The 72,089-nt window shown below is 44.8% G+C and overlaps 1 protein-coding gene across 1 annotated transcript; it reads left to right on the plus strand.

Moving 5' to 3' along the window:
• The first annotated feature begins 24,300 nt into the window (after positions 1-24,300).
• TRIM25 (tripartite motif containing 25) lies at positions 24,301-47,508 on the plus strand. Its single transcript, XM_043483480.1, has 9 exons — positions 24,301-24,994; positions 29,873-29,968; positions 33,227-33,460; positions 36,199-36,370; positions 38,415-38,480; positions 41,079-41,105; positions 41,432-41,509; positions 41,588-41,686; positions 43,357-47,508. Exons 1-9 carry the CDS (start codon positions 24,395-24,397, stop codon positions 43,884-43,886), a joined length of 1,902 nt encoding a protein of 633 aa, XP_043339415.1. The 5' UTR covers positions 24,301-24,394; the 3' UTR covers positions 43,887-47,508.
• The last annotated feature ends 24,581 nt before the right edge of the window (positions 47,509-72,089 follow it).

Here is a 72,089-nt window from a genome sequence, read left to right on the forward strand (position 1 = left end):
TTAGAAGAAGTGGAGTAGCCCACATAGTCAACAAAAGAATCTGAAATGTAGTACTTGGGTGCAATCTCAAAAATGACAGAATGATCTATTTGTTTCCAAGACAAGCCATTTAGTATCACTTAATCCAAGTCTATGCCCCAACCGGTAATGCTGAAGAAGCTCAAGTTGAACAGTTCTATGCAGACTTACAAGACCTTCTAGAACTAACACCCAAAAAAGATGTCATTTTCATTGGAGGGGACTGGAATGCAAAAGTAGGAAGTCAAGAGATACCTGGAATAACAGGCAAATTTGACCTTGGAGTACAAAATGAAGCAGGGCAAAGGCTAACAGAGTTTTGCCAAGAGAACACACTGGTCATAGCAAACACCCTCTTTGAACAACACAAGAGAAGATTCTACACAGGAACATCACCAGATGATCAATACCGAAATCAGATTGATTATATTCTTTGCAGCCAAAGATGGAGAAACTCTACAGTTAGCAAAATCAAGACTGGCAGCTGACTGTGGCTCATATCATGAACTCATTATTGCAAAATTTAGACTTAAATTGAAGAAAGTAGGGAAAACCACTAGACCATTCAGGTATGACCTAAATCAAATCCCTTACAATTATACAGTGGAAGTGACAAATAGATTCAAGAGATTAGATCTGACAGAGTGCCTGAAGAACTATGGACGGAGGTTCATGACATTGTACAGGAGGCAGTGATCAAGACCATCCCCTGGAAAAAAAAATGCAAAAAGGCAAAATGGCTGTCTGAGGAGGTCTTACAAATAGCTGAGAAAAGAAAAGAAGCAAAAGGCAAAGGAGAAAAGGAACGATATACCCATTTGAATGCAGAGTTCCAAAGAATAGCAAGGAGAGATAAGAAAGGTTTCCTCAGTGATCAATGCAAAGAAATAAGGGAAAGCCAACTCAATGGACATGAGTTTGAGGAAGCTTTGGGAGATGTTGATGGACAGGGAAGCCTGGCATGCTGCAGTCCATGGGGTCACAAAGAGTTGGACACGACTGAGTGACTGAACATTCTTCTTGGTTGATTGATTCATTTCACTTTTCAAGTTATATTTATGTATCCTGCTTTAAAATGTTCATTCTAAAGATTCACTGCCTAAATGAGAGTGGAGTTGTAGCTAACACCCAGCTCTTTAAACAGTCTAGGAACCATGCTGGGAATGGATCAGCCAGGAGAATATCATCTCCTCTGTGTCCCAGTGGACTCAAGGGAGAAATAAAGCTCTGGTCTAAACTGTGAGTCTTTCCTGGAATCTAAGCACCCAATCTTTGATCATCGTAGGGTCATAAAATGTTAAAGCCAGAAGCCACCTTTGGAATGACGAAGCCCAAACTCCATTTTACCCTAAAACAGCAGGTTCAGAGGTGGTGAAATAACAGAGATGCTTGCGGTTGGAACAAGGGCACTAGAGTCTGATGAGCCAGGTACAGTTCTGTCTTATTCCCTTCGTTGTCATTTTCCCATAAGACAAGTCATCTAACTTCTCTGAACCTCAATTTCGTCATCACAGTGACCACCAATAAGAGTATGGTGAGGATTGAATGAGATAATAATGCATGTAAAGCATTTAGCACAGGCCCTGGCACATAGTAAATGCTTGATAAGACATTACTTTGCCAACAAATGTCCGTCTAGTCAAGACTATGGTTTTTCCAGTAGTCATGTATGGATGTGAGATTTGGACCATAAAGAAAGCTGAGCGCCGAAGAATTGATGCTTTTGAACTGTGGTGTTGAAGAAGACTCTTGAGAGTCCCTTGGTCTGCAAGGAGATCCAACCAGTCCATCCTAAAGGAAATCAGTCCTGAATATTGGAAGGACTGATGCTGAAGCTGAAACTCCAATCCTTTGGCCACCTGGTGCAAAGAACTAACTCATTGGAAAAGACCCTGATGCTGGGAAAGATTGAAGGTGGGAGGAGAAGGGGATGACAGAGGATAAGATGGTTGGATGGCATCACTGACACAATGGACATGAGTTTGAGTAAACTCCAGGAGTTGGTGATGGACAGGGAGGCCTGGTGTGCTGCAGTACATGGGGTTGCAAAGAGTTGGACACGACTGAGTGACTGAACTGAACTGATATAGTTACCACTTATATTTCCATTTTGTGACTTCCTCAGGTCCTGCTCCAAATTTTTGGTAGAATTTGAATCCCTCTCTTTTTAGTTTATTTTCACTTGTTAGAAACAACTTGTGTCATATCTCATATCACGGTTGTCATTTTTAGATTTTCTTTAATTTCCTCCTTCAGGTAGGAGGAAGTCAGTCACTTAATTCTCATCAGTGATGTTTTTTTGAATAGGTGGCTTGGAGATGTCTATGATGAAATACAGAAATACAGATTTGGTTCAAATTTCACAAAATTTTATGCTAGTGTCCATTATTTGTTTTCATACCTTATCAAGACTCTACATTGTATTTAATTGCATTGAGTAGCTTCAGCTGCATGCAACAAATTCTGGTAAATTCTCTTTTCATTTTTATTCTATTAAAAATATTTTCTAATTTTCCTTGTTATGGCTTCTTAGATATACCCATCATTTAAAAGTGGACATTTAATTTCCAAATACATGGGATTTTGTTTAAAGTATCTTTAATATTAATTCCTCATGTTGATACTAACTTCTCATTTAAATGCTTTCTTCTCTGCAATCACCTTCTGGGTTTTTTTTTTAGTCTAACTTCACTGAGGCTTTCAATGGCTAAGTTCAAGATCTTTCTCAGTAAATGCCATATTGGACTTGAAAATATGTGGGTTATTTTCAAATATCTTTTAATATTGATTTCTAACATAATTCCACAGTGCTAACAGACTCTGTATGATTTCAATACTGTTAGAACATGAAATTTTTGCACTTTTTTTTTGTGTCCCTGGATATGTTCTAGTGTCTCCTAGTTTAAAGTCTATGGAAACTTGAATGGAATTTGTATCTTGCTATTGTGTGAAAAATTTCACTGTTTTACATCCTTCCTCTCTACAAATGTTTTGCCACAAGCATGCCATACCTGTACAATTTTGTAGTACCTTTTTTGGTTTGTTTGTTTTTTATGTATAACCCATTCTTTTTATTGTGGTAAAATGTACATTATATAAAAGTTACCATCTTAACCATTTTAAAGTGTTAATGCAGTTCAGATATTAAATATATGAAATGTATTCGGAAGGTTGTGCAGCCACCGCCACCATCCATTTTCATAATTCTTTTCATCCAGTAAAACTGAAGGCAACTGAATCTGACTCTGTGCTCATTAGATAATAACTCCCCTGTCCCTAGTCCCTGGCAAACACCATTTTACTTTCTGTCTCTATGATTCTGACTACTCTTAAGTACTTTATACAAGGGGAATCATACAGAATTGGTCTTTTTGTGACTGGTTTATTTCACTTAGCATAATATCCTCAAGGTTCATTCCTGTTGTAGCATAATCAGACTTTCTTTCTAAGGTGTTAAGTAATTTTTCTGATCGTGAAAATAATATATAAAACTCAGAGTTCTTGGTCTTATTTGCCATCTGCCTTCCACACACTCCAGAAGAGTAGTAGTTTGTGTCTCCTTTAGGAGGGCACAGAAGCTCCATTTAGGAACTTGGCCTGATGCCTGTCTGTTTGGGTCAAGGTAATTACTAGTGGTGCGATGCTCCCACAGTTTGAAACGTTTGACCTTTGACTTGACTTCAAGTTTGAAGACAGTATCATACACCATGCTCACTGTACGCTCAGTACCTTCGTGAAGCGAGTACAGAGTTCAGTAGGAGATGCCAGACTCCTTCCAAGGCCTAAACAAAAAGGATTTCAGCTATAATGCTTTGCTGTAACTTGCTATTTGTCCAGCTGTAGTATGCTTTAAAGGGATGTGGTATCAGTAGGAATGTTACTTGGGAAAACGTCAGAAAGTAGAGCTACTGGGCAACAGGAAGTAGAGAGGTTGTAGGGTCGGGAGGCGGTGGGGCGGGATGACGATGCAGAAGCAGCTAGTGATACAGGTCCTGATGGTTTCCAACATGAAATAAGAAATATACGGCAAACCTTGGCCATCATAACTTTTTCTCTTTTCCTGAGGCTCCGCAATTACTTCAGGGGACGGGGCAAAGAATAAGGGATCTACAATTGCCCAAAAAGCATAGCCCGCTCCGAGGGTGGAGAGGACCGGGTTCCGGGTGGGGGGTGGGCACCGAGGAAACGCGATCCGGGTCCCGCAGCCGCATCAGTCACGCTGCCTCCACGGACAACCAGCCTTGGTAGCAGCCCGGCACCAGCGAGAGGCTCCAGCATGCTCGCGGGGCTGATGGGCTGTGGCCACACGCGCAGGTTCCCACCTCGCCATCAACCGGTTAGTAACTCAGCAGGAAGAAACACATACCGAATTCCACATTTAGGGGCTGAGCAAAAGGTTTGGAGTTGAATCCCTTTCGCTTAAGAATGTGCTCTTGTAAAATCAATAAGTAAAAAAAGCCAAGCATAATTGAATACAAGAATGTGTTTTGGGCCTATTAACAGATAATTAGAATGAGCTGCTCTGTGTGCAACGTGAATAAGTGTTTTGGTGCTTTTTTTTTTTTTTTTTTTTTACTGTTTTACGATAATGATCAGTGCAATACTTTTCCCCCCTTCAATATAAATTCAAATGTATATTGTGTCATACATGGTCATATTAAACTTTTTAACAACAATACAGAAATAGAAGAAATACAGGTAACATCATCCCCCCTCCCATTTTTTTAAAAAACAAATGCTGTCTTACAAAACCCTTGGATTTCCAAACATTTACTGCATTAAAGCTGCCTGTTACCAACTCTCTTAGAATCTCCTTTGGGCAGCAGTCTTGAGAATGCCACTCAAGTAATTACAGTAATGACAGTAATAAAAATATAGCTAATCTACTATTTTGAATTCCAGATTTAATTTCTGGAAACAGCCAAGTTTGGTGGATAAAGTGGAGATACCATCTCTGTTTCCAAATGAGGTACAACTATAACATAATGTCCCTGATGTTACTGTGTGGGTCTGGAGGACAGCCACAAACAGTTTTATATACCTTGGTAACAGTGGGGATCCAAGGACCTCAGATGAAAAACTCCAACTTTTGAGAATTTCCTTTGGCTCGTTTAACTAAGGGATCCAGCTATCATGTGGCTTTTAGATACAGGAGACTCTGGTTCGATCTCTGGGTTGGGAAGATCCCTTGGGGAAGAAAATGGCAGCCCGCTCCAGTATTCTTGCCTGGAAAATTTGATGGATAGAGGAGCCTGGCAGATTATAGTCCATGGGGTTGCAAAGAGTCAGACATGACTAAGCAACTGATCACAAACACACACACACAAACATGCACACACGCAGGCATGCGTGCACACCCTCAGAGGCCATGGCTCCCTGCAGACAGGAGCTAAGAACAGTAGATCGGCACAGCTGGAGCCCTGCTTTCCAGTCACAGTACTGCAGCTGAGCAATGATCTGGCTCCTGGGATGGAAGAGAATGGACGTGACACTGCACTGCAGCTGACATGTGTCAGTTATTGAGTTCTGATTGTTTTAAGTGCTTTGCATTCATTCATTTGATCCTCACAGAAACCCTAAATCATGTTGCCTCCCTCTTATAGCTGACATGCGGAGGCACCAGAAAGCCAAGTAATTTGCCCAGAAGTCACAGGATAAGCGGCCAAGCTGGGATTTGAAATCGGCTATGCTGAGCTCCAGAGTCACTGTTGGTGTCTTTAACCACTCACTAAGCTGTACGGACAAGAATCTTAAGCCACTTAAGTGTGTATTTCAGAATCTCATAATGTAGGAGTTTTGTTTGTTTTAGCAGATGTCTCATGTAAAAGTCATAGGAACTTGGGACTTCCCTGGTGGTCCAGTGGCTAAGACTCTGCACTTCCAAGGCAGGGGGCCCAGGTTCGATCCCACGCCCGGGAACCAGATCCTACCTGCTGCAACCAAGGGTTGCATGCTGCAACTAAGTCCTGGCACAGCAAATAAAGAAATAAAAGTAATTAGAAAAGCCATAGGAACGTGGACAAGTCACTTAACTGCACCAAGCCTCCCTTTGTCGTCTGAAGAAATAGGGAGAACACAAACTCAAAGCTACAAGGATTCCTAAAAAAAATGGATACAAAGCTTCTGGTATTTAACAGGCAAGCTGGCCATTTCCTATAGAAGAAGGGTCAACTACGGAAAATGCCCACTTACTACTTACTTTTTACAGGGTGGGGGGCACATTATGAGAAGATTATTATGATTCCACTTTGATATAATAAAAGTTTGCTTAATATCATGAACAATCTTCCCTATTTTTAACATTAACTCCTTTTTGTTCATATGATTCAACTCATTTAAAAATTATACCTTTTTCTCCTTAAAAACCATATATGCGTTGTTTGTAATAATATAGAAAACACATAAATCATAAGGAAAGAAATGCTCACAATACATTTACCCACAAATAACTCAGCATTTTGATGTGTAACCTCTTTCTACACACAAATACATTTAAATAAAACTAGCATCAAATTGTATATACTTTTTGCAAGCTGCTTTGTCTTAAAAATGTTATCATGGTGTGAGCTGTTACATATAGGATGGATGAACAACAAGGTCCTACTGTATAGCACAGGGAACTATATTTGATAACTGATAAACCACAGTGGAAAGAATATTAAAAAGGAATGTATATGTATGTGTGTGTGTATATATATATGTGTATAACTGAGTCACTGCTATACAGTAGAAATGAACACATTATAAACGAACTGCACTGCAAAAAAGAAAAACATTAGTATCTAGAAATATAAAATCAATACGTACAAATAGCTATTTAATCAATATTCCCAAATGATGTTACTATATAATGGCTAAGAACTTCTAGAATAATGGATAGAACACAAAAAAGAATATAAGAAAATATAACAGAAACAAAATAATGGTGTGTCTTTGGTGTTCCTCAACAAAAAAAAGAAAAAAAGATGAGGAAACAAGGTTAAAAATATGTTTTCACCAAATGTTTTGTAACTTTTAATAAAACACATTAGTCAACTGTTTTCCTAAAGGAATTAAAGCTATAATAAAAACACAATCATCTCAAAAACAAACAAAAAATGTTATTCTGAAAGTATTAATCTTACTCTCCCATGTCGTTAAATATTCTCCTCCAACATCTTTGTGAAGGTCTGTAAACTATCACATCACATGGATGTATTAATTTACTTAATTAAGCAGTCCTCCATAGATGTTTTGTTTCTAAGTCCACAGTGAATATCTAACTAGATGTTAAGATGGTTTCCGAGGACACAATGAATATCCTTGGGGATAAAATGCATAGAAATACAACTAATTTTTTTTTTCAGGCAAGGCTTTACTGGGACTCCTGCTGCAGCAGGAGAGAGTGAGAACAAGTCACAGGTTCCCTTGCTCACTCCCAAGCAGGGGTGAGCTGGTTCCACGTACAGGGTGAGGGTAGGGATGTGTCCAGACCGAAGGGGTGACTGGTTATGTTGTGTGCAGAGGGCATGAGCAGTACCCTGCTTTTACTCAGGGCACTGTGCTTTTGCTCCCAGCTCTTCAGAAGTGGAGTTGTGTTTTTTTACCTTTTTGTATTTTGTTGTCCATAATTTCCTCCACCTGCACACCCACACCGTTATTTTTAGTTCCTTATGAAAGTGAAAGTGTCAGTCACTCAGTCATGTCCGACTCTTTGTGACTCCGTGGACTGCAGCCCATGGAAATCTCCAAGAAAGAATACCGTAGTGGGTTGCCGTTCCCTTCTCCAGGGGATCTTTCTGACCCAGGGATCGATCCCTGGTCTCCTGCACTGCAGGGAGGTTCTTCACCATCTGAGTCACCAGGGAAACCCCTACATAATTTCCTTGTTTTCTGTTATTCTTACAATTTCTTTGCATTCTGTTGCTCAAGGAGGAGGTGTTTTTCCAGGTGCAAGCACTCAGCAAATGGTCCCAGGTCCCAGCCTGTCTCATCTCTCCCCCGGGGACGACCCACCTGACTTTGAAGAACAAAGTCTGCAGGCAAAAGGCAGTGAGTCTCAAAGCCCCATGTCCTGACTCTGGAGGAAAGTCGTGGTCCTACAGAGGTCAACAGAGCAGATCTTTAGAGTTTGGGGGAAGTTCCATTTTTCTCCCAGGCCCCAGAGGCTCCCAGGCTCTGACTGGGCCCCGGCTGGAATCCAGAACAGATACAGAAATGTCTCAGGGAGACCGGAACAGAGGTAGGGGGAAAGGACCCTGCCTCTGACAGCCCAGCTAGAGAGGAAGCCACCAGTAATCGTCCACCTCTCGGCCTCAGGCCTGACTCCATTGGCCAAGTCACCCCCTTCCCTCTCGGATCCTACACTGAGAAGAGGCCAAACCACTGGGGTGACCAACTCAACCGTTTGCCTGGGACCTCACTAGTGTCAGCAGCAAGAGCCCTGTGACCTGCCTAGCCTGGGTGAACTAGCATGGCTCATCAGCCTCCATAAATCCAAGTCACTGCAAATGCCCATGGCGCCCTGGATGCAAGGGCCCGGGTATTCCTGTGGGCAGGGGTCCTCCAAGACTCACTGGCTAAGTTCCCACAATCTGATGCAGCAGGTTTCATTGCCTGTGAGTGCATTTTTCCTCCACGTTCACCAGGATTTTCCATCGCTCACAGTCAGATCCAGTAAGCGCAGCTAACTAGTAACTGTGGCTGTGGCCAGTGATCGGTAGAAACTGCTTTGGGTTTCTCTACCTGAAACGTCCTCATGCTCTAGGCAGTGGTCCCCGTCTCTGGGGATACACTAGAATCCCCTGGGGGACTGGACGTCTGTGTTGTTCAAAGCTCCAAGGTCATTCTGGTGCACAGCTAGGGTTAAAGACCCACAATACTAGGACATAGAACACCAGCCACTCGATTTCCCCTTTATCTGAAACAGTTTGTTTCTCAGGACAACTCAGCTCTGCTCAGGGTCTTCAGCTCTCCTTTCTGTATCTGTGAACTGGCCTCCACTCAGGCATAAATCCTGGTTAAAGCAATTTTCTTAAACCAAAAAGATCAGCCCTCGATTACATTTTCTTTCTTTTTTATTTATTTTTTTTATTTTTATTTTTTTTGTGTGTAATAAAGTTTTATTAAAGTATAAAGTGAAAGGTCGGGCATGTTGAGGCATGCCCCGGAAAAGTGCCGCAGGCAAGTTCCGGAGGCTGACTAAACTTCCGGGACCGACCCCCTGCAGCCTGGTCCAATCAGGTGCCGACACGGAGCCCTTGGACACCAGCCGCTGTAGCCCGCGCTTTCTTCCTTATATGGGAAGACCTGGCTTGGACGCCGGCCCTGGCTATAAAACCTCTCCCCACCCCTCATACCTCGCAGACTCCCTTTGTCTCCTCGCTCACCCGCCCCCGGGAGTTCTGCCCGAGAGCGACCGCCCAATAAAGGCCTTCATCAACGGTCCTTAGAGGTGGCTTTTTCTTCCCGCGGCGTTTTCTAACATAAAGGAGATAGAGAAAGCTTCTGACGTAGGCATCAGAAGGGGGCAAAAGAGCACCCCTTTGCTAGCGCTAGCAATGGAGTCATATACTCTCCAATGAATCCAAAGAATGTCTGGAGGTTGCAAAGACCTCACCAGACCCACTCCCATAATTTACATTTTAAGATAACAGAGTTGGCTAGGAGGTTTAATCCAAAGATTGTCCTCAGGCAGGATACATCCTTGTAAAGACCAGACCTACTCCCTTAATTTACATTTTAAGATAACAGAATTAGCCAGAGGGTTTAATCCAAAGACTGTCCTCAGGCAGGAGACATTATTGTTATATAATCCTAAGGAATGTAGAGGAAAAAAAGTAAAAGAGTTTGTCCTTTTTACCTCCTTGAATATCCCAGACCTCTCTTTCCTTGGGGACCCCTAGACTTCTTATCAACCTGCCTAGGAAATGACTCTCTCATTCCCCCCTTTTCTTTTAGGAGAATTATGTTGCCTAGGGAAAAGGGGCGTCGTTCTCATTCCATAACTACTTCCAAGCTGACAAGGGGTGTTGTCCCTAAATTGGTGAGGCAACATATTCTCCTAATTCTCATAGTGAGGATGTCTGATCCAGGGGCCCCAAAGAATAGTCGGGAGAAGCTGCAGTGATAGCAGGAGTTTGAGCAACCATTTGTAACTTAAAAGCTTTCATGCGACTAGAAACAAATCCAGTTACACAGTTACAGATGCAGGGAGCAAACAGCAAAAACAAAACAATCAGAATTATTGTAATTAAGATAGATTTCCACCATGGGGAACTAGTTAACATCTCCCAAAGTGAGACAATCGAGGCTTCAGGAGTATCCATGGCCCCAATCATCTTGTTCATGTGTTTAGTGAAGTGAGTAACATTAGTGCTCATATCAGGTATATATGTACAGCACTGGGTATGAATGATGGCACAAGTTCCTCCTTGTGCAGCTGTCCGAATATCTAAAGCCAATCTGTTTTGTAAAACCACCTTTCTAATTTGTGCTTGTTCAGCATTAAGAGCTGAAATGGCTTTTTGAGAATCTTGTAATGCCTGTTGAGTAAAATTAGTCAAAGCATCTACTCGTAGCATAACATCTGTAGTTCCCAAAGAGGGGACAAACACTGCAGCCAAATAATCATACCAGTGAAATACAGACCTTGCCCACCGAGTTTTAAGGTGAGGTAAATTAGCAGGCTTTTCTGGAAGCTCTGAAAATATAAAGCCATGAGTAAAGGCTAGACCCAGGGTGCATCTCCCTATCCAGCCAGGGGGAAGCCAAGCCCATAGGTGAGAGCCACATATCCAGTAAGTCCCGTTTGGAGCAAGCCAGCGTGACTGAGACATCCAGTCCCAATTAGTGCCTGGCCAGACAAAGGGAGATCCTGAACTGGGGTTGGAAAACACGGGAATGATTACGTTACATATTTCCTGAGGCAAAAATCCCAATTGTTTCCAATCATTGTAATTAAGCTGTTGGCTAACTTTGGGGGATGGCTCTGTTTGTTCCCAGCATATAGGGGCAGTAGATATTAGACGTCCTTTTTCAGGAGTTAGCCAAATAACGTCATCCCATATTTGATAAACATCAGGTAAAAAACCATCAGATCTAGACCTATTTGTCTTATGTACAGCAAAATAGTCATTAAACTGAGACAGTGTATAATCAAAATTAAAAGTCACATTATGTCCATAGTTAAGGTACAAAGTATTACACCAGTCCATTCTAGGGTTGTTAGATGTCATTAGAGGAAGAAGAGGCATCACATGTGATTGTTGTCGAAGGTATTCACAGACTTGGAGAAAGTCTTTTCCTTGAAGTGGAGATGTCCACCACGGGAAGCCTTCCACCGATGAAGTGGGGAGTGCTCCGCAGACCCAGCAGTTAGACCGATTGTGGAATGCAGCATAGGAGTGAGCCCAGGACAGGAAGGCATTGTCTTGAGGATCAAACGGCAAATTAATTTATTTTTGGCTGCGTTGCTGTACGCAGGATTTCCCTCGCTGTGGAAAGTGAGGGCTACTCTAGATGCGGTGCATCGGCTTCTCATTACAGTGGCTTCTCTTGTTGCGGCTCGTGAAATACAACTAATTTATAAAAGTAGTCTAAGGCAGACTACTGAGGATAAACCCCTGGCCTCCAAAATGGCCCATCGTGTTTGTTTGTTGTTAAGCAATTATTTGATGTTTTGAATTCTTAGAACCATTACTTCCTCTGAGAATAAAATTAAGAGAATGTGCTAATGTGCTAGGTATATAGGAGCTGTCTAGTTTTAGATAATCAATGCAAACAACACATTCTCCTGAAAGCTCCCCTAAGCCTGTTACAATTCCTTTAGCTGGCTTTCCTCTCAGTTCAGTTCAGTGCAGTCCCTCAGTCATGTCTGACTCTTTGCGACTCCATGGACTGCAGCACGCCAGGCTTCCCTGTCCATCACCAACTCCCAGAGCTTGCTCAAACTCATGTCCATCGAGTCAGTGATGCCATCCAACCATCTCATCCTCTGTCGTCCCCTTCTCCTCCCACCCTCAATCTTTCCCAGAATCAGAGTCTTTTCCAAGGAGTCAATTCTTTGCATCAGGTGGTCAAAGTATTGGAGTTTCAGCTTCAACATCAGTCCTTCCAATGAATAGTCAGGACTGATTTCCTTTAGGATTGACTGATTTTATTTCCTTGTAGTCCAAGGGACTCTCAAGAGTCTTCTCCAACACCACAGTTCAAAAGCATCAATTCTTGGGCACTCAGGTTTCTTTATGGTCCAAATCTCACATCCATACATGACTACTGGAAAAACCATAGCTTTGACTAGAAGGACCTTTGTTGGCAAAGTAATGTCTCTGCTTTTTAATATGCTGTCTAGGTTGGTCATCACTTTTCTTCCAAGAAGCAAGTGTCTTTTTTAATTTCACGGCTGCAGTCACCATCTGCAGTGATTTTGGAGCCCAGGAAAATAAAATCTGTCACTCTTTCCATTGTTTCCCCATCTATTTGCCATGAAGTGATGGGACCAGATGCCATGATCTTCATTTTTTGAATGTTGAGTTCTAAGCAAGCCTTTTCACTTTCCTTTTTCATTTTCATCAAGAGGCTCTTTAGTTCCTCTTTGCTTTCTGCTATAAGGGTGGTGTCATCTGCCTTTCTGAGGTTACTGATATTTCTCCTGGCAATCTTGATTGCACCTTGTGCTTCATCCAACCCGGCATTTTGCATGATGTACTCTGCATAGCATTTGCTTAATCCAGCACCATTTTGACTCCTAATTGATTTATCAAATAGACCATTAATGGTATCACAGAATAGTTTTGAAATAGGAGAGAAGAGGGTAGGACATAACATTTGAAAGAGTGACACAGCCTTAGGACACAACATAAGCTGATTAGAATCGAATGGGTCCAAGATGGCAGACAAGGCCACCTGACTAGTCCTTGATCTTCAGTGTATGCTCACTGGAACACAGCAGCGAGCTACATGACACACCCACAGGAACTGTGACAGGTCCAAGGCCGACCATCAAAGATCAAAAAGTGGATGGGGGCCCAATTCCTGGTCATCTCTGCCCTCTCCCCAAAACAGTTGGAATAATTTTTCCACTCATTAGCCTATGAAATTACCCAGCCCATAAAAACTAACCACACCACATTTCGAGGCCACTCGTCTTCTGACATGGCCCGTGTTGTTTAGAGTGTGTTTCTTGCTAAATAAATCCACTTATTACCTATCACTTTGTCTCTCACTGAATTCCTTCTGTGATGAGACATCCAGAACCTGAGCTTTGGACTACCCGTGTGGTACAGTGGATGGGAATCTGCCTGCCAATGCAGAGGACATGAGTCCAATCCCCAGTCTGGGATGATTCTACATGCCACGGAGCAACTAACGTTCATGAGCCACAACTACTGAAGTCCGGCTCACAGACCGCCACTACTATGAGCTGCCACTACTGAAGCCCGTGTGCCTAGAGCCTGTGCTCCGGCAGAAAGAGAATCCACTGCCAGAGAAGCCTGCACACGGCAATAAAGTGTAGCCCCTGCTGAACGCAACTAGAGAATGCTCGCGTGCAGCAATGGATACCCTGTACAATCAAAACTAAAAAAGAACCTGAGCTTTACTAGGTCTTGAAACCAGGTCTTGAAACCTCAACTGGAAAACTATGGCTTTTGGCCAGGTGCAAGTCCCAGCCACAGGGGTAAGAGTCCCAAACTGGGTTTTGGCTGGGTTTGAGTCCCAGCAGATGGGTTTAAGTCCCAATATGAGGTGAATGGTTTCCATTTCACTGCCTTAAAAATCTTCTGGAAACTACTGATCTTTTTGCTGTCTCCATATATTTTGCCTTATCCAGAATGTTATACCAGGGACACATCCAGAATGTCCCTGGTAGCTTAGCTGGTAAAGAATCTGCCTGCACACTGTTTATAATAGCCAGGACATGGAAGCAACCTAGATGCCCATCAGCAGATGAATGGATAAGGAAGCTCTGGTACATATACACCATGGAATATTACTCAGCCGTTAAAAAGAATTCATTTGAATCAGTTCTAATGAGATGGATGAAACTGGAGCCCATTATACAGAGTGAAGTAAGCCAGAAAGATAAAGAACATTACAGCATACTAACACATACATATGGAATTTAGAAAGATGGTAATGATAACCCTATATGCAAAACAGAAAAAGAGACACAGAAGTACAGAACAGACTTTTGAACTCTGTGGGAGAAGGTGAGGGTGGGATGTTTCGCAAGAACAGCATGTATATTATCTATGGTGAAACAGATCACCAGCCCAGGTTGGATGCATGAGACAAGTGCTCGGGCCTGGTGTACTGGGAAGACCCAGAGGAATCGGGTGGAGAGGGAGGTGGGAGGGGGGATCGGGATGGGAAATGCGTGTAACTCTATGGCTGATTCATATCAATGTATGACAAAACCCACTGAAATGTTGTGAAGTAATTAGCCTCCAACTAATAAAAAATAAAAATTAAAAAAAAAAAAAAGAATCTGCCTGCAATGCAGGAGACCCTGGTTTGATTCCTGGGGCAATAAGATCTGTTGGAGAAGGGATAGGCTACCCATTCCAGTATTCTAGGACTTCCCTGGTGGCTCAGCTGGTAAAGAACCCGCCTGCAATGTGGGAGACCTGGGCTCGGTCCCTGGCTTGGGAAGATCCCATGGAGAAGGGAATAGCTAATGGCTTCAATATTCTGGTCTGGAGAATACCATGGACTATACAGTCCATGGGGTCTCAGAGAGTCAGACAGGACTGAGTGACTTTCACTTTCAGAATGTCATATAGTTGGAATCATACAGTATTTAGCCTTTTCAGATTGACTTCTTTCACTTAATAAGGTACATTTAAGTTTCCTCCATGTCTTGACTTGACAGCTCACTTCTTTTTAGTACTGAATAATATTCCATAGTCTGGATGCACCAAAGTTTATTTACCCATTTACCTACTGAAGGACATCTTGACTGTTTCCAAGTTGTGGCAATTATGAATAAAGTTACCATAAATATCTGCATACAGGTTTTTGTGTGGACACCAATTTTCAGCTCCTTTGGATAAATACCAATGAACATGATTACTGAATTATGTGTTGAGTATGTCACTTCTGTAAAAAATGTCAAACTGATTTCTAAAATAGCTGTTCCCTTTTTGTATTCCCATCAGCAATGACTGAGAGTTCCTGGAGGGTATTGTTAAAGTTTTAGATTTTGGCCTTTCTGATTGATGTAAACTAGTATCTTGTTGCTTTAATTTGCATTTCCTTGATGACATACCATGTGGAGCATCTTTTCATATACTTATTTGCCATCTATATATCTTCTTTGATAAAGTTCTTGTTCAGGTCTTTGGCCCATTTTTTTATTGGGGTTGTTTGTTTTCTTATTGTTGAGTTTTATGAGTTCTTCGCATATTTTGAAAAATCGTCTTTCATCAGGTACATGTTTTACCAGTATTTTCTCATATTCTGTGGCTTGTCTCCTTATTCTCTTGATCCTAATCCATTTTTAGGATTAGAAGATAGAGTGGGAAAAAAATAGGAGAGAGGGTGGTGCTGGATTATCGAAATGGTGGATTAGGACTAAGCTTACCGCCCCAGTAGAAAACAGCATCAAAAACATCAGAAACAAAATGTTCTGAAAGAATCTGATATCAAAAAAGACACGAGAAATGTCGACCTCTGGCTCCCTCCCGCCTCCTCTCAGTCACTCAGTGATGTCTGACTCTCTGCAGCCCAACTGACTGTAGCCCACTAGGCTCCTCTGTCCGTGGAATTTTCCAGGCAATACTGGAGTGGGGTGCCATTTCCTACTGCTGGGGGATTGAACCCACATCCCATGTGTCTCCTGCACTGGCAAGCAAATTCGTTACCACCAGCGCCACCTGGGACAGCAAGTTAAAGACTTCAGAAGAAAGGATTGGTAAACCCTGAAATCAGGTCAATAGAAACAATACTAGCTAAAGATGAGGAAGAAAATGAGACTTAAAAAAGATGAACAAAGCCTCAGTAACCTATGGGACAATATCAAGCAAGCTAACATGTATTTAACTGGAGAGAGGAAATGAGGCCCCAAACTGGAAGAAACAGGAACGGAAAACATTGCCCAAATTTGGAAAAAGAGAATGAGTTACAAATCCAAGAAGCCTAGTGAGAGAGTCAGTTTTTACGTAGATTGATAAGGAGTCCAGGGCCTTGGAGGAGGAGAAAGTGGTCTTGGGCCCTAGAGGAGAAAAGGGATAAACCTTTTTTCTACGTTCCTTGTCTTAGTGACGTAAGACTTTTTCTTAAAGCTCTGAGTTGTTACTTGCAACAATCTATTTCTTCTAAGACTAATTTAAGCCCAGAGCTAATCATTATACAACAAAACAATTCATCTTGTGCAAGGGCATGTTTTTCCTTAAATTCTGTACTAATGATTATAAAACAACAATTTTATCTTGCTCGAGGACATATTTCTCCTTCTTAACAAGAACCTTCTGACTAATCCTATTATCTTAAAGTGTATGTTGTGGGAGTGGGTCTGGTAAGACCTTTCTTTTGTAAGTAACCAACTGAAAAAAGTATATAAGATCTTGATAAGACTAGTGAGTGGGGCACTCTCTGCCCCTTTCTGATGTCTATGGCAGAAGCTTTCTCTCTTTTTCACTGTAATAAAACTTTTTCCGAACAAAGTTCTGAGTGCCTGAAGCTGTGTCTCTGGTCCCGAAGCTAAATTCTCTACTTCAGAGATCACGAATCTGACACCATTCACCAGAAGCTATCATTAGCAAACCCCAAGCAAGATATTTTTTAAAAAAGACACTTAGGCACATCATAGTTAAAATGCTGAAAATCACAGTTAAAGAGAAAATCTCAAAACTCACCTGAGGAAGTAAAAAACATTCAACAAACTGTGGAAAATTCTTAAAGAGGTTGGAATACCAGACCACCTTATCTGCCTCTTGCTAAACCTGTATGCAGGTAAAAAAGCAACAGTTAGAACTGGACATGAAGCAACAGACTGGTTCAAAATTGGGAAAGGAGAACACCAAGGTTGTATACTGTCACCCTGCTTATTTAGCTTATATGCAGAGTACATCATGAGAAATGCTGGGCTGGATGAATCATAAGCTGGAATCAAGATAGCTGGGAGAAATATCAATAACCTCAAATATACAGATGACACCACCCTTATGGCAGAAAGTGAAGAGGAACTAAATAACTTCTTGATGAAGGTGAAAGAGGAGAGTGAAAAAGCTGGCTTAAAATTCAACACTCAAAAAAATAAGATCATGGCCTCCAGTCCCATCACTTCATGGCATATAGATGAGGAAAAAATGAAAACAGTGACAGACTTAATTTTCTTGGGCTCCAAAATCACTGTGGACAGTGACTGCAGCCACGAAATTGAAAGACGCTTGCTCCTTGGAAGAAAAGCTATGACAAATCTAGACAGCATATTAAAAAGCAGAGACTTCACTTTGATGACAAAAGCCTGTCTAGTCAAAGCTATGGTTTTTCCAGTAGTCATGTACAGATGTGAGAGTTGGACTATAAAGAAAACTGAGTGCTGAAGAATTGATGCTTTTGAACTGTGGTGTTGGAGAAGACTCTTGAGAGTCCCTTGGACTGCAAGGAGATCCAACCAGTCCATCCTAAAGGAGATCAATCCTGGGTGTTCATAGGAAGGACTGATGTTGAAGCTGAAACTGCAATACTTTGGCTACCTGATGTGAAGAGTTGACTCATTGGAAAAGACCCTGATGCTGGGAAAGATTGAGGGCAGGAGGAGAAGGGGGGTGACAGAGAATGAGTTGGTTGGATGGCATCACTGACTCAATGGACATGAGCCTAAGCAAACTCTGGGAGATAGTGAAGGACAGGGAAACCTGGTGTGCTGCAGTCTAAGGGGTCACAAAGAGTCATACATAACTTAGCAACTGAACAATAACAACAGGGGAGCCCCAATACAAATGGAAGTTGATGTCTCATCAGAAACAATAGAGGGCAAAGAGAACAGAATGTCACCTTTAAAGTGTTGAAAGGAAAGTCAACCAACAATTATATATGCTGTGAAATTACCCATTAAAAGTGAAGATGAAAAAAGACACTTCCAGATAAGTAAAAGACAAAAGAATTGCTAGCAGTTCTGCACTACAGGATATGCAGAAGTAAACTTGCCGTCAGAAGGATGAAGACTACTGGAAATGGTAAATATGTGGAGAATAGATCTATCTTTTATGTATAACTGTATTTTCCTTTGAGAGGTGACTGCTTAAAGTAAATGTAATAATATAACACTGTTAAAAGATTAACTGGGGAACATTACACTTGTGAAGAGTTCATTGGAGCAAACGATTTAAATCAGGCAGTGCCAAACTGAAAGTGGTTAGAGGGCACTCACTCCGCCAGCAGGAATGAAGGGGAAGGCTCCAAAGGGCAGACACAGGAGCAAAACAAGGGGGTCGTTTAACTGGTTTTAGTTTGGGCAGTTGCATTACTCGGGAAAGTCTAGTTAGCGGGGTTTGTGATTGGTTGTACTCAAGTGTTGATTTCTTAACCTTGAGGTATTTACAGAAATTGACTCTGGCTTAGGTTGTGGCTTGCTTACGTTGGCTGCCAAGCATGACAGTCACCCTAGTCTAATGACTTCCTTGTTTAATGACTTTCACAATGGTGAGGGGTTATTAGGTATGTATATGTAAAATGCATGTGTACTTGGCCACTAAGTCATGTCAGGCTCTTACATGACAATAAGAGCAAAAGAAGTGGTAGATAAAATTTTAATGTAATAAGACTGTCACACTTTATATATTTATTCATTTTAATATATTCATTATAAATAGACTGTGATAAATTAAGGATGCATATTAAAATCCTTAGAATAACCATGAGAAATATAATAAAAAGAAGGGATAGTTAGGGAGTTTGGGACTGACATGTACACACTGTTATATTTAAAATACAACCAACAATTTAAAATAAAATCAACAAGGACCTACTGTATATAGAACAGGGAATGTTCTATGTTATGTCTGCTCAATGTTATGCAACAACCTAAATGGGAAAATAACTTGAAAAACGATAGATACATGTATAAGTGAATCACTGTGCTGTGGACGGAAACTAACACAACACTGTCAACCAATCATACTCGAATATAAAGTAAAAAGTACAAAAAAAAAGTATAAGCAAAAGGCCAAAAGAGAAACGAAAAAGAAATGTACAACATCTTTAATTAGTCCAAAAGAAGACGAGAAAAGAGGAAAAACAGAAAAAACCCAAAGAAACAACCAAACACAAGTAACATTTTGGTACATTTCAAATCAATAAGCACGTTAAATTCAAATGGACTAAATACTCTAGTTGAAAGGCTGAGATTGTCAGAGTCGATGTAAAAGGAAGACCCAACTATGTTCAATCTACAAGACATATTTTAAATATAAAGACACAGAGAAACAGAAATTAACAGGTTAGAAATCTATACCATGTAGGTAGTAAGATAAGAAAACTATTTGACTATACTGATATTGGACAAAGTGGATTTTTTTTGTTTTGTTTTTTTAAATGATGTATCATCTGTTTTATTTATTTGGTTGCACTGGGTCTTAGTTGTGGCGTTCGAGATCTTCATTGCATCATGCAGATTTTCAGCTGTGGCACATGGACACTCCAGCTGTGGTGTATGGACTCAGCAGTTGTGGCGTGTGGACTCAGTAGTTGTGACACATGGGTTTAGTTGCTCCACCATATGTGGGATCTAAATTTCCCAACCAGGAATTGAACCCACATCCCCAGCAGAAAAGTCCCAACAAAGCAGATTTTAAGAGAAAGATTATTATGAGACATAAAGGTGGATTTCAAGGGGTTAAATACCACAAAACATATAAAATCCTTAATGTGTATGTACTTGTACTAATTTCCTAGGGTTACCATTACAAAGTACCACAAACTAGGAGACTTAGAACAAAAATTTATTCACTCACAGTTCTGGACGCTGAACGTCTGAAATCAAGGTATCAGTGGGCATGCTTCCTCTGGAATCTGTAAGAGAGGCTCCTTTCTGGCCTCTTTGCAGCTTATGATGACTTTCCAGTGATCTTTGGTGTCCCTTGGCTTTCAGCTACAGCAGTTCAATCTCTGACTTCAGTGTCATCCTACATCATGCCAAATTAGGGCCACCCTAATGACCCCATCTTAACTGATTACAACTGCAAAACCCTATTTCCAAATAAGGTCACATTTATAGACACCAAGGGTTAGGACTTCAACATATATTGTGTAAAGACATAATTCAATGCATAGTGAAGTGAAAGTGAAGTCGCTCAGTTGTGTCTGACTCTGCAACCACATGGACTGTAGCCCACCAGGCTCCTCCATCCATGGGACTCTCCAGGCAAGAGTACTGGAGTGGGTTGCCATTTCCTTCTCCAGGGGATCTTCCCGACCCACGGATTGAACCCGGGGGTCCCGCATTGCGGGCAGACACTTTAACCTCTGAGCCACCAGGGGAGCCCAATTCAATGCATAACAGTACCTAATAACAAAGTTTCAGAATACATTGGGGATGCGGGGCAAATATAAAGTGAGAAACAGACAGACAAGTTCATCATCACATTGAAGAAATTAACATCCTGTCAGTCTCAACATATTTCAAAAGACAAATATCTTAAGTAATAGAGCTGGCTAAAATGAAATTATATTAGAAATTAATAACAATAAGATATTCAGGAAAGCGCTAGAAATTGGGAAGTGAAGCCATATCATTATAAGTAATTAGAAAGTAATTACAATAACAAAGAAGAAATTACAAAGGAAATTAGAAAATATTTTGAATGCAATGAAAATACACATATCAAAACTTTTGGAATATAACTAAAACAATGCATAGAGGGAGATTTATAAACATTTATATTAGAAAAGAAAGTTTAACAATATTGATCTGATGTTCCAACTTCATAAACTTGAAAAAGAAGAGCAAACTAAACCAAAAGTAAATAGAAGGAAATACTAGCTACGAGAAGAAATCAATGGAAAAAAATAGCAAATAGAGAAAATTAAAGCTGAAAGCTGGTTCTTTGAAAAAATTAATAAATTAATAATCTAGTAGATGGAGTAACCAAGAAAAAAGAAAACACAGATTACTTGTATCAGGAATGAAAGAGGGGTTACTGCCACAGATTCTACTGACATTAAAAGAGTTATATGGCAGAAATAAAGACTTCTGAAAATTCTGCCTCTATAAAAGAAAACTAGCAAAAACTTCCAGAATAAACGTTTTCAGCACTCTATAAATTAGCAAAAAGCTTGCAACAATTCAGAAAAATGCTTACTCAAAGAAAGTGGCTGAATCTTGGTAAGAACAGCAAGTTTTGTGGGGTTTTAACTTGACCTTTTCCCAATATCCCCACCCTAGCTCCATGGCAGCCTCAAAAAGTAATGGTCTGCAAATAACGCCAAGCCCTTAGAAAACACCGGGCCTGGATTTAGGGACTCAAGGAAATTCATATCTAATCACTGGCTGATCACGAAGCTAAACAAGCAGAGTTAAGAGCAACACATGACAAAGAATACAGACTTCACAGAATTAATTCAGAAAAGTCACTAAACAAAGAACAACAAATGGCCACAACAACAAACCCCGGGAATGGGGGAATCTGGTGTCCACAGTGCCACACCGTACTATTTTAAATGTCCATGTCCGGTTTTGAACAAAAATTGATGACACATACAAAGAAGCCATGGCCCATATAAGGAAAAAAAACCAGAAACTGTCCCTGAGTAAGCACGGATGTTGCACTTTCTAGAAAAATTCTTTAAATCAGTTATGCAAAATATGTTCCAAGAACATCAGGAAATCATGTCTAAAGAAATAAAGCATGAAAATGATGTCTCTTTATTGTATCAGTATGGAGACAGAAATTATTATTATTTCTTAAAAAGAACCAGATTGAAATTCTGGTTTTGGAAAGTACAATAATTACAATGAAAAATTCACCAGAGGGACTCAACATCAGACTTGAGCAGGCAGAAGAAAGAATTCATGAATCTGGACATAGATTGAGACAATCCAGTCAGTGAAGCAGAAAAGAAAAAGAATAATGAATACAGGCTCAAAGACCTGTGAGACATCAACAAGCTTATCAACATACACATGATGGAAATTCCTAAAGGAGAGGAAACAGAAGGAGGGAGGAAAGAATATTGGAAGAAATGACAAAAGAATAAAACAGTTTACTTGAAAATATTGAACACAGTAATTGGGAAGTTGTTTAGTTGCTGAGTCATGTCCAACTCTTTCGTGACCCATGGGTTGTAGCTCCCCAGGCTTATCTGTCCATGGAATTTCCCAGGCAGGAATACTCTAGTGGGATGCCATTTCCTTTTCTAGGGGATCTTCGCAACCCAGGGATCCAATCCACATCTCCTGCACTGGCAGGCGGGTTCTTTGTGGCTGAGCCACCAGGGAAACCCAGTAATGGAGATACTGAAGTGCAAAAAGATATATGACATAAAAATAGGTAGTGAATGACAGATAAAAATCCTATCTTCTGAGGAATTTAATGTAAATGGGTCAGATGCTCCAATTAAAAGGCAGAGATTGGCAGGATCACAAAAAAATGTGATCTGACCATATACAGTCCACAAGAACCACACTTTAGATTCACAGACACAAATAGGTTGAAAATAAAAGGATAGAAAAAGAGAAACTATGCAAATACCAACCAATGACAAGACAGACCACATTTGGGTCTCAATAAATTTAAAGGGTTGAAATAATACAAAGTATATTCTCTCTCCATAATGGAAGGTATTTAGATAGGTCTTAGTAAATAGCTACTTCATGGAATTTGATAATAACACATGTCCCTCCTAATGTTATTCACTGACTAATCAGCCTTTCTAAACTTCTCTTCCTGGAAGGAGAATTCTACAAGCATTCTGACATGAGTCAGGTCACCTCACCCACAAGAGCTAGGTCAGAGGGAATTTCATAATGTTTATTTCCTGGAAAATGCTCCCCATGGGGGACAACATTTTATAGCAGGACACACTTGGTTTTTGGAATCATAGTCTGGATACCTATAATCATTACCTTAGATAAGTTAGTTTCTCTAAGCCTCAGTTTTCTCATCTGTACCATAAGGTATTTATACCTCAAGGATTTAGATACTAAATAAATAAATCTTAATTTCCTACCCTCTTCTTTCTTTTTCTCATACAAAGAACATCGCAATATGCAAGAGAAGAAATGGGGTAAATAGTCCTGGAGCAATAGTTAGAGAAAGCTGGAATCAGGATGTTGAATAAAGCAATCTTGAGCTAGTATCCCAGTCCTCTTTTGTATGAAATACGTGACCCTCATCTATAAAATGGACATAATGACGTCCCTCCTGTAGTGCTAACAAGGATTATGGGAGATTATAAGGGTATCTAGCGCCCAGAGGTACTGATAAATGGCAGTGATCAGAATTAGAATCTGCCTTTCCCCCCTTTTTGGTGCCCACCCTGTGCCCAAAGTAAACTCCAGTTCACTCCTTCCAAAGCACTACCTTTCCTTTCGCTCCGCATCTTCTTTCTTGAATACGTCTCCCCTAGTGTACACACACTTGTCCTGCACCGAAGCTAGAGCAGGCAGGAAAACAAAGCTACAATGAAATAGAAGAAAATAACTCTAAACAATTGTGAGAACAATGTCTCAGAATTATAATTGTGTGCGTGCACACGTGCACGTGAAAAGTGGGTATGTATGAGACAGGAGATTTTTGTGAGACTAGGGTATCTCCAAACTCCAGAAAAGTGGAAGGCGGGGCGGGGCGTGGAGGGGAAAGCTTGTTACATCGCCGGGTGGGGAAAGAAATCGCCAAGCTGAAGCCTCAGTGTGTGACCGGAGGTTCCAGCCTGCGGAGATCATGTTGCCCAAACGCCAGGGCCAGAACCAGAGAAAAGAAAGGAAGGATGAAATAAATAAAATTTTAAAAAGGCAGTGAGGCCACCCGGGAAGCCCTTTCTGTAGGTTTTTTCACAGGTCCATCCGAGAAGCCCGCCTGACTCGCGGGGGCAGCTGGCGTCCAGCCGGGCTCCCGGAGGGCCGGGACCCGCGCAGGCGCGTCCCCCTGGGGCCCCCGGCGCGCCCGGGATCCGGGGTTCACTCCCCTCGACGCGCTCGCTTCCTCCTCCGCCGCGCGGCCGCGGGAAACGCCCGGGAAGCCGAGAAGCCGGTCTGAACGCCCGGGGTCCGGCGCCCCGCGCCCGTCACCTCGGGGACCCTCGGGCACCCCCGCCCGGCGCGCCCCGCCCGCCCCACGTGACTTCCTGGAAGCCCGGGGGCCCCGCCCCGCCGCTCGGTTTCGTTTCCTCGGCGGCCTCGCGGCCACTGCGCCGCCGCGTCCCCGCGCGTTCCGTCGGGCTCCCCCGACGCACCATGGCGGAGCTGTGCCCGCTGGCCGAGGAGCTGTCGTGCTCCATCTGCCTGGAGCCCTTCAAGGGCCCGGTCACCACGCCGTGCGGCCACAACTTCTGCGGCGCGTGCCTGGACGAGACGTGGGCCGTCCAGGGCGCGCCGTACCTGTGCCCGCACTGCCGCACCGGCTTCCCCGCGCGGCCGCAGCTGCGCAAGAACACGGTGCTGTGCGCGGTGGTGGAGCAGTTCCTGCAGGCGGAGCAGGCCCGGCCCGCGCTCGCCGACGACGGCTGGACGCCGCCCACGCGCGCCGCCGCCCCCAGCGCGGCCGGCCAGGTGTCCTGCGACCACTGCCTGCAGGCCGCCGCCGTCAAGACGTGCTTGGTGTGCATGGCCTCCTTCTGCCAGGAGCACCTGCGGCCGCACCTGGACAGCCCCGCCTTCCAGGACCACCCGCTGCAGCCGCCCGTCCGCGACCTGATGCGCCGCAAGTGCGCCCGGCACAACCGCCTGCGGGACTACTTCTGCCCCGAGCACAGCGAGTGTATCTGCCATGTCTGCGTGGTGGACCACAAGACCTGCTCGCCTGCGCCCCTCAACGAGGCCAGCACCGACCTGGAGGTAGGGGGCGGCGGGCAGGGGCGCCGAGAGGCAGCCTGGGCCGGCTGGGTGGCGCGCAGGGCCCCGCTGTGGGCAGCGTGGCCGACCAGGCGGATCCCGTGGGTGCGGTGGATGGGCACCCTCAGGCCTTGCTGTGCCTGAGGTGGGGGCGGGGGCACAGCCAGTGTCCAAGTGGAAGGGGCCGTGAGAACATACAGCCCTCGTATTCGTGGCTCACCCCATTCATCCATTTTACAGAGGGAACTACTGAAGACACGTGATACGTTGTTTGCATTAAGCCTAGCAGTTGTCTGGTGCTTCCCTTGTGGCTCAGACGGTAGAAAATCTGCCTGCTATGCGGGAGACTCCGCTTCTATCCCTGGGTCGGGAAGATCCCCTGGAGAAGGGAATGGCAACCCACTCCAGTGTTCTTGCCTGGAGAATTCCATGGACAGAGGAGCCTGGCGGGCTACAGTCCCTGACGTCTCAAAGAGTGGGACAAGACCGAGTGACTACACTTTCACTTTAGCAGTGGTCTGACATGTTTAGTAGAGGGTTTTGAACATCAAATATGAGCGCTGGAAGTTACCTCTGTTCCCTCAAGGTCCCCTAGCACCCAGGTGATGGTATAATTAGTTGTTTACAGCTGAGGAAATAGAAAATGGACATTCAGAGAAGTTCATTTCACTCGAGTTAACCCAAGTGGTCATTAAGCCTTGGCCAGCTGGTCTGACACCATCGTTGCTGTTTCTCCCGGTGGACCAGCCTGAAGGCCAAGTCCTGGAGTTCAGAGCACAGAACATTCCTGAGGTCATGTGAGATAAAGTCTTTGAGAGCCAGAGACTTCTGGTGACCAGGGAGGACCGACCACTGTGAGGGGGAGGGTGGGCAGGGTCCCAGGAGGCCCAGCCGCACGCTTGCTGTGCCCTTTGTTCTGCCTGAGCCACTTTAAAGCCCGGGGCTGGTCCTCATCAGCACCGTGAGGAGGGGCATCAGGTGGATTCCTCAGGGCCCTTCTTGCTCTGAGATGGTTTCAGTGGTTCGTGGATCCTGATTTCCCGTCTGGGATGGAGGCAGAGGCTGAACAGGCGTAGTCCCACTCCCTTGCCTTGCCTCAGTCTAACTCCAGGGTGAGGCCTGGGTTCTCTTCCCTCTCCCAGGCTGTCAGGGAAAACACGGGCTGTCCTTGTGCTGTCTAAGGAGACGTGAAGTCTGGGGAGGTTTGCAGTGGCTCCAGGGCTCGGGTGCAGGTGTTGCTCTGGCCCGGGCAGGCCCCTCCCTGCCTGGCCAGCCTGGCCAGGCTGAGCTGGGTTCCTGCGGCCTGTTTCCCTGAGTCCCTCAGGCCTTGCCTGACGTTGACCTGGGAGGTAAAACCATCTCAGGCCCAGCCCACCTAGTCTCCACCTGTTACAGGAAAGAACCTGTCTGGCCTTCAGAGCCTGGAGGCCTGCTCTGGTTACATTAGCTGTGGTTCAGGGCAAGTCATTGCATTTCTCTTGAGGGTCAGCTTCTTCATCCCTAAAATGGGATTAATAGCATTCTCTCTGCATGTCTAAGGGCGGCCAGGAGGCTTCAGAGGGCTGAGCTGTTTGGGAAGTGCTCCTTAGGCAGGCCCCAGGGCCTGGCTGGTTGACTTGGACTCTGACCAGAGCCGAATGTTGAGACCTGGGTTTGAATTCTGGCTCTGCTTCCTGGCTGGGAACCCATCAAAGGGCCCAATAATGGTGCCTATCTGAGGAGGCTGTTGGGAGAATTAATGAGGTGATCCATAAATGGCAGGGTTTTGTTTATTTGTTTTAAACCCAGCTGTCAATCCGCCTGCAGGGCGGGAGACTCAGGTTAAACCCCGGGGGTGGGAAGATCCTCTGGAGAAGGGAATGGCTACCCACTCCAGTATTCTTGCCTGGAGAATTCCAAGGACAGAGGAGGCTGGCAAGCTACAGTCCATGGGGTTGCAAACAATCAGACACGACTGAGCAACTAACATTTCACTTCTCAGCTTTTAGGTTGTGTATTTTGTTTTTTTTTCAGTTGACAGAGATCAGAGTTGCTTTTTAAAAAAAATAGTTATTTTAATTTTTGGCTATGATGGTCTTAGTTGCGGTGCACAGACTCTCTGGTTGTGGTGCACAGGATTAGTTGCTCCTTGGCATATGGGATCTTAGTTCCCTGAGCAGGGATTGAACCTGTGTCTCTTGCATTGGAAGGTGGATTCTTAGCCACTGGACCACCAGAGAATTCCCCATACATGGCATTTTTATAGTTCACTAGTGCTGCATAGAGCTGCTGCTAACATTGCTGTTACTCAGAAATGCCCCGAGGAGAGTTTGCTGCATGGAGGGTGTTAGACTGCCCAGATTTTCTTCTTCTCGGGATGTGTGGGCCTGAGGACTTGGGCGGCCTGGCTCTGCTCAGAAGGCCTGCTAGTGGTTCTTATCCAGGAGGCAGAAGGCAGGGGCAGAAGGACCCGTCGTAGTCTGGTCTGGAACCACAGCTTCCACTCGGCCTCCAGGGCCTGGAGCTGGAATCTGCACCCAGATTATCTGTATGCCCTACACACTTGGCTTTTTAATCCTTTTAACAAGCCTTGCCTGCCCCCATCTCCTGGCCTGCTAAGTCCTTTAACCCGGCGGCCCCCCACCTTTTTGGCAGGCAGCAGGGACTGGTTTCGTGAAAGACGGGGAGAGGTGGTTCAGGCAGTGTGGGGAGCGGCAGATGAAGCCTCGCTTGCTTGCCTACTGCTCACCTCCTGCGCTGCGGCCCGGTTCATGGCAGGCCTTGGACCAGTACCGGTCTACAGCCCAGGGTTGGGGACTCCTGCTTTAACCCGTCTCCTTTTCCAGTCCTGCTGCTGGTCAGTACTGGCAGCAAAGCCAGCCCAGCTGGGTTTGATCACTGGTGTGGGGTGGACTTAGGACTCTGGTGCCTACTTGGAGGACCGAAGTCCCCAGTCTGTGAAGGGATGCTCAGAACTTTGAAAAGTTCCCTGTCCTTGATTAGCTGCTCTCAAAGGCCTTGGGTGGGTTTCTTTTGGTCTGTAGCCCTGTGGGCCCCTGTGTATCATCAGGGACTGTTGTATGCCTTTGATCAATATGTGTAAAATCTTTCAAGATATGGTGAGGGACAGGGAGGCCTGCTGTGTTGCAGTCCATGGGGTTGTAAAGAGTCGGACACGACTGGGAGACTGAACAACTATAAGAACAACCCCTGAGACTGGGTCTTGGAAGCAGTTGTGAGCCCTCAGGAGTCCTGAGGTCTCTTCCAGCTCTGAGACCTGTGAGGCTGGCTGTGCGCAGGGCTGGCCTTCCACCTCTGGCCACGGTTTATCTTGGCCACTGCTAGAGGCCGGGTCAGAGGTTATTGTCACAGAAGTCACATCTGAAACACCATCAGTGACTTGGGCTTTCAGGGTTGAGTTAGTGTGGCCTTGGTTTGTGCTTCCAGGCTTTCCATGTGACTGTCACTGGGTTATTCCAATCCAGAGTGAAGGTCAGTGACCTGGGAGAGTCAGAGGAGAGGAAGGGAAGGCCAGAGAATTGTTGAGCCAGCTAGTTAAGGGACGTGCATGTTTTTCCCCTAGAAATTTCCTGTGTGCTCAGTTTGGACATAAGTCTGTCATTGTAATACCAGGATCTTGTAACACCAGTTAATAGCGATGTGGCCTAGGTAAGCCCCTTGATTATTCTGCTTCAGTGACGTCATCTGTAAAGGGCGGATAACTCTCTACCTCCTACTGTTGTTTTTAGCTTTACAAAGTTAATAACGTGGAAAGCACTAGAACAGTGTCTGACTTGGAGTAAGTTCATGACCAACACTGGCTGCCGTCATTATGGTGGAGGTGGTGATGATTTTCGTACCTATTTCTACGCCCCAGCATTTTGCCTGAGTTGGGTGCAAGTTGGCTGGTGATTATGAAAATTTACGAAAATACTCAGAGGCCTCGGGTGGCATTAGCTGCCTTGGTGCCTAATTTACTTTGCATCTGAACATGACCTGGGGCCTAGTGATTCTGAATCACCCTAGTTCAGTTTCAGGGACTGAGCTGGTTTTCCGCCAGTTCATCCTTATTCCAGGGTGTAGCCCTTGGAGGGCTCAGTCTATGGGGCTTATCAGGTGAGCCTTGGACTTTGGTTTTTATTCTCCCCCTGCCTCTCTGAGGCGCATAGAGGCTCTCCCAGCTGTGTTCCGGAACTGGCAGATGGCCCTGGGAGAACCCCAGATGCCAGACTTATCTCTTTGGGTTTCCTTCTTCTGGATCTTAACTGTGTGATCCTCCCCTTCTTTGTTAGCCCCCCATTGGTTTTCAGTAGGTGCCCCCTCCCCCAGTGTTATGTCTGCTTGCTGGTTGTTTGTAGTGGGAGGCTTGATGTGAACAACTCCATTTGCCGCTTACTGCTCAACTGTCTCAGCTCATTCTGTCTGGGTGAGCCTGGCCCCCTTGCTTTCCTCTCTGCCTCAGTTTCAACATCTGTAAAATGGGTGCTAGTGAAGAAGCTTGTAATAATCCAAGCTGACATTTACTAAGGACGTTTGTCCTTGCTAAGATCCAGGCACTAGGCTGAGGACTCACACTGCTTCAGTTAATCGTCCTCCTAGCCCTGCAGGGTATGAACAGCTGTATCTATTTCTTGACCAGAGAAGCTGGTGAGGGGCAGTTCGACAACTGAGAATTGAGTCGGTCTGTCTAGCTTCAAGTCCTATACTTATAACTTCTAAACTATCCTGTCCCCCTGAAAGGATGGAAGCTGTAAATACGAGAATGCATCAGAGAGCTGCAAGCAGGAGAGACTTGGGGTGGTGGAAACAGCTGTGGGGGCGACTTGAGGGTAGTTTGTGGTGTTGGGTGCTTCTGGGGGGCTGGGACAAGGTGTGTTCTTACCCGGTTCATTTTCTCTGCAGAACAAGTTGAGGCAAAAACTGACTGTCATGTATGGCCAGATCAATGGGGCGTCAAGAGCGCTGGAGGACGTGAGAGCTAGGCAGCAGGAGGTGCAGGTGAGTGACGGGGCTCCCAGCCCCGCCCAGCCCCGCCCCCGTGGAGGTGGACACGGCTCTGGCATCCACACGGCTCCTGTTGGGTTCACTCACAGTGTCAAAATTCAACAAAACATGCAAAAATCTACATGCCCAGAGAGATCCTTCATAGACTACGAGTCCAACCTGGGTGGGAGGAATCACTAAAAATTAATGTTAAAACATAGTAACGTAAAAAGTAGTTACCGTTTAAGTGGGAGAGAAACAGGAATACAAAGCTGCATCTATTTATTTAGTTAGTTTTTGGCTGTGCTGCATGCAGCATGGAGGAACTTTTGTTCCCCAGCCAGGGATTGAACCCATGTCCCCTGCATTTGAAGCACAGAGTCTTAACCACCAGACCACCAGGGAAGTTCCTGCATCTGTTTGTTAATAGTGTATTTGTCTTTTAGGACTAATGTAACAAATTACCACAAACTTGGGTTATGTCAACAGAAAAGTAGTTTTCGCAGTTCAGTTCTCTGGTTGTTTGCAGGGGGAGGCTTGGTTTGAACGACCCCATCTGCCACTTACTGAAGCCACTATCTTAGCTCATTCCATCTTTGTGAACTTGACCCCCATGCTGTCGCCTCTGCGTCAGTTTCATCATCTGTAAAATGGGCGCCAGGAGGCCAGCAGTCCAAATCCAAAGTGTTGACAGGGCCACACTCCTTCCGAAGGTTCCGAGGAAGAGTCTGTCCCCGCCTCTCGAGCTTCTGGTGGCATCAGGCATTCCTTGACCTGTGGCTGCATCACTCCAGTCTCTGCCCCCATCTTCACATTGCCTCCTCCCTCTGTGTCTGCTCTTTGTCGCCAATAAGGACACTTGCTAGTGGCTTTAGAACCACCTGGGTAAACTAGGATGATCTTGGCTCAAGATTTCTACCTTAGTTACATCTGCAGAGACTCCTTTTCTCAGTAAGGTCACACTTCCAGGTTCTGGAACGTGGATGTAACTTTTTGGGAGCCACCATTAAACCCATTACCAGAAGTGTAGGAAAAAAGACTGGAAGGAAATATAGTCAAAGAATCGTAGTACGAGTGTTGGAATGGTAGAATTATAGAGGTTTTTTTTCCTCCAGGTTCGTAATTTTTATAAGGTTACAGTGCTTTTATATTGAGAGAAGTTCTGATTTTTAAGCATCCTTTCTGGAGTGGCAGCGTCTGGTTTCATTGCCACAGCTGTGGTTAGATTAGATGAGATCTGGGTTAGAATACTAGCCTGTGATACTGTGGTCATGTTGGCAGATCTCTGAGCCTCAGTTTTTCCATCTCCTTCCATAACCTCTTTCTGAAGGTGAGTTTGAGGCTTAAGTGAAAGAATGCACATGAGAATACCTGTATTGATTGGCGGGCAGGCTCAGTTCTTGCAGCAAAGCTACCCCTCAGAATCAGAGGCTTAAATAGGATAGCTGTGTATGTTCCTCACTGTGACCGCTCAGGGCTGGACCTGCGTAACCAAGGCAGGCTATTATGGAGTGGTCTGCGGCCTGTGACCCATCAGGGTTCAGGACCTTGCCTTCTTACTGCCCTTCCTCATCCCTGGCTGCCACTGGGTCACCATTAGATTTTGCTGTAGCCTCTGAGAAGGGGGGACAAGGGGGGAGAGTGTTGTGCTTGTCACTTCTGTTCCCATTGTGTAGGCAGCAGCCTAGTCACGTGACCAGCTGCAGGGGACGCCGGGAGATGTAGTCTGTGGCTGGGTAGCCATGTGCCCATCTGAACCCAGGGGTGTGTTCTTACTGATGGGGGCGAAGGAGGATGAATACTCGGGGACATTGCTAGTCACATTGGAAGTGGCAGGGTCGGGTACTGGTTTAAGAAGTAATTGAATTCTCAGGAATTCCTGGTGGTCCAGTGATTAAGACTCTGAGCTTCTACTGTAGGAGGCTTGGGTTCAAATCCCTGGTAGGAAAACTAAGATCCTGAATGTCGCATGGTGTGGCCAAAAAAAAATTGAATTCCAATCTCCCTGGCCCTCTTGTGTGTTTCTCTTTGTCACGTTTGATTCTGAGCTGTTGAGGTTACCCAACCTGTAAAGGGAAACTGCAGCTTCTAGAGCAGTGAAGCAGCTTCATCCAGTAGAAATATAAAGTGAACCTTATATATAACTTTAATTTGAATAATACATGAGACTAGTTTTATTAATATTTTTTATTTAACTCAGTACATCCAAAGTGTTATTTTAATCAATATAAGGTATTAATGAGATATTTCATGCTTTTTTTATTTTACCCTGTCTCACATCTTAACTGGGACTGGCCATAGTTCAAGTGTGCTGTAGCTACATGTAGCAAGTGACTGTAGTATTGGGTAGTGCAGTTCTAGAGGCAGTTGTCTAGGGCAGCTTCATACCCTTTAAGAAAACTACTCATGAACTGCGTTCTAGCTTAAGAAATAAAATATCGCCAAGGAGAATATAGCCCTGGCTTTGCTTCTCCCGTCTGCATCCCTCTTCCTCTCTTCCAGAAGTCGCAGAGAGTCCATGGGGTCGCAGAGAGTTGGACACGACTGAAGTGACTAAGCACGCACACGTGTGCCATGCTATTTGTTTCTAAGTCTTATGTGAAGCGCATCTTACCGTGTGTCTTCTATAAGTCATTTTTCCCTTATCATAGTTTAATATTCCATCCCAGTGAATAATTTTCAGTCTTCTACTGACAGACATTCAGCTTGTTTCCTTGATTTTTCTATTCAGTGCTGCTTAGAGCGTTCTTGTGTGTCTCAGGAGCAGAGCCTTTTTCTAGAGTACATTCTTTGGACTCAGTTGCTGGGTCCTAAGGTGGCGGTGGTGGTGGTGTTGTTGTGTCCGACTCTTTATGACCCATGGACTGCAGCACGCCAGGTCGCCCTGTCCTTTACTATCTCCCAGAGTCTGCTCACACTCATGTCCACTGAGTTGATGGTTCCATCCAAGCATGTGTCGTCCCCTTCTCCTCCTGCCCTCACTCTTCCCCAGCATCAGGGTCTTCTCAAATGAGTCAGCTCTTGGCATCAGGAGGCCAAAGTATTTGAGCTTCAGCAACAGTCCTTCCAATGAATATTTAGGGTTGATTTCCTCTAGGATTTAGGTCATAAGGTATGAACACCTTGAAATTCACTGATCTTGCCAGATCACTCTCCAAATTGGTTGCACCCGTCTGAATTCCCATAAGTATAGGTGAGAGCTTGTGGTGCTCCACGTGTCAGGCCTAGCCTTTCTGCCAGTCTGATGGGTGCCCTCTTGTTCTGGCCTCTCAGGAGGCTGCACACAGGAAGGTGGACCAGCTGAGACAAGAATACCTGGAAATAAAGGCTCTCATTGATGCCTCAGAGGCCAGCTCCACAAGGAAGATAAAGGAAGAGGAGAAGAGGGTCACCAGCAAGTTCGACAACATTTACCAGATCATCCTCAAGAAGAAGAGTGAGATCCAGACCCTGAAGGAGGAGGTTGAACTGGCCCTGACTAAGGGGGACGAGTTTGAGTTTCTGGAGGTAGGTCATGATGAGGACGCTGTTCAATCCTCTTTCTGCCTCGCCTTACGGTGTTGAGTGGAACTCTAAAGGAGTTGGGGCGGTGAGGGGTTTTGGGAAGCATCCCTGAGACACACAGGCTGTATTAGTTTTCTACGTTTTGTGACCACTTAGCGCAAACTGCGTGGCTTAGAAGAAAAGCTGTCCGTTACCTCGAACTCTGTGTGGCTTAGGCTGTGGTCTCACCAGGCTGTATGTTCCTTTTGGAGCTCAGGGTTGTCTTCCAAGCTGACATGCTTTTTTTTTTTTCCATTGTGTAATTTTTTTTATTAAAAGAGATTTGTTTCTCTGATATGATAACTCTACTATTTGAATTCATAGTTGGGATGAGATTCAATCAAAGCACTCAGCAGTTTGTGTCTGTTCAGCCTCTTTCCACTTTTATTCTTCTGATTGCCCCAGAGTTCTTCTTCCTGTTATTCACATCTGTCAGAATCTTAGTGACAACGTTACTAATTCCTTTTCAGCTTAAACTCTCTTCAGCCAGTGTCTGGTCAAATCACTTGGAATAAGCAGGGTCATCACTGATATCCGATCCTAATTGAACTCCATCTTTGTGTACAGCTTAAAGTCTTCATTCAAAGGGCCTCATACTCTGAGAAATCCACGCACTTCAGGGAGGTTTTAGCTCGACCTATTTTTCAGTGTTTTCTGCTGTTTGCTGTATCTCCTTTGCCTGTTTGACAAACACAGACATAATACCTGTCTGGGAAGTTTTAGCTCAAGACCTATTTTTCAGTGTTTTCTGCTGTTTGCTGTATCTCCTTTGCCTGTTTGACAAACACAGACATAATACCTGTGTCCCTTGGACATTTCCCCCAAGACATGGATTTCTTTCTCCCTGAGAAGAAAGTCTAATTCTCCTTTGTTGGGTTCCAGTGTGTTTGGTACATGTGGGTTCTAATAACTCACAAATAGGAAGTCTGACTCTCCTGTTTGAGAAAGGAGGATATTCTGTGATTGTTTAGTCACTAAGTTGTGTCTGACTCTCTGGCGACCCCACGGACAGTAGCCTGCCAGGCTCTTCCCTCGGTGGGATTTCCCAGAGAAGAATGCTGGAGGGGGTGCCGCTTCCTTCTCCAGGGACGCTCACATGCTTGTTGGCAGAGTTCAGTCCCTCGTGGTGCAGGCTTGAGGTCCCTGTGTCCTTGATGACTGTCAGCTGGGGCCGGTTGAGGTTCCTAGAGGCTGCCACGATTCCTCAGCATGTGGTCCTCTTTCGACTGGGCAGCAGCTTTCCTCAAAACCAGCAGAGAATTTCTCCTTTTGGGAAGGCCCAGTTTCTGTTTTAAGGACTTTTACCTGATTTGGTGAGGCCCCCCCAGAAGAATCATCTTTCTGATGAACACAAAATCAACAGATATGGGATCTTACACCTGCAGTACTCCTTCATTGTTTCCATGTAATGTAAACTAGTCCTGGGAGTGATAACCCTTTCATACTCACTGACCTGCCCTTAACCTGGGGGAGAGGATGTGTAATGTGTGTGCCCCGGGCAGTCAGGAGGCTCGGGGGCCATCTTGGGATGCTGCCTGCGTTAGGCCTCCACCTTCTTTCCCCCTATCCCGCCTCTGCATGGTCCCCGGAAGTATCTTTCTACAGTGTGGACAACCCTCGCCACCCTTTCTGACTTCGTGTTCCTCGGTGTGGCCCTTAGGGCCCTCGGTGACCTGCCTGCCTTTGCCAGCAGCCTTATCTCTTGCGAGCCACCCCCAGCCCGTGCCTGGGGCTCTGACCACAGCAGGGCACTCCTCAGAGGCCCTGAGAGTGGGTAGGGATCTCCGAGCCTCCCTCTGCCTCGTAAACCCTGTCGTTTGTCCAGGGCAGCCCCAGGTCCCCCATCTTCCTGGGATCTGTTGTTCTCCCACTGCTGGCGATCCCTGCTCTCTCCCTTGATGACCTCAGTCTAGACGTGCTTGTTTTCTTGTCTGTTTCGAAGGCTGCCCGCACCTCTCAAGAGGGGCCCTTCACCCTCCTGGCATGTCCGAGCACAGCAGAGTGCCGGGCACACGACGGGTGTCTCCGGGAGCCCTGCTGACTGGGTGGCGTGCAGGCCTAGATCCCACATTCAGGTCCTGGGTGGCACAGGAGTGCCCAGGAACCTTCTCTCCTATGTGCAGGGTCTTCTAGCCACGCCTGGGCGGGATGGCATTTTCTTCTCACGTGCCCACTCCTGTTTGTTGACCCAGCTGCCTCGAGCTCTCCCAGAAGGATTCTGAGTCCACATCTGGACCTCTTGATGCCATATGATCTGATCTGGTCTCTAAGCTTGGCAAGCCTTCTGTAAGATTCTTCTCTTGCATTGGATGTGTGGCTGAATCCTGAGCCCTTCAGGCCTTCCTGTTCTGTTTTCAGAACATGCATTCAGAGCTGGTCTTTGAGGGGCGATGGTGATGGAAAGAGCATTATCCATGGGTTAGGAGGCCTGGGTCCCAGCTTTGTCCTTGCTACTAATTGCAGAGGTCCTGGCAGGACACCTGTCATTTCTTGACTGCAGTTTTTCCCTTTGGAAGGCAAGGGCTCTTCCACCTCCAGATGGCTGTGTCTTAAAGTGGCACTTCAACCCCCAGCCACTTTTGAGAGACTGATTAGACTTTTTGCCCACGGGCACGGGGAAGCTCCTTCCAGGGTTCATGAGGCCTGAGCCTGGGCCCTAGCTTCGCTAGAGCTGCCTGAACTAACCCCCTGCCTCATTGCAGAAAGCGACAAAACTGCAGGGAATCACCACGAAGCCAGTCTTCGTCCCCAAGGTGGAGCTGAACCACGAGCTGATTAAGGAGGTCTGTCAGGGCACCTCCGACCTGAAGAATGAGCTGAAGCGGTGCCTCAGACAGCCCCAGGACAAGAAGCCCGAGGAGCTCACTGTCCCAGGTAACCGTCGGCAGCCTCCCAGGCTTTCCACTGGGGTCCTGGAAACGGGATGGGTCCCCTCTGTGGTTCAGGAAGGGGAATCCTGCTCTGGAGCACTGGGGCTTGAGCTTCAGATGTTACAAGACCACTGCCCTCATCTAGGAGGTGGTGGGCAGTCTTCACCTCATCCTGAGACTGTAGCCTTCCTTCCTCAGATGTCTTTTGTGGCCAGGTGTTATGATGGGCCTTTCTGGATAGGCTTTTATTTGGTCTGAGTCTGAGGCTGGCTCAGATGGGCTGAATGGATTCTGGGTTGTCAGTGTTGTTTGGTAAGGAAGTGGCTAGTTTGGAGGTCAGAGAAACATGAAATTCTTTCTTGATACCCATACGCTGGGGCCTCCTGGGTGGCTCAGTGGTAAAGAATCCACCTGCCCAGCAGGAGACGTGGGTTTGATCCCTGGTTTGGGAAGATCCCCCGGAGAAGGAAATGGCAATGCTTCAGTACTCTTGCCTGGAGAATCCGATGGACAGAGGAACCCAGCAGGCTACAGTCCATGGGGTTGCAAAAGAGTTGGACACGACTTAGCGACTAAACAACCACCACCCCTTGCCCTTCTGCTTATATCCAAGCCATTGTCTGATTTTGCTTCTTAAATATCTCTGGACTCAGCTTGTTTCACCGCAGCCACCAAGTGGCTGCTCTCCGTTGAATCACCTACAGCAGCTTCCTAATGAGCTCCTCTGCAGCCGCTCCCATCACAGCTGGAGAGAGCGTCTCAGGATGACGGTCTGCTCTCCTGGCACCCTCTCCCCTGCCTCTTCGGAGAATTTCCTTTGTTTAGATTGCAGACCACACTCTTGACTCTGGCTGTTAAGCCCCTACCTGATCAGGCCCCATCCACCTCTCCAGCCCTGAAGTGGCCCCCTCCCCCCAATCCATCCCTTTATGCTCAAGTCTTCAAATATGTTAACCTCCCCCCACAGGGTCTTTATACACACACACCCCCTCCTCCCCACCTAGAGGGCTCAGACTCCACCGGATGACTCCTGTCTCCCTTTGGAGATCAGTTGAAACGTTACATTTCTCAGCAAAACATTCCTGTTGCCAGTCTGGCTCCTCAGACAAGGTCCCAGGGTCCTTATCCTTCCCTTGGGGCCCTTTTTGCTCCTGTCATTTTTTTAAAAAGAATATTTATTTATGTAGCTGCATCGGGTCTTAGTTGCATCATACGGGCTCTTGTATTGAGATGCACGGACCCTCTAGTTGTGGCTTGCAGGCCCTGGAGTGCCCAGGCTCACAGGCTTAGTTGCCCTAAGGCCTGTGGGGTCTTAGTTCCCCAACCAGGGCTTGAACCCGCGTCCCCTGCTTTGCAGGGTGGATTCTTAACCACTGGAGCACCTGGGAAGTTCGTTCGCGCCCGTCATTTTACTCTTACTTGCCATCACCCTCTGTCTCCCCTGCCAGACTGTGATCCGTGAGAGCAGGGGCTGGGTCTGTTTTTCATCTAGTACTGTCCCCAGCGCTGGGTCTTTGGTCTGTAATCCAGGGAGCAGGCCTGAGTCCCAGCCTGGTCGGCCGAGTGGCCCTGCCAAAGAGCCTCTGCAACCGGGGTGTTGCGGCCGTGGCCTAGGGAAAGCTAATTTGGTGCATTAGCCCTGTGTGTTTGTTTTCCTGCTACGTCCGTGCTCATGAGTGGTGAGAGACTCCCGGGGGAAGGGAACCTCCTGGACACAGCAGGCACCTTGGTCTTGCCCCCTGGGTGAAGAGTCCTCCCTGTGGTGCGGGCGAGCAAGTACAGCTCGCAGACGGGTCAGCGGCCATGGAGCGGGGTGCTGGCAGGGAAGAGACTGCACCCCAGCTACCTTTTAAGGCAGAGAAGAGAGGGAACACACCAAACTTGTGCTTCTGTTGCCTTGTTTCTAGTCCTTGTGAGTGATCAGCGGGGAATGCTGCTGGGAATCACCTCTGTAAGCTCCCTGCAGCTCGCTGCCCTTCCACCGTGCGGCTGGCTCCTCGCTTGGTGTGGAAGAGCCGCCTAAACTAACCTCTCCTTCTTTGGCCCAGGGGACGCTGGAGGACACTGCGGACCACATACCCCGAAGACCCACCGGCCTGTGAAGAAGCCCCTGAGTAAGTAGTTCTGCCTCTGTGCCCGTAGGTGGCGGCAGCCGTGGGCATCAGCGCTCAGGCTCAGGCACCGGAGGGCGTCCCGGCTCCTCCCCGGGGGGCCCGGCCCAGCCCGGGTTCGGGGGGGGGCCCGGAAGCGTCTCAGGGCAGGTACTGACCGACCCTGATGCGGGGAGGTTTTAGGGCTCCTGGGAGGACCAGCCATCAGCGCTGGATATTTCCACTGCCAAGGACAGCAAGGTGACCAAAGCTGGTTCGTCTTGAGAAATACTTATGTGACGCCAAATTCTGGCCCGGGGGCATCACCCCGAGAAGAGGCTGTCTCTCTTCAGTCCCGGGTGTGACGTGAGTCAGCCCTCACAGAGCCTCTCAGCCTTTCCTCCGTTATTACCCTCCTTTGCTTTTTACCTCTGAAGCCCTTTTAGGCAAAATTTTCCAAATCACCCCATACATGAAGTTTAATACCCCACATATGGTGTGTCTATTTACATATGGTGCTTTGATCCATAAAAAGAACAAGATTTTTCCTTCCTTACCTCTTCCTGAGCCTCTAAGAATTAATTTTTGTCCCCTACTTTGGGGGTAATGGGCTGATGACTCAGATGGTACCTAATCTGCCTGCCATGCAGGGGACCTGGGTTCGCCTCCTGGGTTGGGAAGATCCCCTGGAGAAGGGCATGGTAACCCATTCCAGTACTCTTGCTTGGAGAATTCCATGGACAGAGGAGCCTGGGGGGCTACAGTCCATGGGGTCTCAAAGAGTCGGATGTGACTGAGTGACCGTCATTTTCACTTTCACTTGGGGATGTTGGAACCCTTGTTGAGATGGGGGCTGGGTGGAGAATGGTCCTCAGTTTCCTCATCTGTCAAATGTAGACCATAATGGCGTTGACATCATGGGATTGCTGTGTGAGGTTTATGTGGGACACTGATGGTGAAAGCTCTTTAAAGGCCAGGCATATGTCCCTGATGCTGAAGCTGAGACTCCAGTACTCTGGCTGAATGAAGTGAAGAGCTGACTCACTGGAAAAGACCTTGATGCTGGGAAAGCTTGAGGGCAGGAGAAGGGGTTAGCAGAGGATGAGATGGTTAGAAAGCATCACAGACTCAATGGACGTGAATCTGAGCAAACTCCGAGAGACAGTGAAGGACAGAGGAGCCTGGTGTGCTGCAGGCCATGGGGTCGCAAAGAGTGGGACAGAACTGAGCGACTGGACAGCAGTAAATGTCATCAAACTGTTGACCGAAACAGTCAGTGAGGATGGAGGAGGGCTGCCCGCCGCCATGGGGTGGTGAGGGGCTGAGAGGATGCTGCCCTAGTTTTTGTTGTTGTTTGCTCGTTGTTAGTATTTAGTGTTTGTCTTTGGCAGACAAGTGTGTGGTTTCTGAGTGGAGTGTAGTCAGGGGCTGGGATGCCTGGGGCAGGGGAGGAGGGCGGCGTCGGGGAGCCTGAACACGTGCATGGGCACCCGATGTGAAGAGGAGGTGACCCGCACTGTAAACTGTGTCCTTCTCAAGGCACGGGCCCAGAAAGCCTCCTTCCCACTGCCCCCCTCCGCAAGCCTGCTCTGCATGCGTGAGCCGAGGATGCTGGCGTCAGGCTGGCTCGTGGATGGACTCATCACAGTGTGGGTGAGCCTCCTGTGGTCACTGGGAGGGGGCCCTGTGCCCACAGCTGAGGTCACAGCCTGGAGTCCTCCCAAGATGCTGGTCCAGTGGGAGTGGGGGCGGGGAGAAACAGCTGGGGAGATGGGGAGAGTGAAAATGACCCCTGAGAGACGGGGCTCTGGAGGGAGAGGAAGGGGCGGCCGGGGGCCAGGTGGGCCATGGGCGGGTCTGGTGGGGCTGGTCTGGAATGTGCAGGGTCCTCAGGCCGGCAGGGATGAGATCCAGGACTCCCCTTTTCATTTCAGTTGTGGTGGTGAAGAGCGGACCCGAAATCTTCTGGCCCTCCAAACTTGAGCACATGTCAGAGTCCAGTGGCTTGTAACGCAGACTGTTAGTTTCAGCAGGTCTGAGGGGCCTGGGAATTTGCATTCCTTACAGCTGCCCGGGTGACGCTGATGCTGCTGACTTGGGGCGTGTGCTTTGAGGACAGTTGTTTTAACTAAACTCAGTTCCCATAGATATAACAATCCAGATACTTTATAAAGACTATTGTGATATCTGGCAAGCATGTTTTTTTTTTTTTGACTGGCTTTCTATGTGGGTTTTTTTTGTGTGTGTGTTTTTGCATTTTTTTAGTGGAGATATGATTTACCTATAGTAAAATGTCCAGATCTTAAAAGTACAGTTAGGTTAACAAACGCATACATCTGTGTTGCTGCTGCTGCTGCTAAGTTGTACCATTACACAAATCGGGATAAAGATTTCCATTTCACCAGGAAATCCATTCATGCTCCTTGTTAGCCCCTCCCCGCCAAAACCATGATGTACGACCATAGATTAATTTGCCTGTTGACCCCCTTACATTTTTCAAATTAAAACATACTAGCTTTATTTGTATGGGCCACATTCAGGTAGCGGTTATTATTATGGTGTTTGAAAGTGTGGTTGTGTTGTGCTTTGAAACATCTTAATTCTGAAAATTTTGTTTTTCAGAAGAAGAGAAGAAGCCCAGGAAACCTGGTAAGTTATGCATGTCTGTGTCTTTTAGTTCCTTGAGTGCCTGAGTGCGGAACTAAAAGCCAGCAGGGAAAGCTGGGCTGTGGGCTGGTGTGTGGGGGGGTCTGAGATGGGCCTGGGCTTCACGACTCTGACCTGTGCTGGCCGCCAGGTCTGGGCTTGGGGGTGAGGATACGTGGACAGGCATGAGACCAGTACGATGTGTGTTGCCCTGGCTGTCCAGCTGTGTGTCTGTGGAGGCAGCTCTTGAGCAATGGTGTGGGAGGGATTCCAGGCCATCAGGTCACTCGGTCGTTTCCCCAACTCATACCTCTTTTCTCTTATCCCAGCCTCTGCCGCCCTCAACAAGCCTGTCACCTTTGGATCCTCGGAACACTTAGTGAATCTCAAACCAACTGTCCAGGAGGGTAAGTTCCAGTGGGCCTTGGACAGTGGGATGCCTACTCTGAATTTGTTTAGAAAATGATTTTCTGTTCCTCCTCCAGGTGCAGCCAAAGCCCCTCCCGTGCCGCCGACCTCAGCATCTCTCACCGCCAAGGTGCTGGAGAACTTCCTAACCAAGTCCAGGCCGGAGCTCCTGGAGTGTGAGTAGCTGCTGCCTTGCTTGTCCTTGCCTCAGTCTGGTGTGGTTAGCCTGTCCCCTGGAGAGTCCACTGTGTTCTGCTCTGTCGTGCCCTTACTGCTCTCCTGTGGCTTCCAGCCTGGAAGTGGTGGGAGTTTCTTCCTCCAGGCCAGGCCTCTGGGCCACCCATAGCTTCACCCACAGAGCACCCTCCCCTGGTTCTCACTTCCTTGCAGCTGCCGAAACCTCTGTCTGCACGCTCTGACCCTCCTTTGCCCACAGCCGCAGTGGGCGTGGTTCTGGCGCAGTTTGCGTGGTTCACCCATTGCTGGAGCTGTGGGCGTGGTTCCGGCGCAGTGGGCGTGGCTCACCTATTGCTGAAGCTGTGGGCGTGGTTCTGGCGCAGTGGGCGCGGTTCACCTATTGCTGGAGCTGTGGGCGTGGTTCTGGCGCAGTGGGCGTGGTTCACCCATTGTTGGCGCTGTGGTACCTGGTTCTCAGGCCCGGCCTCCCTGGAGCTTCCTGGCTGGGAAAGGCCTCCCCTGCTCCCAGCCCCCGTGACTGCTGCCAGGCTGCTGGGGGCGGTGCTGAGCCACATGTCTGTGGAGCCCCCTGCGCTCTGCCGTACAGCTGTCGAAGCAGGAGAAACGAGTTCTAGGGGCTTCGGGTGTTCAGAGGACATTTTCCCAGGCCATTCATTTTGCCCTGGGGGAAGCCCAGGGCCAGGTGCACAGTGTCTTTCCCTGGGCCACTGAGCCAGGGGGTGGCAGAGACCCCTCGTCTCTAGCTTCCCAGTTCCCAAGCGCAAGCGCGGGATTTTCCCTGTCTGCCCTGGTTCAGGGTCCTCGGCGAGTGGAAGGGCAGGGAGGGCTGTGTCCTGGGGAGGAGGTGGAGGCCAGGCTTGTGTCCTAGTCAAGGATTCTATACAGGCCATTGCTGTGCTTGGCAGACCTCAGTTGGCTGCCTGTTGCCATCAGTTTAAGTTGAGACCCTTTGACTCACCACTCATGGCTCCAGGGGTCCCTCTTCTCTTGCTGCGGCCTCTGTGTTCCCAGCTCCCCGGCCTTCCCTGGTCGCGGCACATGTCTGCCATCCTCATGATTCCATGCTTGCCTGCACTGTTTCCTCTGTCCAGCGTAGCCTTTCTCCCTCCTCTGCTCTCCTGTTTAATTCTTCTTATCTCCCTTTCGCTTGGCTCAGATTCCAGTCCGCCCATGAAGTAAGTGTTCCTCTGTGCTCTCCCCTCCCTTGGCCCATTGCCCCCATGGCTGTGTCCTTCTAGCGGAGTGCCTGCCCTTTAGTGGAGTGTGGAGTCTTCACTGTTGTCGTTACTGATGGGCTTGCCTGCCTTCTGTGAGTGTGAACTCCACGAGGCCAGGCACCACGTCTGGTTCATAACTGTGTGTCCTGTATAGAACCTGGCATAAGCCAGGGGCTCAGTACATGGTTTTGGGTGGAGGAATAGACAGACAGATGGGTGACTAATAGACACACAGATGGCTTGGTTGGTGGTTAGAGAGATGGACAAACGTCTGACGAACTAGACAGAATGAATGGACTGGATGCATGTGTGGATGGAAGGGTGGTTGAATGGATGGGTAGAACAAATGAATAAATATTACCAGCTAGGGAGGGGATTAAAGGTGAGAGCGCTTGGAGCTCCTCATGATTGACCCCTTGATGCTTCCTTAGATGTTGTTAAAGTTGTCCTGGACTACAACACCGCTCACAACAAGGTGGCCCTGTCCGAGAACTACACCGTCGCATCCGTGGCTGACACGTCCCTGAACTACCGGCCGCATCCCCAGAGGTTCACATACTGCTCGCAGGTGTTGGGGCTGCACTGCTACAAGAAAGGGATTCACTACTGGGAGGTGGAGCTGCAGAAGAACAACTTCTGCGGGGTGGGTATCTGCTACGGCAGCATGGAGCGGCAGGGTCCCGAGAGCCGTCTTGGCCGCAACAGCGCGTCCTGGTGTGTGGAGTGGTTCAACACCAAGATCTCCGCCTGGCACAACAATGTGGAGAAAACCCTGCCCTCCACCAAGGCCACGCGGGTGGGGGTGCTTCTCAACTGCGATCACGGCTTTGTCCTCTTCTTTGCCGCGGCTGACAAGGTCCACTTGTTGTATAAGTACAAGGTGGACTTCGCCGAGGCCGTGTACCCAGCCTTCTGGCTCTTCTCCACGGGTGCCACGCTCTCCATCTGCTCCTCCAAGTAGGCCGGCCACAGATGCTCGGCCGGACCGCCTGCGCGCTTCCCCAGGTCCCCCAGGGCCAAAGGGATGGGAGGGCAGCTGCTGAGGGCGGGAGGCTGGGCAGATGAGATGAGAGGTCGGGGTTGGCCAGGGACAGGGGTGGGGTGTTTGCCTTGTGGGTGAGGAAGCCTCCCACTTCCTGGTGCCTCTCCGGCCGGATGCTGCCCCCCCCCCCCACCCCCGATCGGTTCTGGTAGATCTCCAGGCTGCTGGGTGGGTCTCTGGGGGGTTAAAGTCACTAGCGCCCCTTTCCTGCTGGACATAATCTGTAGCCACTGTGGGTTCTTCCTCAGGCCTCTGGTGCCTGCTTCTTTGCTCTCTGAAGTAGCCTTCAAATCTTGGAGTTCTGATGACTCTTTGTAGAGCTATTCAGCTCTGTAGATTTAAAAAAAAAAAAAAGCCAAAGTCAGTGAATTTCATTCCCCTCCACTGCCTCCACGCAGGAGCTGGGATGAATGCTCAGACTTCTGGTGATTTTCTGTGCTCGAGGGAAGCAACAGGTCTCCACCCAGACCAGAGTTTCCCAAAGAAGTATGTCCTTTATCCCCTCCAGGTCCCTTCCTGTCCTGCACCTCATCACCCCATCCACGGTTTTAAAATGTTGAGTCCCAACAGGAACCCTTTCGGTCTGAGATTTCAAACCATAATCTGAATCAGCCTGTGTTGACTTTGTGATTCAGGGTCAGCATGACCTGGTCCTCATGTGGCCACAAGCCCCTCCCACTCCCGTGTATTATGAAAGGCATTTCCACAGATGCCTTTGGCTTCGACTGCAGCCCCAGACCCTTCCGGTTGCGCAGGCCATGGGGCAGCGGTCCCCCATAGATAAGAGGGTGTTAGCAGTTGGCAGTTTTGCGCTTATCAGAGCATCTTGCCTTCTGACTGATTGCTCTCATCAGTGGTAGCCATCCTCCAGAATCGTGAGATCCTGCCCTGGCTGGTGGAGACCCCACCGTGGCCAGCAGAGCTCAACGGTTAGCTAAGCCTGCTGTCACTCAGACAGGCCGGGTGCGGCTGCCTCCGAGGCCACCCTCGTCACCTGCTGGGGTGCCTACCTGTGGCCAGAAGGGTCTGCTAGCAGATCCACGGGAAGCAGCAACATTCCTGTTCAACCCAGCGCTGGTCCTCTTGTGAGTCAGAGAGGCCCAAACCCTTTCTCCTCTCTGCCTCACGTGAGCCAAATGCAGATGTAGGAACTGACCAGGAGAAGGGTCAGACAGGCTGAAACCAGGGAGGAAACCAGCTGCCAGGCTCAAGTACAAGGGGCTCTTTTTTCCTGCAGCATTTCTGTGCAGTGGAAATAGCCTCAGCCCACTGAGGGCTAGAGGGAGTGGGTGGCTGGAATTTCCCGAGCTCCTGATATCCTGACATTGTCAGAATGTAAGTTTTCATCCCCATGGTGGGAGCAATGGAACGGCTTGTGATGAAATAAGTCCTGCTCTGGGCTTGCCCAATAGAGGAGCTGAAGTCAGCTTCCTTATGCCTTAGGGTCTGAACAGGACGATACTATTGGAGGCACACACCCCAGCCTTTCCGTAAAGATGTTCGGTGTTACGTCAGTTCATCTCTGGTCTTGTGCTGGGTCCCTAGGCATTCTAGTCAGGCCTGGAGTACTTGATGTTCCTGACAGAAGTGTTGATCTGTGTCATCTTCCAACACGAACTTTTACTTCCTTGGGAGAGAACTCATCTTTGTAGGGAAGATCCCCTGCAATAGCTGAACTGTGGGTGTTTGAAGATTTTCTTCCTTTGCTACTAGGAAGAAAAATTCTTTGGTGATTCTTCTCTGCTTTTGGAGATGGTTCAAAGCACCTTCCTTGATCTCCTGAAACAAAAGCCTTGTTCATAGCCAGTTCGTGCTTGGGAAACATCTGGGTTAGGAGGAGAATGCCCAAGATTAAACCACAGGTCCTGCTTGGGCTCTGCTCTAGAAATGAGGGCAGCCGGGGGGGTGCTTCCCTGACAGTGCATCGTCCAGCTCAGGATGGAGGAGCCTGAGCCCCTCTTGTGATGAAAGGTGAGCAGGTAACCCAAGCTGAGGCCTCTGCGGGTGCCTTGGAGACATGAATTGAGGAGCACACCCTCGCTGTCTCGAACCATACTGTGTCCAATGGTGAGACTTCGTGTCCCCTCTTGCCTTGCAGGGCTGGTACTCAGTGCTCAAGTCCTAGACTTGGGGGAGCTTTGCATTCATTTGACTTCCTGTTTTGCAGAGTTAAGTCAGATGGGCAGGTATTGGATGAATCTACTCACTGCTCCTGCCATCCCATCTTGGAGGAGGTACCTTGTAGATGCCTCCTGGTACCTTGGGGGAGGGTCAGAACTTCCCAGATAAACATACAAATATTCTCCCAACCTAGGTAGCAGGGACTGTCTCTGCCACTCTGGCATGATAAATCAAAGATTGGGGTCAAGTTTTTGTTGTTCAAAGACTGGTTGAATGGTTTGCCTGTTTTAATTATTCTGAGATGGGTCTGTGATCTATAAATAATACTGATACATTATTTCTTACCTTATTGTGTCTGACCCTGAATTGATTTTATTTAGGAGTATTTAAGCCTGTGTTCTTGAGCTTGTTTTTTTATGCATTGATTCTTTAGGACATAATCAGTGTTGTAGACACTATTCCTTTGAAAGGCATGAGAAATATCAGGACCAAGGCTGGCTTACGTGCCTTAGAAGCTTTGAATGCAATAAAGTGGCGTTTGGTGTTCTTGCACACATTGCAGTGTGTGTAGAAAGTGTTCCTTAACTGTCATGCTGGAGTCAGCAAATGAGGTGCCCAAGGGCCTCTGAGTGCCCCCCACTCAGCTGCCTGCTAGATTTCAGCAGAGCTGGAGCCTACTTGAGGCTGCTTGGGTGGGGCAGCCCCTCAGGAAGCTTGCCATGAATTCTCAGCCAAATGTCCTTCTGGGCTTTGCTTCAAGATGATCTGAGGATGAGGGTAGGGAGGCAGGGGAGGGATATGAGTGAAAAGGTAAATAAACCACAGTTGAGTAATCAAGGAAACAGTGGTGGAAATATGAGTGTTTACTATATTATTCCTTCTACTGTTGTCTCTGTTTGAAAATTCCTATAATAAAAACTTAAAAACAATGAAACAAAACTAGCTAGCAATGGGCCCAGATTTTATCCATGTTTGAACAGGGGAAGGGAGTTGTGGGAGATGTGGATTTGAGGTTGCTGTATAATAACTTGACTGGCTGTTGTCTCTTGTTCCTGGTGGGGAGATTCTAAATCCTTGGAATTGCCCTCAGTAATGGGAGTGTCCTTATTGTTCACCAGCCCCTTGGATCACATCTGAGCTTATGCTAAGTGATGAGATGACCCAGGATCGGGGCTGGTCATCAGAGAGACCAGGAATGAGATTATAAATAAAATAACATGTACACAGCAAAGGAAACCATAAAGAAAACAAAACAGAAAGACACCCACGGAATGGGAGAAAATATTTGCAAATGATGCAACAGACAAGGGCTTAATTTCCAGAACAGACCAGCACCTCATACAAGAGCAACAACAAAAAACAACCCAATCTAAAAAGAGCAGAAGACCTAAATAGATAATTCTCCAAAGAAGACATACAAATGGTCAATGTACACGTGAAAAGATGCTCAGTGTCACTAATTATTAGAGAAATGCAAATCAGAACTACAGTGAGGTACCATCTCACACCAGTCAGAATGACCATCTTTTAAAAGTCTGTAAATAACAAATGCTGGAGAGGTTGTGGAGAAAAGGGAACCTTCCTACACTGCTGGTGGGAATGTAAGTTGGTGCAGTCACAATAGAAAACAGTGTGGTGGTTCCTAGGAAAACTAAAAATATTATAAAATTAACCATATGATCCAGCAGTCCCACTCCTAGGCATATATCTGGACAAAACTATAATTTAAAAAGATACATGTACCCCTGTGTTCATAGCAGCATTAGTCACGATAGCCAAGACATGGAGACAACCTAAAAGTTCATCGACAGAGGAATGGGTAAGAAGAGGTGGCATGATGGGATACTACTCAGCCGTTAAAAATGAAAATGTGATTTGCAGCAACATGCATTCAACTAGAGATGATCACACTAAGTGAAGTCAAAAAGAGGAAGACAAATACCATATGACGTAACTCACATCTGTTATCTAAAATATGGCACAAATGAACCCATCTGCAAAGTAGAAACAGACTCACAGACATAGAGAACAGGCTTGTGGTTGCCAAGGGGTGTGGGGAAGGGTTGGACTGGGAGTTTGGGGTTAGTAGATGCAAACTATTATAGATAGAATGGATGGACAACAAGGTCCTACTATATAGCACAGAGAACTATACTCAACATCCTGGGATAAACCTTAATAGAGAAGAATACAAAAGGAATGTTCATATGTTGTATAACTGAGTCACTCTGCTTGCAGCAGAGATTGGCATAACATTGTAGATCAACTATACTTCAATAAATTAAAAAAAGAAAATAATGTGTATGCTGCTCTTGTTGGGTGGAGGGTTCTGTGTCAGTTGGTCAAGTTGGTTGATAAATGTTTAGGTCTTTTATACTCTTTAAAACAATTTATTTGGCTGTGCTGGGTCTTAGTTGTGGTATGTGGGATCTTTCAGTTGCAGCGTGAAAACTTTTACCTTAGTTGCAGCATGTGGGATCTAGTACCCTGACCAGGGATTGAACTCGGGGCCCCTGCATTGCGAGCATGAAATCTTAGCCACTGGATCACCAGGGAAATCCCAGGTCTTTTATATGCTTATTGATTTGTGTCTACTTGTATTAATCACTGGGAGAAGGGTGTTAGAAATCTCTAAAACTTTGAATGTATCTACCTTTCCTTGAGGTTCTGTCAGTCTTCATTCTATGTAATTTGAAGTTGCCTTGTGCTTAGTTGCTCAGTTGTGTCTGCCTCTTGCACCCGTAGGAGCTTGCCAGGTTCCTCTGTTCATGGGATTTCCCAGGCAAGAATACTGGAGTGGGTTGCCATTTCCTTCTCCAGGGGATCTTTCCAACCCAGGAATTGAACCTGGATAAGCCTGAAGCTGCCCTACTAAGTGTATAAATACTTAGGATTTTTATGTTCTTTTGGTGATTTGACCTCTTTATGAACTAACCCTTTTTACACTGCTACTATTTTTTGCTCTGAAAAACCACTTCTTGTGATATTACTATAGACAGTCTAATTTTCTTTTGATTAATGTTAGTGTGACATATCTTTTTTTCATTCTTTTACTTTTAACCTGTTTCGTCATATTTAAAGTGTATTTCTTATAGAGAGCATGTATTTGGGTCTTGCAGATCTGACAGTCTGTTTTTAATTGGTATGCTTAGACCATTTACATTTAATGTAATTGAGCATGTAGATTGGGAAATAATGGTGTGGTTATCTCTGGGGAAAAAATCTTTCATAATCCTCTGAGTCACTTCTTCTTGAAAACAAATGAAACCATGTGACTCATATTGGAACTTGAACCTGGCCAAAACCCAGGTTGGGATTTGAACCCACAGTCTTTTAACTGAGATCACACCTGGTCTCAGGGCTTAATGAATCTGAGGTTCTTGATGTCTCATCACAGAAAGAATTCAGTGAGAGACAAAGTGATTGGTAAGAAGTGGATTTATTTAGAGAGAAAAACACACCACAGACAGTGTGTGGGCTGTGTTAGAAGGTGAGAGAGAGCCTCGAAATTGGCAGGTTAGTTTTTATCGGCTGGGTAATTTCATAGGCTAATGAGTGAGAGGATTATTCCAGCTATTTTGAAGAATGGTGGAGATTTGCAGGCAGTGGCCACCACCCTCTTTTTGGTCTTTGATGGCTGGCCTTGAAACTGACAAGCTGCTGATGAGTGTATCACTTGACACATGCTAATATATTATGATGAACACATGAAGAGACTCAAGGTCCACTGAAGGTGATGTATTCTGCCAACCAGAACCTAGTTGGTTCTAACCAGTTTTCAGCACATACCCAATGGCTATGTCATTCTTTTAAAGGTTAGGCCGTGCCCCCTTCCTTCCTGTTTCACTTACATACCGGTTTCAGCTTGCCAACACCTGTAATAATTTAGTATTGTTCTTTGAAAATGTTGTTTTGAGTATGAGGGAATGTTTTTATATGTGTGTGTGTATATATATATATAATTACTCAGTTTGCAACTTTGCATTCATCTTTGTGTAAAAGATTCAGATACACATACAAATGGCATTTGACTTTCAATACCAATGTCCATGAATAATATTAGAATGTTAATCACCCTCTGTTGCCACTGGGACTATCAGATACAATAACCCTTAAAGTTACAAAAAGAATAGTGTCACCTATTTAGAGCACAAAAACTAAATTCTTAAAATGCCATGCAAATCAATGTTTCTTTTAACAGAAACTACTTTTTTTTTTTTAAAAAAAAAAGCTCAAAAGTTTATTCCCACTTTATAAAACAGTCATTGCTTATCTGTAAGAAATGACATCTCTTTATACAACACTTAAAGAAAAGGCTGAATGCAATCTGTGCTGTGTTCCCTTTTTGGAAAGTTATTTTTTGAAAACTATAAGTCTAAATTTTCTAATGGTGTAGGAAGTGCCAACTATCTTTAGTCAGAAATAGATGCCAGTAATGTCATCTCAAAACAATTCTATGAAGTGTAAACAAAAAAGCTACATTTATTTTCATGTTGTGGGTTGCTGCACAATTTTGTGCTATTCTGTGAGCAGCCCTTTGCTCTGTTAGTAGGAGCCCCACCTGTTAGGTGGAGTGGTTTCTGTTTTGTATTTCTAATACTTAATTTCTAACATTAATTCATAATGATTCATGATTCTTTATGTCTAGCTGTTTAAGTTGCCTCAAGTCAGATTTGCTTAGCAAATTCTAACAATGGCACACAGTGACCTTCCTTTTGTCACCTTTCTGGAAGGTAGCCAATTATTAGAAACTACAGTGGTACTGGGTACTCTTGACTTTTAGGAAATAGTAGTTGCTACCATGAGGAAAAGGAAAGAGTAATAGAAGTGATAATTCCTAATTTTATGGCAAGATAGACACTAAGAGAAGCTGAAAAGTAGAGGTAGGAATTCTGTTCCACAGTCATCTTTTCTCTTGTGTATTTTTAATCTTTCCCTTTCCCCTACGCTGCATGGCAGCCCACTCCAGTATTCTTGCCTGGAGAATCCCATGGACAGAGGAGCCTTGCAGGCTATGTCCATAGGGTTGCAAAGAGCTGGACACAACTGAAGCGACTTAGCATGCATGCATGCTGCCAATTATGCCATTACATTTCTTTCTTTAAAAAAAATTATTTTATTTTTGACTGTGTTGTGTCTTCATTGCTTTGCATAGGCTTTCTCTAGTTGCTGTGAGTGGTGGCTGCTCTTCGTTGCAGTGCATGAGCTTCACATTGCAGTGGCTTCTCTTGTTATGGAGCTTAATAGTTGCGGCTTGTAGACTCTAGAGCACGAGCTCAATAGCTGTGGCACATGGGCTTAGTTGCTCCTTGGTATTCAGAATCTTCTTGGTTGAGAGATCTAACTTGTGCCCCTACATTGGCAGGCAGGTTCTTATCCACTGCATCACCAGGGAAATCCTCTGCCACTATACTTTTTTAACAGAGCACCAATATTTAATGAAAAATCACACTAACTTGCTAAATCTGTTGCAGTCCAAGTGTTGCAGGAAGGGGGACCCCTTCCAGGGCCTGAAAGTGGGCTTTTATCTAACACTCAGAAATGAATCGTCCAAGGAGACACACATGCTGATAAAGCAAGAGACTTTATTGGGAAGGGGTGCCTGGGTGGAGAGCGGTAGGGTGAGGGAACCCAGGAAGACTGCTCTGCCACATGGCTGGCAGTCTCAGGGTTTATGGCGATGGGATTAGTTTCCGGGTTGTCTCTGACTAGTCATTCTGACTCAGAGTCCTTCCTGGTGGCGCACATGTCACTCAGCCAAGATGGATGCCAGCGAGGAGGGTTCTGGGAGGTGGTCGGACATGTGGTGTCTCCTTTTGATCTTTCCTGAATTCTTCTGGTTGGCAGTGGCTTATTAGTTCCATGTTCCTTACCAGGACCTCCTATCGTAAAACAACTCACACAAATGGTTACTCTGGTGCCTGGCCAGGGTGGCTGGTTTGAGTAAGTGTGCTTCCCCTGACGTGAGGGTCTGCCTCCCAGGTCCTGGTTCATCTTCAGCTGCTCTATGCAGGACAGCTGCTCCTCTGTTACTGAATACAAGTTCACGTGCCTGATGCACAGTGAAGTCCCCGGATCCAAGCTTGCTCTGCTCACTGCACAACAGGCCAGTAAACCATGAGGTAAAGTGTTGAGGCAAGAAACACAACTATATTTGGAAAGCTGGCAGACCAAGAAGATGGAGGACTAGTGTTCCCCTAGAAACCATTTTATTGGGGTCTGGATGCCAGTTTCTCTTATAGAACAGAAAGGAAGAGGAGATGAGCAAGTAAAATAAAATGGCAATTAGTATTGCAAAATATTGCCTGGCTTGACCAGCATCAGGGAGGGGATGTATTAATTTTTTCTTTTCTGTAGCTGTGAATACACAGGTGGGCGGGGTCAGATTGTCGCTCTGTGAGAAAAACAAAGTCACTTTAGTTTAATACTCAGACAGAGGGGCACATTTCCTGGGGCAGGCCACCATGTGTGAATGTAATAACAAAAGCAATGAGAAAAAACTCAGAGAAACAGATGCAACACAGAGTCAGATTTTGCTAAACTTCTTGTTACAGTGAAGCCAAATAAACTGAAATGTCAGAGGCTGGAGCAGAGAAAGGTTTATGGCAGTGTCAAGAAAGGAGAATGGGTGGCTTGTGTTTAAAAGCCTTGACGTCCCTGATGGTTTGGGAGAAGGATTTCTTATAGGCAACTTTTGGGGTAAGGGCTGCAGGGTGTGTGACTTTCTTCTGATTGGTTGATGGTGAGGTAACAGGCTGGTGCTCCAAGGATCTAATGATCATGGAGAAGTTACCGTCCTCCACCTTGGTAGAGACCTTTGTTTCTGCAGAAGAACTCAAAGATACTGTTACGTGTCCTATTGCTTCAGGAGCAATCAGGACCCTGCCCCGAGGCTATACTATTATTTCTTGACTGCTCCTCCTGTGTTTCTATATTCCTTCCCTTCCCTGATGAGCAACTGTTTGAATCTGCCCTTTGGAACTCAGGGAAGGTCAAGGAGGCTGAATGAAACCTACTGCCTACCAATAAGAAAAGTGGACACAGAAAGGACTTGCACCCAGCACGGCCCCACAGGGTCCTGCTGCGTCACCTCCATGTGACTTGTCCTGTCCCCACCCTCCCCCAGGTACGGCTCCGGTTCACTAGTGCTTCCTCACCTAGAACCCTGGCTCACCACCCCCTTGAAACAATGCTCCTGTTGCTACAGTGGCCTCGTGGACAGGTGCCTTATTCTGTGAGCATTTTTTGAGTTCCAGTTATGTGCCAGGCATTGTTCTCATGCTGGGGACACAATGGGAAAAAAAACACCACCACCAAACCCTGCTTTCATGGATCCTACACTCTAGCAGAGGGTACAGACAATACACAAAGTATTAGTTAAGGAAAAACTGCTATAAAGAAAGTAAGGTAAGGGGATAGCAAAGCTCTATACAGTCAGCAAAATCAGTACCTGGAGGTGACTGAGGCTCAGATCATGAACTCCTTATTGCCAAATTCAGACTTAAGTTGAGGAAAGTAGAGAAAACCGCTAGGCCATTCAGTCAGTCAGTTCAGTTGCTCAGTCGTGTTCAACTCTTTGCAGCCCCATGGACTGCAGCACGCCAGGCTTCCCTGTCCACCACCAACTCCTGGAGTTTACTCAAACTCATGTCCATTGAGTTGGTGATGCCATCCAACCATCTCATCCTCTGTTGTCCCCTTCTCCTCCCATCTTCAGTCTTTCCCAGCATCAGGGTCTTCTCTGATGAGTCAGTTCTTTGCATCAGGTGGCCAAAGTATTGGAGCTTCAGCATCAGTCCTTCCAATGAATATTCAGGACTGATTTCCTTTAGGATGGACTGGTTGGATCTCCTTGCACTCCAGGGACTCTCAAGAGTCTTCTCCAACACCACAGTTCAAAAGCATCAATTCTTCGGCACTCAGCTTTCTTTATAGTCCAACTCTCACATCCATACATGACTACTGGAAAGACCATAGCTTTGACTAGACAGACCTTTGTTGGCAAAGTAATGTCTCTGCTTTTTAATATGCTGTCTAGGTTGGTCATAACTTTCCTTCCAAGGAGTAAGCGTCTTTTCATTTCATTTCATTTCATTTTCACCATCTACTGTGATTTTCAAGGCCAAAAAAATAAAGTCTGTCAGTGTTTCCCCATCTATTTGCCATGAAGTGATGGGACCAGAAATACATGATCTTAGTTTTCTGAATGTTGAGCTTTAAGCCAACTTTTTCAATCTCCTTTTTCAGTGTCATCAAGAGGCTTTTTAGTTCTTCTTTACTTTCTGCCATAAGGGTGATGTCATCTGCATATCTGAGGTTATTGATATTTCTCCTGGCAATCTTGATTCCAGCTTGTGCTTCATCCAGTCTGACATTTCTCATGATGTACTCTGCGTATAATTTAAATAAGCAGGGTGACAATATACAGCCTTGATGTACTCCTTTCCCTATTTGGAACCAGTGTGTTGTTTCATGTCCAGTTATAACCATTGCTTCCTGACCTGCATACAAGTTTCTCAAGAGGCAGGTCAGGTTGTCTAGTACTTCCATCTCTTTAAGAATTTTCCAGTTTGTTGTGATCCACATAGCCAAAGGCTTTGGCATAGTCAATAAAGCAGAAGTAGATATTTTTTTGGAACTCTCTTTTTCGATGATCTGGCAGATGTTGGCAATTTGATCTCTGGTTCCTCTGCCTTTTCTGAATTCAGCTTGAACATCTGGAAGGTCACGGTTCACATACTTTTGAAAGGCCATTCAGGTATCAGCTAATTCAATCCCTTATGATTATACAGTGGGATAGATTGAAGGGATTAGGTCTGATAGACTAAGTGCCTGAAGAACCATGGACAGAGGACTATAATGAGGTGGAAATTTCTAGGCCATCAGTATAGGACTCTGAGATCTCAGTCTTGTTTTCAATAAACATCTCGCACCATTAACCTAAAGCTATACCCCTTGTTCTGAATTCCTGGAATGTGTTCTTGGTCTGATAAATTATCAGCACTCAGATCCAGGGAAGGGCTGTAATTAGCTTCTGTTCCACATGCTTGAGGGGAAAACAAGTGGTGATCATTAATCTTTAGCCCATACATCTGTTCCATTGTAAAATGACCAGGGGGCATTTCTTCAATCCGAGGATCAACAGAAGCCATAAAGATGTTAACTTGACCTTTAAACTGATTGGTTAAAAATGATCTATTTTAAGGAAAGGAGCCAACCAAAAATGTACAGGTTAATATGGGTAAAGATATAAACTGTTGTAAGTCCCACCTTTGGGGGACTCTCTACCCCATCTCAGTGTCTATGCTGAGAGTTTTGTACTTTCCTTCTCTTTAATAAATGCTATTTGCTTGCTACCTTGAGTGTGTGTGTTCTTAAAGTTCATCCTTTGATGAACAAAAACTTGGATTCCCACTTCATCAACATTGTACAAGAGGCAGTGATCAAAACCATCCCCCAAGAAAGAGAATTGCAAAAAGGCAAAATGGTTGACTGAGGAGGCCTTACAAATAGCTGAGAAAAGAAGAGAAGCTAAAGGCAAATGAGAAAAGGAAAGGTATACCCATCTGAATGCAAAGTACCAAAGAGTAGCAAGGAGAGATTAAAAAAAGCCTCCTTAAGTGAATAAGGCAAAGAAATAGAGGAAAATAATAGAATGGGAAAGCCTGGACATGTCTTCAAGAAAATTAGAGATACCAAGGGAACATGTCATGCAAAGATGGGCACAATAAAGGACAGAAACAATATGGACCTAACAGAAGCAGATGCTATTAAGAAGTAAGAATACACAGAACTATACAAAAAAGGTCTTAATGAACGGGACCCCCATGATGATGTGGTTACTCACCTAGAGCCAGACACTCTAGACTGTGAAGTCAAGTGGGCCTTAGGAAGCATTACCACAAACAAAGGTAGTAGAAGTGATGGGATTCCAGCTGAGCTGTTGTAAATCCTAAAAGATGATGCTGTTAAAGTGCTGCAGTCAATATTGCAGCAAATTTGGAACACTCAATAGTGGCCATGGACTGGAAAAGGTCAGTTTCATTCCAGTTCCAAAGAAGGGCAATGCCAAAGAACATTCAAACTACCTCACAATTGCACTCATTTCACATGCCTGCAAGGTAATGCTCAAAATCCTTCAAGCTAGGCTTCAGCAGTATGTGAGCTGGGAAACATCCAGATGTACAAGCTGGGTTTAGAAAAGGCAGAGGAACCAGAGATCAAATTGCCAACATCCATCATAGAAAAAGCAAGTGAATGCCAGAAAAACATCTACTTCTGCTTCATTGACTATGCTAAAGCCTTTGTGTGGATCACAACAAATTGTGGAAAATTCTTGAAGAGATGGGACTGCAGAACTACCTTACCTGCCTCCTGAGAAACCTGTGTGCAGGTTAAGAAATAACTGACATGGAGCAACAAACTGGCTCAAAATTGGGAAAGGAGTATATCAAGGCTGTATTGTCACCCTGCTTATTTAACTTCAATGCAGAGTACATCATGAGAAATGCCGGGCTGGATGAAGCACAAGCTGGAATCAAGATTGCAGGGAGAAATACCATTAATCTCAGATATGCAGATGACATCATCCTAATGGCAGAAAGCAAAGAGGAACTAAAGAGTGTCTTGATGAAGGTGAAAGAGGAGAGTGAAAAAGCTGGTTTAAAACTCATCATTCAGAAAATGAAGATCATGGCATCTGGTCCCATGACTTCTTGGCAAACGAATGGGGAAGAAATGGAAACAGTGTCAGATTTTATTTTCTTGGGCTCCAAAATCACCTTGGATGGTGACTGCAGTGATGAAATTAAAAGATGCTTACTCCTTGGAAGAAAAGCTATGATGAAAACGTAGACAGCATATTAAAAAGCAGAGACATCCCTTTGCTAACAAAGGTTTGTACAGTCAAAACTATGGTTTTTCTAGTAGTCATGTATCGATGTGAGAGTTGGACCATATAGAAGGCTGAGTGCTGAAGAATTGATGCTTTTGAACTGTAGTGTTGGAGAAGACTTTTGAGAGTCCCTTGGACTGCAAGGAGATCAAATCAGTAAATCCTGAAGGAAATCAACCCTGAATATTCACTGGAAGGACTGATGCTGATGCTGAATCTCCGGTACTTTGACCAACAGCAACAACAGATTCCTGGACTCCATCTGTGAGTTTCTGACTTGAGAGTTTGTACTTTTAGCAAGTTCATTGGTGTTGCTGATGCTGCTGATCTGGGAACTGTACTTCGAGAATCACTGATATAAAAGTACACCTCAGGGGGTGTTCATCCACCTGGGCTTTTGCATGTCATATTTGTCCCCTTTGAGGTCTCCACTGATAAGACTGCAAGAGGATCTGCTCTGCAAGATTTATATGGTGGAATCACCCCTTGGTATTGATAGAGGTTTACCCTGTATCTGAAAGTAGTTGTTTGTTGTTGTTCAGTCACTAAGTTGTGTCTGACTCTTTGTGACCCCATGGACTGCAGCATGCCAGGCTACACTGTCCTTCACTGTCTCCCAGAGTTGCTCAAATTCATGTCCACTGAATCAGTGATGCCATCCAACCATCTCATCCTCTGTCGTCCCCTTCTCCTGCCCTCAATCTTTCCCAGCATCAAGGTCTTTTCCAATGAGTCAGTTCTTCACATCAGGTGGCCAAAGTATTGGAGCTTCAGCTTCAGCATCAGTCCTTCCAATAAATATTCAGGACTGATTTCCTTTAGGATGGACTTGTTTGATCTCCTCGCTATCCAAGGGACTCTTAAGAGTCTTCTCCAGCAGCACAGTTCAAGAGCATCCATTCTTCAGTTCTCAGCCTTCTTTATGGTCCAACATTTATATCTGTGAAAGTAGAGCACACCTATTATGGCATAAAGTAAAGAGTATCCCCAGCTTTCAGTTAGTTCCAGTTAAGATACAGACTCACAGGCTTAAATTTGGCAACCGTTATGGTTGCCACTGGGGAAGGATGGGCGGAAGGGATAGTACAGAGTCTGGGATGGACATGTATACACTGCTATACTTAAAATGGATAACCAACGAGGACTTACGGTATAGCACAAGGAACTCTGCTCAACGTTATGTGAAAGCCTGGTTGAGTGGTTGGTGGGGAGAAGTTTAGGGGAGAATGGATACATGTATATGTATTGCTGAGTCCCTTTGCTGTCCACCTGAAACTATTAAATATTGTTAATTGGTTATACTCATATAAAATAAAAAGTTAAAATAACAGTTCCAGTTAGATCACTTTGCTTTCACAAAAGTGCTACATTAGTACATTAATATGGCAATGACTTTTTCTCATAAGAACAAAAATTCTTATCAGATGTCTCCAAGTTGTTGAAAACAGGGACTAAGGTAGGTGTTTTATAAAAGCAAAATAGTGTAATGTGAACTTCCAGAAATTGAGAGATACCTGTAATCTCATTTCCTTGCTTTCACGATACTTCACTTCTTTCCTTTCCTGGTATTTGTTACTTTGTCTGTTGTTGATTCTCCTTAGCCACTCTCCCCTAAAGTAGAGTGTTCTCCTCAAAGTCCACCGTTTTTGCTATTCTCACCTGAGTACTCTCATTTCCAAGAATTCACCCTCTTTCTTCATCATCATCATCATCATCATCATTGCAGACATTTATTTCTACTTACTGTGTTCTTATGTTCCTTGTAATGCACCACAGTTGATAAACATATCAGGATGTTGCCTTTGGAGGCAATGAGCAGAAAATCCAACTTTTAAAAAATAAGGAAGATGGGGGAGGAGCCAAGATGGCGGAGGAGTAGGACGGGGAGACCACTTTCTCTCCTACAATTTCATCAAAAGAATAACTGAACGCAGAGCAAACTTCACAAAACAACTTCTGATCGCTAGCTGAGGTCATCAGGCACCCAGAAAAGCAGCCCATTGTCTTCGAAAGGAGGTAGGACAAAATATAAAAGATAAAAAGTGAGACAAAAGAGCTAAGGACGGAGATCCGTCCCGGGAACGGAGTCTTAGGCGGCATTGCTTGGGGTAGGGTCCGGGCCTGAGTGCCCTGAGGACAATCAGAGGGAGCTTCTGTGAGTTGCCAACTCAAATTGTGGGAGACCAAAAGAGAGAGAGAAAATTAACCGGCCGGAACACACTGCCGGCCGTTCGCAGAACAAAGAGACCGAGAAAGTCCAGAGAAGAGCTCGCAGGCTGCAGACCGGCCCAGCCCTGCTGGAGGCAGGAGGCAGGTGGGAGGGAAAGGTCACGGCGAGACACAGGGCGCAGGCACCTGACCGGCGCGGGCAGGGACTGGGGCTGGGGACGCGGAGGGCGGAAGGCGCGCGCACCCGACTGGCGCCAGAGGAAACTGAGACTGGGTCCGCGGGAGGGAGTGGGCGCGCCACACCTGGGGAGAGTGCGCCCACCAAGCCCCTGGCTGCCTGGACCGCTCTGACGGGGAAGGCACAGAGAGCAGGCGCAGCTTTTCGTTCCGCGCTTTTGTGGAACACCCGAGGGCTGGAACCGCGCACAGCGCGGGGCGCGCTCCATATAGTACAGCCGGGAGCCTGAGCAGCGCAGACGGAGAAAGCAGCGTCAGCCCCTCCCAGCAGCACCAGCCTGTCCCCACAGCGGCCAGCCCCTCCCTGCAGCGCCAGCCCCTCCCTGCAGAGCGACAGAACTAGCTACCTGAATAAGAGTCCACCTCCGCCCGCCTGTGTCAGGGCGGAAATGAGGCTCTGAAGAGACCGGCAAACAGAAGCCAAATAAACAAAGGGAACCGCTTCAGAAGGGACTGGTGCAACAGATTAAAATCCCTGTAGAAAACACCGACTACACCGGAAGGGGCCTGTAGATATCGACAAGTGTAAGCTGGAACGAGGAGCTATCTGAAACTGAGCTGAACCCACACTGACCGCAACAGCTCCAGAGAAATTCCTAGATATATTTTTACTTTTTTTTTTCTTTTTTTCTTTTTTATTTTTTCTCTTTTTTTCCTTTAAAATTCCCTATTACTCCCCCATTACTCCTTAACTTTCATTTTCATAGATTTTTACTATTTTTTTAATTAGGGAAAAAAATTTTTTTTTCTTTCTTTCTTTTTTTTCTTTTTTCTTCTTTCTTTTTCTTTCCTTTTTCTCTTCTATTTTCTATTTTTCTTTTTCTCTTATTTCTTTTAAAGTCCTCTAGTACTCCTCTACTACTCCTTAATTTTCATTTTCAATACACTATAACCTTACAAAAAAAAAGAAGAGAAGCCCTATTTTTAAACCGAAGATTATTCTCTCCCAATCTTGACTCTCTGTTTTCTACCTCAGAACACCTCTATTTCCTCCTTTCCCCTTCTCTTCCCAATCCAATTCTGTGAATCTTTGTAGGTGACTGGGCCACGGAGAACACTCTGGGAACAGACAGCTGCGTAGATCTGTCTCTCTCCTCTTGAGTCCCCCTTTTTCTCCTCCTGCTCATCTCTATCTCCCTCCTCCCTCTCCTCTTCTTCATGTAACTCTGTGAACCTCTCTGGGTGTCCCTAACAGGGGAGAGTCTTTTCGCCATTAACCTAGAAGTTTTATTATCAGTGCTGTATAGTTGGAGAAGTCCTGAGACTACAGGAAGAATAAAACTGAAATCCAGAGGCAGGAGACTTAAGCCCAAAACCTGAGAACACCAGAAAACTCCTGACTACATGGAACTTTAAGTAATAAGTGACCGTCCAAAAGCCTCCATACCTACACTGAAACCAACCACCACCCAAGAGCCAATAAGTTTTAGAGCAAGACATACCACGCAAATTCTCCAGCAATGCAGGAACATAGCCCTGAACGTCAACATACAGGCTGCCCAAGGTCACACCTAACACATAGACCCATCTCAAAACTCATTACTGGGCACTCCATTGCTCTCCAAAGAGAAGAAATCAAATTCCATGCACCAGAACACTGACGCAAGCTTCCCTAACCAGGAAACCTTGACAAGCCAATCGTCTAACCCCACCCACTGGGTAAATCCTCCACAATAAAAAGGAACCACAGACCTCCAGAATACAGAAAGCCCACTCCAGACACAGCAATCTAAACAAGATGAAAAGGCAAAGAAATACCCAACAGGTAAAGGAACATGAAAAATGCCCACCAAGTCAAACAAAAGAGGAGGAGATAGGGAATCTACCTGAAAAAGAATTTAGAATAATGATAATAAAAATGATCCAAAATCTTGAAAACAAAATGGAGTTACAGATAAATAGCCTGGAGACAAAGATTGAAAAGATACAAGAAATGTTTAATAAAGACCTAGAAGAAATAAAAAAGAGTCAATTAAAAATGAACAATGCAATGAATGAGATCAAAAACACTTTGGAGGGAACCAAGAGTAGAATAACGGAGGCAGAAGATAGGATAAGTGAGGTAGAAGATAAAATGGAGGAAATAAATGAAGCAGAGAGGAAAAAAGAAAAAAGAATCAAAAGAAATGAGGACAACCTCAGGGACCTCTGGGACAATATGAAACGCCCCAACATTCGAATCATAGGAGTCCCAGAAGAAGAAGACAAAAAGAAAGGCCATGAGAAAATACTCGAGGAGATAATAGCTGAAAACTTCCCTAAAATGGGGAAGGAAATAGCCACCCAAGTCCAAGAAACCCAGAGAGTCCCAAACAGGATAAACCCAAGGCGAAATGCCCCAAGACACATATTAATCAAATTAACAAAGATCAAACACAAAGAACAAATATTAAAAGCAGCAAGGGAGAAACAACAAATAACACACAAAGGGATTCCCATAAGGATAACAGCTGATCTATCAATAGAAACCCTCCAGGCCAGAAGCGAAAGGCAGGACGTACTGAAAGTAATGAAAGAGAATAACCTACAACCTAGATTACTGTATCCAGCAAGGATCTCATTCAGATATGAAGGAGAATTCAAAAGCTTTACAGATAAGCAAAAGCTGAGAGAATTCAGCACCACCAAACCAGCTCTTCAACAAATGCTAAAGGATCTTCTCTAGACAGGAAATGCAGAAAGGTTGTATAAACGTGAACCCAAAACAACAAAGTAAATGGCAACGGGACCACACCTATCAATAATTACCTTAAATGTAAATGGGTTGAATGCCCCAACCAAAAGACAAAGATTGGCTGAATGGATACAAAAACAAGACCCCTATATATGCTGTCTACAAGAGACCCACCTCAAAACAAGAGACACATACAGACTAAAAGTGAAGGGCTGGAAAAAAATATTTCATGCAAACGGAGACCAAAAGAAAGCAGGAGTCGCAATACTCATATCAGATAAAATAGACTTTCAAATAAAGGATGTGAAAAGAGACAAAGAAGGACACTACATAATGATCAAAGGATCAATCCAAGAAGAAGATATAACAATTATAAATATATATACACCCAACATAGGAGCACCGCAATATGTAAGGCAAACAGTAACGAGTATGAAAGAGGAAATTAATAGTAACACAATAATAGTGGGAGACTTTAATACCCCACTCACAACTATGGATAGATCAACTAAACAGAAAATTAACAAGGAAACACAAACCTTAAATGACACAATGGACCAGCTAGACCTAATTGATATCTATAGGACATTTCACCCCAAAACAATCAACTTCACCTTTTTCTCAAGTGCACACGGAACATTCTCCAGAATAGATCACATCCTGGGCCATAAATCTGGTCTTGGAAAATTCAAAAAAATTGAAATCATTCCAGTCATCTTTTCTGACCACAGTGCAGTAAGATTAGATCTCAATTACAGGAAAAAAATTGTTAAAAATTCAAACATATGGAGGCTAAATAACATGCTTCTGAATAACCAACAAATCATAGAAGAAATCAAAAAAGAAATCAAAATATGCATAGAAATGAATGAAAATGAAAACACAACAACCCAAAACCTATGGGACACTGTAAAAGCAGTGCTAAGGGGAAGGTTCATAGCATTACAGGCTTACATCAAGAAACAAGAAAAAAGCCAAATAAATAACCTAACTCTACACCTAAAGCAATTAGAGAAGGAAGAAATGAAGAACCCCAGGGTTAGCAGAAGGAAAGAAATCTTAAAAATCAGGGCAGAAATAAATGCAAAAGAAACTAAAGAGACCATAGCAAAAATCAACAAAGCTAAAAGCTGGTTTTTTGAAAAAATAAACAAAATTGACAAACCATTAGCAAGACTCATTAAGAAACAAAGAGAGAAGAACAAAATTAACAAAATTAGAAATGAAAATGGAGAGATCACAACAGACAACACTGAAATACAAAGGATCATAAGAGACTACTACCAGCAGCTCTATGCCAATAAAATGGACAACTTGGATGAAATGGACAAATTCTTAGAAAAGTATAACTTTCCAAAACTGAACCAGGAAGAAATAGAAGATCTTAACAGACCCATCACAAGCAAGGAAATCGAAACTGTAATCAAAAATCTTCCAGCAAACAAAAGCCCAGGACCAGATGGCTTCACAGCTGAATTCTACCAAAAATTTAGAGAAGAGCTAACACCTATCTTACTCAAATTCTTCCAGAAAATTGCAGAGAAGGTAAACTTCCAAACTCATTCTATGAGGCCACCATCACCCTAATTCCAAAACCAGACAAAGATGCCACAAAAAAAGAAAACTACAGGCCAATATCACTGATGAACATAGATGCAAAAATCCTTAACAAAATTCTAGCAAACAGAATCCAACAACATATTAAAAAAATCATACATCATGACCAAGTGGGCTTTATCCCAGGAATGCAAGGATTCTTTAATATCCACAAATCAATCAATGTAATACACCACATTAACAAATTGAAAGATAAAAACCATATGATTATCTCAATAGATGCAGAGAAAGCCTTTCACAAAATTCAACACTCATTTATGATTAAAACTCTCCAAAAAGCAGGAATAGAAGGAACATACCTCAACATAATAAAAGCTATATATGACAAACCCACAGCAAGCATCACCCTCAATGGTGAAAAATTGAAAGCATTTCCCCTGAAATCAGGAACAAGACAAGGGTGCCCACTCTCACCACTACTATTCAACATAGTGTTGGAAGTTTTGGCCACAGCAATCAGAGCAGAAAAAGAAGTAAAAGGAATCCAGATAGGAAAAGAAGAAGTGAAGCACTCACTGTTTGCAGATGACATGATCCTCTACACAGAAAACCCTGAAGACTCTACCAGAAAATTACTAGAGCTAATCAATGAATATAGTAAAGTTGCAGGATATAAAATTAACACACAGAAATCCCTTGCATTCCTATATACTAACAATGAAAAAACAGAAAGAGAAATTAAGGAAACAATACCATTCACCATTGCAACAAAAAGAATAAAATACTTAGGAGTATATCTACCTAAAGAAACAAAAGACCTATACATAGAAAACTATAAAACACTGATGAAAGAAATCAAAGAGGACACAAACAGATGGAGAAACATACCGTGTTCATGAATTGGGAGAATCAATATTGTCAAAATGGCTATTCTACCCAAAGCAATCTATAGATTCAGTGCAATCCCTATCAAGCTACCAACTGTATTTTTCACAGAACTAGACCAAAGAATTTCACAATTTGTATGGAAATACAAAAAACCTCGAATAGCCAAAGTAATCTTGAGAAAGAAGAATGGAACTGGAGGAATCAACCTGCCTGACTTCAGACTCTACTACAAAGCCACATTCATCAAGACAGTATGGTACTGGCACAAAGACAGAAATATAGATCAATGGAACAGAATAGAAAGCCCAGAGATAAATCCACGAACCTATGGACACCTTATCTTTGACAAAGGAGGCAAGGATATACAATGGAAAAAAGACAACCTCTTTAACAAGTGGTGCTGGGAAAACTGGTCAACCACTTGTAAAAGAATGAAACTAGAACACTTTCTAACACCATACACAAAAATAAACTCAAAATGGATTAAAGATCTAAATGTAAGACCAGAAACTATAAAACTCCTAGAGGAGAACATAGGCAAAACACTCTCCGACATAAATCACAGCAAGATCCTCTATGACCCACCTCCCAGAATATTGGAAATAAAAGCAAAACTAAACAAATGGGACCTAATGAAACTTAAAAGCTTTTGCACTACAAAGGAAACTATAAGTAAGGTGAAAAGACAGCCCTCAGATTGGGAGAAAATAACAGCAAATGAAGAAACAGACAAAGGATTAATCTCAAAAATATACAAGCAACTCCTGCAGCTCAATTCCAGAAAAATAAATGACCCAATCAAAAAATGGGCCAAAGAACTAAACAGACATTTCTCCAAAGAAGACATACAGATGGCTAACAAACACATGAAAAGATGCTCAACATCACTCATTATCAGAGAAATGCAAATCAAAACCACAATGAGGTACCATTACACGCCAGTCAGGATGGCTGCTATCCAAAAGTCTACAAGCAATAAATGCTGGAGAGGGTGTGGAGAAAAGGGAACCCTCTTACACTGTTGGTGGGAATGCAAACTAGTACAGCCGCTATGGAGAACAGTGTGGAGATTTCTTAAAAAACTGGAAATAGAACTGCCATATGACCCAGCAATCCCACTTCTGGGCATACACACTGAGGAAACCAGATCTGAAAGAGACACGTGCACCCCAATGTTCATCGCAGCACTGTTTATAATAGCCAGGACATGGAAGCAACCTAGATGCCCATCAGCAGACGAATGGATAAGGAAGCTGTGGTACATATACACCATGGAATATTACTCAGCCATTAAAAAGAATTCATTTGAATCAGTCCTAATGAGATGGATGAAACTGGAGCCCCTTATACAGAGTGAAGTAAGCCAGAAAGATAAAGAACATTACAGCATACTAACACATATATATGGAATTTAGAAAGATGGTAACGATAACCCTATATGCAAAACAGAAAAAGAGACACAGAAATACAGAACAGACTTTTGAACTCTGTGGGAGAAGGTGAGGGTGGGATGTTTCAAAAGAACAGCATGTATACTATCTATGGTGAAACAGATCACCAGCCCAGGTTGGATGCATGAGACAAGTGCTCGGGGCTGGTGCACTGGGAAGACCCAGAGGAATCGGGTGGAGAGGGAGGTGGGAGGGGGCATCGGGATGGGGAATACGTGTAAATCTATGGCTGATTCATGTCAATGTATGACAAAACCCACTGAAATGTTGTGAAGTAATTAGCCTCCAACTAATAAAAATAAATAAATTAATTAAAAAAAAATAAGGAAGATGGCAGAGGAGTAGGTGGACATGGAGTACATCTCTCTCCATGGATGCATCAGGAATACACCTTCAGACACAGAAGTGCATGCAGAACACCAGCTGAAAGCAGACAGGAGTACCTGACCATGGAAAAGAATATATAGAACCATGCAAAACTCAATAGGACGAAGGAACTAGGGGGAAAAACAGGAGTGTTAGTAGGACTGGACTTGTTCTCTGAGGGTAGGGGAATGGAAGCAGGTGTCCCATCCCCACATCAGGGCAATTGTCTTGAGTCAGAGGAGAAACATTTAAGGTTGAGAGTGAAACAGCTGATCTGTGGCAACCTAAATGGAATGAGATACAGAGAGTCCTTGCCACAGCCATACGTACCTTGGACAGGGACATAGGTCCCATGGAAGGCACATTGGCTGGGAGCTGGAGTTTGGGGATTGTGGCACAATCCCAGGATGAGTGCTGCTGTTGACTGCGGATTGAGGGGATGTGAGGGCGGAGATGTGGTGGGAAATGCCTGTGGAGGAAAGCCAGGAACCGTGGAAGCAAAGTGATACTGCTGAGTCATGAGTAGGGGGTGGTGCCATCACCATAGCCTCTCTCTCCCCAAATGGCCAGAATGGGCATTTGGACAATAGAGAGGCTAGCCCATCAAATGCCTGACGCACTGAACTACAGAGTAGGACCCCACCCAGGGTGCCTCTTTAGTGCGTGATGCACTGCTCTACAGAGTAGGACCCCAGCCAAGGGGGCCCCTCTGTGTGCCTGATGCACCGAACAGAGAAGGACCCCAGGCAAGGGAGCCCTCTAGGTGCCTGAATGGGCAGAGCAAGGAGAAAGACTGGCCAAAGATGCCTTCTGATCGCCAGTACAAGAGGCTCGAAAAAGACTCTGATTGGGCCACAACTCCTGGGGTGGAGGCAGTCCATTTCCCTGCACACTTGGCGCCACCTGGGTCCCCACAAGCCAAGCAGCTGCGCCACCTTCACACTCAACCCTCACTAGGGCAGAGCTGCCACCGGCAAAAAATGTCTTGCGTCTACATGCACAGGGATGCTTCAGGCGTGTCCAACTCTTTGCGACCCTGTAGACTGTGGCCTGCCAGGCTTCTATCAGGGGGGTTGTCCAGGCTAGAATACAGGAGCGTATTGGCCAATACTGGTTGCCATACCCTTCTAGAGCACTATATTCCCTTCTTCCTTAGCCGCCAACTGCCCTGAGTACCCTGTGCTGCCAGAACCCCTGCAGCCCAAGCAGCTGCACCACCTCCACACCTGACACTCACAGGGGCAAACCCAAGTTCTCCAGGGCAGCCTCAGGAGCACACCCCAGTGGACGACCCACATGCAGAGGCAGAAATAAAACCACAATTGAAACCCAGGGGTAGTGTGGCTAAGGATGAAGACCCAAAACCTTCCCACTAGCTGTACAAGCTGTAGATTAAATCCACATGATTAACTAGGCAGACTCTGTCTATAGAATATATAAAAGTCCATTGGGAGCTGCCATGAAAGAAAATGCACTAGTTCTCATAGCTGTGGACATTGGAGGTAAGAACACACAGGAGTAGGACCAGATTAGTAACTGAGCTGCCCCCACAGCAGGTGCAGAGATCAGCACAGTGTTGGAGGGCATCCTAGGGAGGTGAGGTGGACTCTGACTCCCAGCGAGGGAAAGGACTCTTGAACCATTTATTATTCTTATGTTTTGACTTGTTCTGTAGATTCTTTTGGATTTTTTTCTCTCTCAACCCCCCTCCTTTTCTCCCTCTGTTTTAGTTGTCGATTTTATTGGCACTATGAAATCTAATTAAGCTTCTGAGGTTTTTTTTTTCGTCAGTCACACTTTTTATTGTTGTCATAAACCTCTGCCTCTATGCTGGGCTTTTGCAGTTCTGAGGAGTTTTTCTCTTTTTTTCTTTCTTTTCTCTTTTTTTAATTTAAAATTTTAATTTTTTAAATTTATTATTACTTTTTCTACATTTCTTTCTTTCTTTTTTTTTCTATTCCTGAACTCATATAAGTCAGCTTTATTGAATTTTTAAACAGGAACGCAACTTTGCTTTCTTTGTTTTTGTTTTTTTAATCTCAAGCAGCATTTTATTTCTGCGTTGTAAAGTTTTGATATCATTAGGGCATGAGTTTCCCATAAATTAATTTTCCAATAACAGCACTTATTCTTCTTTGATAGAAAGCTTAGTAATGTTACCTCTGTATTCCTCAGCATTCTTTTTTTTTAATTAAAAAATTAATTTACTTTACTTTACAATATTGTATTGGTTTTGCCATACATTGACTTGAATCCACCATGAGTGTACATGTATTCCCCATCCTGAACACCCCTCCCATCTCCCTCCCCATCCCATCCCTCTGGGTCATCTCAGTGCACCAGCCCTGAGCACCCTGTATCATGCATCAAACCTGGACTGGCGATTCATTTCACATATGATAATTTACATGTTTCAGTGTGATTCTCCCATAGCATCCTGCCATTGCCCTCTCCCACAGAGTCCAAAAGACTGTTCAATACATCTGTGTCTCTTGCTGTCTCACATACAGGGTTATCGTTACCTTCTTTTTAAATTCCACACATATGTGTTAGTATACTGTGTTGGTGTTTTTCTTTCTGGCTTACTTCACTCTGTACAATAGGCTCCAGTTTCATCCATCTCATTAGAACTGATTCAAATGTATTCTCTTTAATGGCTGAGTAATATTCTATTGTGTATATGTACCACAGCTTTCTTATCCATTCATCTGCTGATGGACATCTAGGTTGCTTCCATATCCTGGCTATTATAAACAGTGCTGCGATGAACATTGGGGTGCACGTGTCTCTTTCAGATCTGGTTTGCTCAGTGTGTATGCCCAGCAGTGGGATTGCTGGGTCATATGGCAGTTCTATTTCCAGTTTTTCAAGGAATCTCCACACTGTTTTCCATAGCGGCTGTACTAGTTTGCATTCCCACCAACAGTGTAAGAGGGTTCCCTTTTCTCCACACCCTCTCCAGCATTTATTGCTTGTAGACTTTTGGTAGCAGCCATTCTGACTGGCGTGTAATGGTACCTCATTGTGGTTTTGATTTGCATTTCTCTGATAATGAGTGATGTTGAGCATCTTTTCATGTGTTTGTTAGCCATCTGTATGTCTTCTTTGGAGAAATGTCTGTTTAGTTCTTTGGCCCATTTTTTGATTGGGTCATTTATTTTTCTGGAATTGAGCTGCAGGAGTTGCTTGTATATTTTTGAGATTAATTCTTTGTCCGTTGCTTCATTTGCTGTTATTTTCTCCCATTCTGAAGGCTGTCTTTTCATCTTGCTTATAGTTTCCTTCATTATGCAGAAGCTTTTAAGTTTCATTAGGTCCCATTTGTTTAGTTTTGCTTTTATTTCCAATATTCTGGGAGGTGGGTCATAGAGGATCCTGCTGCGATTTGTGTCGGAGAGTGTTTTGCCTATGTTCTCCTCTAGGAGTTTTATAGTTTCTGGTCTTACATTTAGATCTTTAATCCATTTTGAGTTTATTTTTGTGTATGGTGTTAGAAAGTGTTCTAGTTTCATTCTGTTACAAGTGGTTGACCAGTTTTCCCAGCACCACTTGTTGAAGAGGTTGTCTTTTTTCCATTGTATGTCCTTGCCTCCTTTGTCAAAGATAAGGTGTCCATAGGTCCGTGGATTTATCTCTGGGCTTTCTATTCTGTTCCATTGATCTATATTTCTGTCTTTGTGCCAGTACCGTACTGTCTTGATGACTGTGGCTTTGTAGTAGAGTCTGAAGTCAGGCAGGTTGATTCCTCCAGTTCCATTCTTCTTTCTCAAGATTACTTTGGCTATTTGAGGTTTTTTGTATTTCCATACAAATTGTGAAATTCTTTGGTCTAGTTCTGTGAAAAATACAGTTGGTAGCTTGATAGGGATTGCATTGAATCGGTAGATTGCTTTGAATAGTATACTCATTGTCACTATATTGATTCTTCTGATGCATGAACACGGTATATTTCTGTATCTATTTGTGTCCTCTTTGATTTCTTTCATGAGTGTTTTATAGTTTTCTATATATATGTCTTTTGTTTCTTTAGGTAGATATACTCCTAAGTATTTTATTCTTTTCATTGCAATGGTGAATGGAATTGTTTCCTTAATTTCTTATTCTGTTTTCTCATTGTTAGTGTATAGGAATGCAAGGGATTTCTGTGTGTTAATTTTATATGTTGCAACTTTACTATATGCATTGATTAGCTCTAGTAATTTTCTGGTGGAGTCTTTAGGGTTTTCTATGTAGAGGATCATGTCATCTGCAGTGAGAGTTTTACCTCTCCTTTTCCAATCTGGATTCCTTTTATTTCTTTTTCTGCTCTGATTGCTGTGGCCAAAACTTCCAACACTATGTTGAATAGTAGTGGTGAGAGTGGGCACCTTTGTCTTGTTCCTGACTTTAGGGGATATGCTTTCAGTGTTTCACCATTGAGGATTATGTTTGCTGAGGGTTTGTCATATATAGCTTTTATTATATTGAGGTATGTTCCTTCTGTTCCTGCTTTCTGGAGGGTTTTTATCATAAATGGATGTTGAATTTTGTGAAAGGCTTTCTCTGCATCTATTGAGATAATCATATGGTTTTTATCTTTCAATTTGTTAATGTGGTGTATTACATTGACTGATTTGCAGATATTGAAGAATCCTTGCATCCCTGGGATAAAACCCACTTGGTCATGATGTATGATCTTTTTAATATGTGTTGGATTCTGTTTGCTAGAATTTTGTTAAGGATTTTTGCATCTATGTTTATCAGTGATATTGGCCTGTAGTTTTCTTTTTTTGTGGCATCTTTGTCAGGTTTTGGTATTAGGGTGATGGTGGCCTCATAGAATGAGTTTGGAAGTTTACCTTCCTCTGCAATTTTCTGGAAGAGTTTGAGTAGGATAGGTGTTAGTTCTTCTCTAAATTTTTGGTAGAATTCAGCTGTGAAGCCATCTGGTCCTGGGCTTTTGTTTGTTGGAAGATTTCTGATTACAGTTTGAATTTCTGTGCTTGTGATGGGTCTGTTAGGATTTTCTATTTCTTCCTGGTTCAGTTTTGGAAAGTTGTACTTATCTAAGAATTTGTCCATTTCTTCCAAGGTGTCCATTTTATTTGCATATAGTTTCTGATAATAGTCTCTTATGATCCTTTGCATTTCTGTGTTGTCTGTTGTGATCTCTCCATTTTCATTTCTAATTTTGTTGATTTGATTTTCTCCCTTTGTTTCTTGATGAGTCTGGCTAATGGTTTGCCAATTTTATTTATCTTCTTAAAGAACCAGCTTTTGGTTTTGTTGATTTTTACTATGGTCTCTTTTGTTTCTTTTGCATTTATTTCTGCCCCAATTTTTAAGGTTTCTTTCCTTCTACTAACCCTGGGGTGCTTCATTTCTTCCTTCTCTAGTTGCTTTAGGTGTAGATTTAGGTTATTTATTTGACTTTTTTCTTGTTTCTTGAGGTAAGCCTGTATTGCTATGAACCTTCCCCTTAGCACTGGTTTTACAGCGTCCCATAGGTTTTGGGTTGTTGTATTTTCATTTTCATTCGTTTCTATGCATATTTTGATTTCTTTTTTGATTTCTTCTGTGATTTGTTGGTTATTCAGCAGCGTGTTGTTCAGCCTCCATATGTTGAAATTTTTAATAGTTTTTCTCCTGTAATTGACATCTAATCTTACTGCATTGTGGTCAGAAAAGATGACTGGAATGATTTCAATTTTTTTGAATTTTCCAAGACCAGATTTATGGCCCAGGATGTGATCTATTCTGGAAAAGGTTCCGTGTGCACTTGAGAA

Source organism: Cervus canadensis, chromosome 1 (assembly GCF_019320065.1).
Source record: "Cervus canadensis isolate Bull #8, Minnesota chromosome 1, ASM1932006v1, whole genome shotgun sequence".
Classification (NCBI taxonomy): domain Eukaryota; kingdom Metazoa; phylum Chordata; class Mammalia; order Artiodactyla; family Cervidae; genus Cervus; species Cervus canadensis.

Bases quoted from the DNA above. Each gene is read 5' to 3' on its own strand.
- TRIM25 (XM_043483480.1), top strand. From the start codon at position 24,395: ATGGCGGAGCTGTGCCCGCTGGCCGAGGAGCTGTCGTGCTCCATCTGC. The intron at 38,481-41,078 runs GTAAGTAGTTCT...TTTGTTTTTCAG, and splicing joins GCCTGTGAAGAAGCCCCTGA to AAGAAGAGAAGAAGCCCAGG. The intron at 41,510-41,587 runs GTAAGTTCCAGT...TTCCTCCTCCAG, and splicing joins CAAACCAACTGTCCAGGAGG to GTGCAGCCAAAGCCCCTCCC.